At 46.9% G+C, this 71168-nt stretch overlaps 8 protein-coding genes across 8 annotated transcripts; 4 read left to right on the top strand and 4 right to left on the bottom strand.

Annotated features, from left to right (window-relative positions):
* Positions 1-1405: 1405 nt before the first annotated feature.
* PtA15_2A519 (uncharacterized protein) lies at positions 1406-3420 on the top strand (the record flags this gene model as incomplete). Its single annotated transcript, XM_053166546.1, has 11 exons — positions 1406-1571; positions 1649-1777; positions 1842-1887; positions 1961-2070; positions 2149-2158; positions 2226-2289; positions 2363-2490; positions 2572-2839; positions 2914-3081; positions 3167-3270; positions 3357-3420. The coding sequence occupies 11 exons, from the start codon at positions 1406-1408 to the stop codon at positions 3418-3420; spliced, it is 1257 nt and encodes a 418-aa protein (XP_053017757.1).
* Positions 3421-8311: 4891 nt separating this feature from the next.
* PtA15_2A518 (uncharacterized protein) lies at positions 8312-9194 on the top strand (the record flags this gene model as incomplete). The annotated part of the gene is made up of 2 exons (XM_053166545.1): positions 8312-8624; positions 8749-9194. The coding sequence occupies 2 exons, from the start codon at positions 8312-8314 to the stop codon at positions 9192-9194; spliced, it is 759 nt and encodes a 252-aa protein (XP_053017756.1).
* A 3782-nt stretch (positions 9195-12976) lies between these two features.
* PtA15_2A517 (uncharacterized protein) lies at positions 12977-16668 on the bottom strand (the record flags this gene model as incomplete). Its single annotated transcript, XM_053166544.1, has 6 exons — positions 12977-13009; positions 13379-13509; positions 13924-14089; positions 14172-14285; positions 14561-14713; positions 16666-16668. 6 exons carry the CDS (start codon positions 16666-16668, stop codon positions 12977-12979), a joined length of 600 nt encoding a protein of 199 aa, XP_053017755.1.
* Positions 16669-41075: 24407 nt separating this feature from the next.
* PtA15_2A516 (uncharacterized protein) lies at positions 41076-42871 on the bottom strand (the record flags this gene model as incomplete). Its single annotated transcript, XM_053166543.1, has 7 exons — positions 41076-41203; positions 41285-41447; positions 41523-41716; positions 41820-42246; positions 42334-42429; positions 42495-42674; positions 42761-42871. 7 exons carry the CDS (start codon positions 42869-42871, stop codon positions 41076-41078), a joined length of 1299 nt encoding a protein of 432 aa, XP_053017754.1.
* Positions 42872-43497: 626 nt separating this feature from the next.
* On the top strand, positions 43498-45583 carry PtA15_2A515 (uncharacterized protein; the record flags this gene model as incomplete). Its single annotated transcript, XM_053166542.1, has 6 exons — positions 43498-43546; positions 43614-43701; positions 43775-43826; positions 43910-44118; positions 44200-45008; positions 45084-45583. The coding sequence occupies 6 exons, from the start codon at positions 43498-43500 to the stop codon at positions 45581-45583; spliced, it is 1707 nt and encodes a 568-aa protein (XP_053017753.1).
* A 1971-nt stretch (positions 45584-47554) lies between these two features.
* On the bottom strand, positions 47555-48090 carry PtA15_2A514 (uncharacterized protein; the record flags this gene model as incomplete). Its single annotated transcript, XM_053166541.1, has 3 exons — positions 47555-47572; positions 47772-47873; positions 47968-48090. The coding sequence occupies 3 exons, from the start codon at positions 48088-48090 to the stop codon at positions 47555-47557; spliced, it is 243 nt and encodes an 80-aa protein (XP_053017752.1).
* Positions 48091-49318: 1228 nt separating this feature from the next.
* On the bottom strand, positions 49319-49619 carry PtA15_2A513 (uncharacterized protein; the record flags this gene model as incomplete). Its single annotated transcript, XM_053166540.1, has 2 exons — positions 49319-49346; positions 49420-49619. The coding sequence occupies 2 exons, from the start codon at positions 49617-49619 to the stop codon at positions 49319-49321; spliced, it is 228 nt and encodes a 75-aa protein (XP_053017751.1).
* An 18632-nt stretch (positions 49620-68251) lies between these two features.
* On the top strand, positions 68252-68996 carry PtA15_2A512 (uncharacterized protein; the record flags this gene model as incomplete). Its single annotated transcript, XM_053166539.1, has 2 exons — positions 68252-68473; positions 68565-68996. 2 exons carry the CDS (start codon positions 68252-68254, stop codon positions 68994-68996), a joined length of 654 nt encoding a protein of 217 aa, XP_053017750.1.
* Positions 68997-71168: the final 2172 nt, after the last annotated feature.

The following is a 71168-nucleotide window of genomic DNA, read 5'->3' as shown; positions in this document are numbered from 1 at the left end:
TTCCCTGTGATAAACACGCTATGGTTCAGGCTCCCCCACGGTTATTTCCCTACTCCCACCGCACAATCATATGCTCTTTGAAAATGCACAATATGGGGCAGTGCTCTCTTGTCCTCCCCATATTTATCTTGGACACCAGATCACTGCAAGAAAAAGTCGGGCAAGTGACAGCAGTTGACATGAGGCATTCTCCTGTGTAACTTCCGTTCTAGCTCCACTGAAGCAGGCATTGGTTGTTTTGGCACAATCACTGTGCTGGTGCATCATGCACAGTGACTGTGCATTGAAGCTTGGTCAACGGGAAACTATGACAAAGGCTGAAGTTCCATCACCAGATCCCTTGGAGCTCTCATATGTCAACTGGTGGCACTTGCTTGACTTTTTGTGGATGATGAATGAAAACTGATTTCTGTAGATCATATCCCATTGACAAAAGCTGCAATTAAACTACAAGAAAAAGTTGAGTTTACAAGGTGTAAAAAGAGTACGTATGTAATCATTTGGCAAATTTGAGTGGTTCCATCGGACCATCCTTTTGTGGAGCCTGGAGGGGCGCTGTCCCGGCCGACCGGATGGTGCCAACCATCGGCGCAATCTGACCAGTCTTTTACCGCTCCAAGGGCAGGAAGGACTTTGCTAAGAGTGATTTGCCCGTCGGACTCAAACCCAGTCATTCCTCCCTTTTGTGTTGGCAGGCGGGTGCCGCCCGGAGCTACAATGAGGCGGGCCGAGCAGCGGATCAGCGGCTGGACAACTTGATGCCACGGCACATTCGAACTTAGTCAGTCCCTCTTCTGAGGGGCGGGCAGGGGCCAGCCTCTGTCTCTGTGAGACAGAGACCCTGCAGGGCCCTTCTCCAGAGAGGCTTGGTTAAGCTCGCGGCACATTCGCACCCGGCCCCAAGTAACGGAATCTCGGCTTCGAGAGCCTTTGAGGTTGTGACTCCGGCAATTGGTTTGGCCCTGCGGCCGCCACCCCCTCCGGGCCGTCGATGCGATACAGAGGCGCTGACCCCCCACCAGCCATCCGGTGGCTATGACCATCAGAACCAACCATGTAGCAGAACATTCCCTCATAACCTTGACTGCATTCAAAGACCCGTTCAGCCACAAATACAGGGCGATGGTGACTGTGTGCACTGAGAAATCTCATAAGGGTACATGTTTGTGTTCACATCCATGTATGCATGAATCAGAGATCCAGGGAATCCAGCAACCGTCGGCTGTCTCTATGTCACATCCTGTGGGAGCCCGTTAAGAATTTCCATGAAAAAAAGCCAGGCTGAGACGATACATAACGAAGATGGGTGAAGCGTTTCAGACACTCTCCATCCCCCCACTTCAGCTCATTCCCGGCCTATATACCTTTTCATTTGTCTGCCTCCATCTTTCACCCCTTAATCATCATGACATCGCCTTCCAAATCATTTTTGGGAGCATTCCTACTCATCGCCCTTTTGCTCAGCACCAACACGGATGCGGGTGGCGTCAAGAACGATGGCACGGCTAAAGTCAAAGGATACTATCCGACTTATAATTCCAAAGTGCAAACACCTTCAAAGATAGATTGGGGTAAACATCAAGTCCATCAACCAAGCACTGATTTTGTGATGTGCTCTTTACTGACACCTTGTCGATTTATTTCGCAGATGCATATACCGACGTCTTATTCTTTATGGTCATCCCAGAAGCAGATGGTACCTTGTCCTTTGACCCTGCACTTACTCGGCTTGAAGGGGAAGCGCTGGTAAAAGATTTTGTCGATGCAGCGCGCAAGCGTACGTCTCCATCATCTCATTCATGACATCGTCAACTAGCCTTGACCCTCATCTGCTATTTCAGACAAAGTGAATCCTCTCTTCAGTACTGGTGGTTGGACGGGCTCACGGTACGTGTTCCCACCATCCACTCACCCGGTCTATTACGTGGCACTTGACCTGACTCCAATCTTCTATCCATAGTGCTTTCTCTAAATTGGCCGCGACCGCTCCTTCGCGCAAGCAATTCGCAGAAACACTCGTCAATTTTGGGAAGAAAAACGGCTTTACTGGAATTGAAATGGACTGGGAATGTGAGTTAAATTCTCCCAACATGAAGTTGACGCGTGTCAGCTCCATTTATTGACAAGTTCGGCTCCATTCTTTTGCAGATCCGAATGGGTAAGTTTTGCCTACGAACTATAAACACAAGTTCCGCTGCTCATTCTGCTCCGACGGCCATTGTCAGTGAAGGGATTGGGTGTAACTCCCGGCTTCCAGAGGACGTCGTCAATTTTGGCTTACTAACTAAGGTAACAAATAATCATGTCTTGCGCACAATTTCTATCCGCGATCTGACACTCATTGACGCATTTAATCATTCAGGAAATTCGCACTTTATGGCCCGAAGTTGAACTTACCGCAGCTGTGAGTGTAACCGGTTTGATTGGCGCCTCTGGTCAAGCTGCCACGCCGAAGGAGACTGCTCTATTGAATGAAAACCTAGACTACATGTGAGCCGGGGAAGACAGCTCTAGGAGTGGTCGCTGGGATAATTTGACCTGACTTAGCATCATGCATTGCTTTTCAAATAGAAATCTCATGGCGTATGATGTTTACGGCGCCTGGTCTAAAACTACCGGTCCGATCGCCCCACTTCATGCCACATGTGCCGATGAAGACTCTGCTCAATCGGTCGAGACCGGATTTCAGGTCGCACTCAAACAAGGTTTCAAGGCATCTCAGGTCCTCTTGGGTATCCCAGGTTATGCCAAGCGCTTCAAACTGACTTCATCCAAGCTGGTGCCTAAGACCGTCGGTGGCCAAACCACGCTCTACTATCAATCAAAATCCCCTTCTGTTGTAAGCCACCTGATCTCACCGCATCCCTCCCAAGTCTTGCTGACCTTTCGGATCCCCTTTGCTTTCTCAAATAGCGCGGAGGAGAATTTGACGACAAGCCAGGTAAAGACATTTGTGGCAACCCCGTAAGTTGGGGCGGGTCGTACCTCGTAACCGAGCTTATCAAGAAAGGCTGGTTGTCCAAGGACCAAAAGCGTGGTCGCGACGGATACAAGCGGTACTTCGATGAATGCAGTGGCCAGGTCAGTTTGCATCTCTCCATCACCTGAGCTCACATTATTCATAATAATCCTTAATCACTGTTATCGTGATCCTCGCCCGTCCCAGCCCTTCCTCGCCAATGACAAATACCTGATTTCGTACGATGACGAGGAAAGTACCATCGCCAAAGCCAAGTTTGCCAAAGAAAACAAAATGGGCGGGATTTATTTGTCAGTCTCCCTAGCCTCTAGTTCCACGTGCTACCATCGACTATGTTTCGCAATTGCCTGATAAAGCTTTTCTTTTTCATCTAAAGCTTCGACACCATGGGGCCGCCGATAGACACTGTGAGAAATGCACGAAAGGTCTTCTCGAAATGAGCCCCGATCGAAAAAGAAGGCTGCCCACGAAAGTCAAATAATCCGGACAATTTTGACCTATCTCTTGAATACATGGTAGTTTTCACATCACCAACCTTATAAAATGCTGTGACTCTCTAATTTGTGATCCGCTGATTGCTCACTTCTACATGAACTTAAATTCTGGAAGCGTATCTTCGTCTCGAGATTTATTCTTGTTCACCGGAAAAACTCTTTTTCATTGATCTCGTTCCTCTCACATATTTACATACATACGCAGCTGTAATGAAATTGTTTAACCTTTTCAAAGTCAATGAATGAACCATCATAGTTCGCCGTCTTTTTGTTTGGTACATACCCCCCCCCCCCCCCGCAATATTATTTCAGGAGAAACATGGGTCCATTGCAAGAAAATGAACTGAAATCAGCATGAGGAGCTGCCCCAAATGGCATATCACTATGTATACTTCTTTAGCGCAATCACAATTTTAATGCCATATCCACACTATTTTCTCATTACTGGTCATCATGAAATGCTTGGGATTGAAAGATATGTGGACCAATAGATAAGGAGTAGTCAATCAATATCGTCAATGTCCGTATCCCACAACCATTACTTGAGCCAGTTGAGGAAGTGAATCCTTTATTGCTAGCTAAAGAAAGAGGTGAAACATTGGAACTTCTAGATACAAAAAAAAACCAAATCCAACATGAAAATAGTCTTAAAAGAATGACAGAAAAATTTGATGAATGATAAATCCAAAAAATGTGTGCTCTTCAATAGTAGTAAGCATTTAAACTAGAAAATGTCAATTAGTACCCAGCACCAGCAGGCGGTACCAACCCCACACATGCCAGGTGGTGCTGGGTACCTGTTTTTTTTTTTTTTTGGAAAAAGCAGTGTGGTACCCGGGTACCATCCGCAATTACTGCTTTCCCCCTCTGTGTTGATTGGGTAACCCCCAGTCCTTGGCCCGCTTTGAACTGCCCTTGATCAACACCGCAACCGCTGCGCTTCGCTGATAAAAGCGCCAAAATAGCACCAAAATAGCGAAGCGCAGCGGCCATCCGCTTTTCCTGGCGCCAAAAAGCGGAAGCGTCAGCGGGTAGACGCTGTTTTCAGCGTCAGCGAAGCGAATATCCCGCTGTACGGATTTTCATTGTTAAATAGCGCAGCGATTTCTTCCCGCTTTTGCTGCAAAATAGCGCAGCGAAAGCGGCACAGCGGCTGGGAGCGCTTTTCTTTGCTTCTAGCAGCTTTTTGCTGCAGAAAGCGGTTCTAGAACAGAGTGCTGCGGCGCTTTTGCCCGCTGAACCGCTTTTTGCTGCAAATAGCGGTGAGAGCGGAGAAAAAAGATTCACAAAAACAAACCTTAACTGGTTTGTGGGCAGGATTATCATAATTTCAGGTAAATTCACCGCTTTTCAGCGCTCAGCGCGCTTTTCAGCGAGTTTACCGCTTTTCAGCGCATAGCGCAGCGATTTTGCGCTTTTTCAGCGGTTAGCGCAGCGGAAGACCCGCTGCGCGCCGCTCAAATCTGTTTTTTTTTCCTCCCGTATCAATTAGCAAAAAGCGCAGCGGTTCACCCGCTGCCAAAATCTTTAGAGAAGCGGGTCCAAAACCGCTACGCTTCCCGCTGTGGTAGCGCAGCGGTTGCGGTGTTGCCTTGATGACTGACAATAGACAGGTCATTGGCCAGGACAGGCAATTGAGAACAGTCCTGGTGCAATTATTGAGATGACAAGTATGTGCTGTTTGTTGGGGGAGTACCCTCAATGACCATGACCAACCTGTTTGATGACTGGAACAGGTCGGTCATTGCTGTTCTGATCATTGATAGGTCCTCCCCTTGATGACCAACCTGTTCCAGTAATTGAGGGGAGAAAATCTTGATGACAAATCTATTACAGTAATTGAGGAGACCTCTTGGTGAATTTTTGATAAAAAAAGCTGGCGGGTACGCCTAAAAGACCTGTGGGACCCGCCAGGTGGTGCCGGGTGCCCATTTTTGGCAAAAAATGTGCAGGTACCAAGGTCTGTTTTGACATTTAAGGTGTTCAAAGTTGAAATCATAAAATTTTCATTACATAAAATGATCATAAAGTCATAAAACTTTCAAATGATGATTTTATATGTACCATTTTTAGAAATGTTGCTCTAATTTGAGTGTTTGGGTGTATATATTTTTTTCACCTCAGAATTTTATGATTTTATGGTGTTATGAGTTTATGCAAGTCAACTTTGAACACCCTAATTCTCTAAAGTTTACACTACAAGTTAAATTTACCCATGGGTCATCTCTTTTATTGAGATTGCTCAATTTGTGGCTCTAGTAATAGGATACTGAAGATAGCCAGAAAGAAGTAATGGCAGAACTTTATCCCAATTAAACTGCACCAAAATGAATGCACTTGGGATGTAAAGGGTAAAATAAAAAAACAGGAGGAAAGCTGAAAAGCTCTAATTATGGTGTTCAAAGTTGATTTATGCAGGCATACATCATAAATTCATAAACTCTTTCAGTTGGATTACATAATCAAACTTGTGCGCTCCCCTGCAAAGAAGGTTTTATAAATTTATGATTTATGCATGCATAAATCAAATTTGAACACCATCAACAAATAGGACTCACAGAATAAAGAGCACTGGAAAGGCATACAAGAGCATCAAGAATTCAGAAAATGAATAAGGGAGTATTCAAGTGAGGAAAAAAATTCTATGAAGTTAAAGGTCTCAATTTATAGAAGAAGAATGGATGGAAAATATGAGACATAAGTAGAGAGGAGGAAGACCTCAGTAATACCTCAGAAAGACACTCTTTTGGAATGAATGAAAACAAAAATTATTTGTTTATCCACTTATTTTCAAACATGTAGTCCATTTAAGGTGTTCAAAGTTGAAATCATAAAATTTTCAATACATTAAAAATCCTTAATTACATTGGCAACTACTTTTTTTGCGCAGCATTTCCCCTTGATTGGGTCTGTGAAAGCTGAGCAAAAAAAAAAGGAGTCATTGATGTAATTATTGATTTCTAATGTAAGGCCGCTAAAAGTCATCCGGACATTTCGACAAAACCATGGTAAAGCGCAAGTTTTCCGTACATCACATTTCCAAAATCATCATCAGAAATGTGAATTTACTCCAAAAGCAGGGCAAAGCCCGGGTCCTTTAGCGGCAGAAGAGACCAGTCCGTTTCCAAATCCGGCCAAACACAATCCAAAACCGTCAGATTGGGCATGTTCCTCAGCTTTGATCCATTACTTTTTCAGTAAAAAATGGTCAATTTTTATATTCTCCAGATTTTACAAAGCCCTCACATTCTCGACCATACCCCAACTTCACCATTACTGACACCAAAATAGGATACACCCGTCTGCAACCCATTGGAAAAGGAATCATCATCTAACCATCGGCCAACACATCTCCCAAAGTCGCAGTCAATACCTCCCAGCGGCCTTACCAGTTCCTTCGTCGAATAGGGAGCTCTTTTCCATTTGGGGGGCTGCAACTCATGATTGGAGCAGGACTTTGCCTTTTGCTATTTGTGAAAAGCAATTTTGTCGCATAGTCACATATGCAAGTTACCACCGCGCTTAATTGCACCTGTCAAACAGGTAGTCCGCACCTCATCCAATCTTAAAGTTGCGCTGCTTTGTAATTATGTTTCATTACCCGTTCAACATGTTTTGGCTTGCTCTGCTTTTACAAAAGTGCATTTGGAAAAGTAAATGTTGTCCAAAAAATTAAGTGAAGCTGTTCAAGACGTTAAACCAAATGCGACTTTTGCACCGCTTTGAAATAAACATCTACAACATGCTCCAGAGATTCCACTCCCTCTCCACCCACCATCCTTCAACCCATGTAATTGACTCAAGCTTTGTCTATCAATCCAAACCCATGTATGTCACCAACCAACCTGAGCTCCTTAACAAGGCTTTTAACGTTTGTCTATCCATATCATCTCCTTATCAGTAGTGGAACACTTGGAAAACCTGTTTCCTGCTAAGGGACAGGAAAAGGAGGGATTTAGTTCTCTTTTTATGCCCTCATCCAGGGCAATCAATAGCCCCAGGCAGGGCAATCCATCCCTTGCAGGCCTTTTGGCCGTCTAGCTTAGGGACAAGGTTGTTATCTGTGATGAAAGAGGGTGCCAGTTTACACCGAGGGATCACGCCAGGTCTGTCAGCCAAGCCTGAACATCTGTTGTGTGTATACATATTGTGATTTGTAAAAAGCTTGGACTCAAAATCGAGTCTGCTGTGCAGAATCATGGTGTTGCATGATCACTTTTTTTCTGCTCTTTTGTTTTTGCCTCATGTCGTGAAATCAAGTTTTTCATGATCATTTCGGCTTCTCTCGGCCTCGCCCCCCCCAGTTGACAATCTTGGCCTCGGCCATCGTAGCCAGGCCCAGGCCGCCGAAATTCCTATCCGAATAGCTTAGAAAGCCTTTTTTTTGTTTCTACACTTTGGATTGTCGGCTATTGGACTCGATCTGCTTGGCAGGAAGAAGCCACCTCCCGGTTCCTCTTCTGCCTCGGAACTCCTAGCTACCGAATATGTGGCATGGGTCCACCACCGGCTGAATTGACCGTAAGACTGACTAAGTTTCAATTCCTTTTCCAATTAAACAGATGCATAACTGATTTCTCTCATTCTTTTGGCCCCAGATGATCGATTGCAGTACAAGTTTCAAGATCTTTTACCCAAAATTGAAAACATCTAACAAAGGATGGTCGATGATCAAATCCGACAAGAAATGATGCTGATGATTATTCGAAACGTTTGCTTCCTTAGTGGCCAATCCAACTAGTCCTACCAACCTCCAGCCATTGCTCACTACAACTACTCGCAGCCCCAGAATCAGTACAACAACACCCGTCGCAAGCGCCTCCGCATAAAGAGGACAATGGCTAGCTGCATTACCAGGTCCTCGCTCAGAACCTGGAGACCATCAAGGCCTGTTCGCCACTCCCTCCCCAATCACGCTCCCCGCGATCGCCAACGCTCGCCCCAGCCCGCCGGCAGTCTGCATCATGAGCGCAGCTCGGCTACGACCCGGCCTGTAGCCTTGGGGCCGAGGAGACCCTCAGCCCAGCCGACCAGCATGGCTGTCTCGAGGCCTGCGTCGCCCAGCTCAGCCGGTTCCTCGGTGACATCCAAGACTACTGCAACCAGCTCATTGAGGTCTGTGACGGCTGTCTGGCGATCAAGAAGCGCAGGTGCGCACTGTGGACGCTCGTCAAGCTCGCCGCGGACGCCTCGCCCCTGACGCCCTCCTCTCCCCCTCCCCCTCCTCTTTCTCCTCCTCCCCCTCATCATCATCCTCGGACGACGGCTTCGAAGCCACAACCAGAAGCCCCACCAAGCCTCATTTCAAGCCCGCACCTGGTGCCCGGCCGACAGGCAGAGACAAGCCGAAGACGCCCCAGAAGCCCAACAAACGGAAGAAGGCCCGTTGCCCGCCGCCTTCGCAAAGGGTCGGCGGCGCGCCGTGGGACTCGGACGGACCCCTCCACAAAGCCGACAACAACCCCGCTGTCCGTGCTAGGCCACGCAAGAAGCCTGGACAAGGAGCATCGGGCCAAATGTGCGACCGCAGAGTGATGGGCGCGTTGGCCGGAGGAGCTGCTGGAGGACTGCTCGGAAAGAAGCGGTACTATTGGTGGCGCTATCATGGGCAGCTTACTCAAGGATGCCATGAAGAAGAAGAGCCACGGCCACCATTGGTTGCTCTTCCTTCTTTCCTCTCTCTATGCCATGTCCCTCGGCCTTCCTGCCATGTAAAATAATACAAATACAAAATACCCGAGTTCCTTCCCTTTTTTAAACCCAGCAAACAAATTTTTGTATCAAACCAAACAATATAAGATTGCCGGCTTCAAAATGTATCCTTCTGGTTTAGCCAACCTTCAAAAGATCACTCAAACACATGCCACTGAAAGTAAGATGTTTGTTTACTCAGTTGGTAGAGGAATGGAATCCAATGTGTAAAGGAAATGATCAGGTTCTTCAACTTGGCTGAGTTCAAGAAAGGTGGGCTGCTTGGCCCTTTGAGTTGGTACAAATGCTGCTTGTATCATTGCAGAATACATATTCAACCAAGGCAGTTGTAGTAAAATACAATTTTCTTGTGGGTAGGAAGGATTCAAGCTTACAATAGGCAAATCATGCTAATCTGAGGTAAAATTGGCTGATGGCTTGGTGGAGGCACTGTCGGAATTGTTGATGGAACCGGGATGGGATCTTGATGAACGGCCGGGCGGATGATGGGATGGGTGGGATGGATCGGCCTCTCAACCAGTCTCAACCACAGCCTCAGGATATCGCCATCGCTGGATCGATGACGTCACAATCCTGAGGCCCTGAGGCTGTGTGGCAATATCTACGGCACAAACTTCTGCACAGCAGCTCAAGCGCATAACTTTATGCCGCAAAAATTTTCCTTTGGTCCAAGCATTATTCAAATCACAATACAAGACAGTTTCTCTGGTGGCTCTTTCTTGCGAAGCAAGTGACAAGGCAGGGGTGCGCTTGTCACCAGGCAGTAATTGCCAGCCAAGACATAAACATAGCTTGAAAACAAGCATGGCATCAATTGGCTCGCAGGCGTGCTCATGGGGGAAGTGACATCTTCATCCCAGGCTTATTTAGTAGAAGCATGCTACTTCCCTTGGAAACACCTTGAAATTGCAACACAAGTAACCTACGGCGGGCCCTGCTACAGTTGATGATCCGGACCTGGCGCTTTATGTGGGACTTCATGGATCGTCGGGCGGCCTGCTCAACCTTGGCATAGCGCTAGTCGGTCTCAACAAACCGCTTCTTGAGTGTGGCGAGCTGGTACATGCGGACTGATAGGTTCCTGTCGCGGTCCTTGCGCTGGCGGAGCAGATTGGGGTCGGCCTCGAAGGCCAGGATGGCCTGCTTGATCTGGGCCGACAGCCAGCAGATGTCGCTCAGTTGGGCCAATTCGTCTTGGAGCTGCTCGCGGTTGGGGTCCGAGGAGGCGTCTAGGGAGCACTTGGACAGGTCGCTCATCTTGTTGATCATATGTCGAAGAGGTCCTCGGTTAAAGAGACTTAGGGGGGCCTTTGAAGTGCCCCCAAGGAGCGCAATGGGACCTCGAGCCGACTGGCGTCATTTCCATCGGCGGCTGGTTGATTGCAGGTTGATAGCGGACAGATCAAAATCTCAGATTGTTGTTTGTGACGGAAGGACCAGGATGAGTTGATCAAGAGGATTGATTCATTCACATTTTCCGATTCAATATGTCCGAGGGCTGATTTGATCACAGAGCTGTAATTGACGGGCAGGATATGAAGGACCCAACAGTCAGATGTGTACCCAATCGCCAAGCAAAAAAAAAGAAAAATTCAAGAAATATTGATTGAAGAAAAGTTGTAGCACCTACCTGCGAAGACGTTTCAGCTTGTTCATGTCTGAAGAGTTATAGTCCACGGCCTGCTGGGACCAATTCATCGGGTGTTTCCTTGGCCGGGCGGCTTCAAAAATTTGGGATAGGAAGACTGGAAGGTTTGGCTACCGACTGCTCTTGATCGGAAAAGGAGTCTTGAGCTTTGGGCTCAATCAGAAAACATCTTGGGACAAGAATTGTGACAGCTTGGGTGACCACGAAGGTACCGAAAAGGGTGACAAGACCCGCAGGGATCACATACACCCACAAAATACACAGTTAGGGCCAGCGCAGGCCTTGGTCGGGGGCGGGGCGGGACAGTGATTTGAGGCAGAGGAGGTGCAGGGACAGGTGGGGGTGGCTGCAGGCCAAGCTGGGCGGGCTCCGGGAGCCGGCGGAGAAGTGCAAGGAGGCCGGGGATTGCGCACTGGCGGCCAAGCCCAAGCGGGAGCTAGCCGAGGACAATGAGGTGCTCAAGCAGGGTTGGCTGGTGGTTTTGGCAAGATCTTGAACCAACAGTCTGTTGGAAAACCATCCGATACAGTCAATACAGTGTGTGTGTGGCAGGATGAATGGTACAAGTGATTTGCTTACACTTGGGGTTGTGTTCGTTGCCGTACTCGTCAATGAGGAAGACGCTGGCGGGCTGCGAGGTAAGGGAGAATGCAGAGATAAAGGAGGACCCCAAGGAAACTATGATGATGATGATGATACATACAGCTTAAAGTGGCACTTGGGGAGTGCTCATCTGGGGCAACGGTGGCGAGGCGTAGGATTTGGTTGTAGAGGCCGTGGCAAGGCTTTCCGCTTCTGGATTGATCAGCAAAGCCTTGTTGAGTACCTTGTCTGAGGTTTTTGAGCCCGTCGGTTACACATTGCTACATATTTGGGCCTAGGGGAACAGTTGATTGGCTGAGGGCGGTGGCGGATACCAACTTGGCCAGTATGTCTTGTGTGGTGTGCATGTGGCTTGTGGGATCTGGGGGATGGAAGCAGGGGATGTGTGTTTGTGTTTACCCCAGGGTGTCCTCTGCTGCTGTACTTCCAGCGTGTGGTTTGCCCTCATCCCCCTCCGCTGTTGCACTTGCACAGTTTGAGGGGCTAAAGAGTGGGCCCCCCACTGGTCTGTAGCCTTAGCTGCGGGCTGGGGGCCTTCACGTCCATCCCTTTTGACCTGTGCACTTGACATGGGCTGGGGGGTGAGCCTGTGGACACAGCGCTTCTGCTGATGCTGGGGGGCTAGGTTGAGATTTTTTTTATCATTAATTAGGGGAGATTTGTGTTTTTTTGAATGATTTTTTGTAAAAGGGGAAACCCTTGATTTTTTTCCTCTCATTTTTTTTATTTGTAGGGGAAACCCTTGAATTTTTTTTTGCGAGTCGGAAAAAACTGTGTCTTTAATAAACTTGGATATTTCTTCAGTGGCTGTGAGGGAGACTTTTCAATAGTGTCTGAATTAAACCTGATCTTAATGCACAGTCTGAGACAAGCAGCGGCGAAGCCGCCCTAAAAGTCTAGTTATATGTAAAACATTATTATTTTGGCTAATCTTTTGGAAATCAACTGTTCAGGTTTATGACAGTTGACTTACAAAATATTAGCCTAAAAAAATGTGTTTTACAATATGTAATTATAGTGTGTTTTTATGATTACACTATATTTATCATGCTAACAAACGCGGCCTTACATGTATGCCATCAAGGTAAGAATATAATACAATCACCATTAACAACATTGCAGAGAAGCCTTGTTGATAGGAGGCAACAGAAAAAAGAGGAAGAAAAAATGACAAATATCTGTTATGCCAGTCATAGCTCCAGGGAAGGCCAATTCCATTTTCCATATCAACAGGAAACCATGTTCCTTCTGTATGCTCATCATCCACATGAGCATCCATTTTATCTTCCTCATTGCTGATAATTAGTTTGATGGTATGATGCCTTGGATCTTTACCCAATATCTTCCAAATCCTGTCTAAATCTGCTGCCTTAACCTGCATGTTTGAAAAAGGGGAAAAATATCTTAGGAATACATTGTTAGTTGACTGGTAACAACAGAGTTAATAAGTGATGTTGGAGTTGAGCAAGATTTATTAATAGAAGGAATCACAACCTGGGTGCTTACTTTGTCAAGTCCGTGTAAGCCTTCAATATGTAGTTATGTGGCTTGTCCTCCAATACAGCCAATTATCTTGATGATCAAATAGGAAAAATCATCAGCAACATAAAAAATGACAAGCAGGCTTCAGGTGCCCCGCCAACATCAAGTATAATGCTGAGGATTGATTGGACAAGATTGTGTATAAGGCCAGTCTGCCAGCGCGTCACTGCAGAATTTCGGAGGATGAAGGGTTTTTTGATGGAGACTTGGTGGTGGTGATAGTATGGGAGGTTTAGAGGAGAGGGGGGCCTGGTGTCCTCCTGTCAAGGGTGTAGTTCGGATAGGTAGAGAGGGTGGGCGTGGACTGGGGGAAGAGGGCGGGGTATTGGTGGAGACGTCGAGGCTGTTAATGATCTCAGGCATGGCATTGAGAAGGATGGAGCTTCTGATGCGGCCGACAACGGCGAAGTAATGAGCAATGTTGGGATCTTTACTGGGAGCAACGGCCTGCCGGACAATGGCGGGCTGCAGGTGGCTGGTGACAAAGGCGGCAACGACCTGGTTGTTGAGACGCAGGTCTCCCTCCTCGCCTCGACCAGGTTGAGAGAAATGATACGGAGAGTTTCTTGCAACAATGGAGAAGAGGGGTTCAGGCGTAAACCCACTAACTCAGGGTTTTGGAGGAGCCTGAGCCGCGCGTGAACCCCCCAAACTCCTCAAAAAAACTGTGCAGAAACAACAACTTTTAAGGAATTCCGTCTACATTCTCAATCAACTCTACGGCCTCTTTCCCGACGGTTGTTAGGATGCTCTTGTGCGCCGCAGATTGCCCGGCGCGTAAGGCCTGATGTAAAGCTTGTAGCAGCTCGACGTCCATTGGCTGAGTGTGCAAATATCCTTAACGCTCATCCCGAGCGTGTGGCGTAAAGAGGCCCCTCCCATGCTGAAACTGTGGCCTAGGACTGCCGGGTAACCTAAGCAATGAGCAATGTTGGGATCTTTACTGGCAGCAACAGCCTGCCGGACAATGGTGGGCTGCAGGTGGCTGGTGACAAAGGCGGCAACAACCTGGTCGTTGAGACGCAGGATCATGTGGGCGGCCCGCTGCGACTCGGCGGCCAGCTGGAGTGTTTCAACAGACGCGGGGGGCTTGCTGAAGTCAGGGCCATCCTTGATACAGGATATGCAAAGTCTAGCAAGCAGGGAGGTCAGACTGGGTGGTCCTGCTGAGCTAGACGGTCGTGCAGAGCACATCAGCAGTATTGGGCCAGTCGGTCGGCTTGCTGATCCCAGGAGGAGACGGCTTGTTGAACGCGGAGGTAATAAGGATATGGTTGATGGTGACAACATAGTCAATCCAAAAATGCTTAGAACAGGGCGAAAAAAAGTTTGAAAATCAGCATAGGCTCAAGGTAATGTGGGTTGCAATTGGGGGTGGGGGCAGCTAAGAAATGGGTTGGTCCGCTCAGTTGGAAGGTTTTTATAGCTAGGATTGATGGGTCATGAGTCAGACTCGACAGGGTTTATTTTGCATTTTTTTGGGTGGACTGGTGGTGTCTAGGCTTACCCTTAGCATTAGGGGTGTTTTGTCTTCTTGACCAGGTCAATCAGTACACCCTGACGGCGACAAGTTTCATGGACCTCTTGGTAGAGTGCTTCGTAGCTGGCATTGATCCCTTGGAACCAACCAGATAGCTGAGTTTTGGTTTCAGCCAGAGTTTTGGGGGGATTGTTGGCGAGGAAGGGGTAGGCCAGGTTCAGTGGTGAGCGGGATGGGCCTGTGTGCTTGTCATGCTGGGGCAACGGGCGGCGTGATTTTGGGCCTGGTATGAGTTATTGTGCCCCGTGGCAACAACAGCCCGTTGTGTGGAGTGTGGGTTGAAGGGTGTGGCGTCGAGGGTAGAGGCGCCACCAAGGCAGTTACGATAGCGTACGTGGCCGTGGTCTGGGTAAGCGGGTGGTGCGGTGAGATGGTGCCTGCAGGTATATAAGGAGGGATTTGGGATTGATTGATCCGCAGGGGATTTGGTTTTGTCCGCCCCCTAACTGCTTTGTTAGGCCCTCCCTGGACAGTTTACCAACCGGCCCTCTTTTGCTTGTTGCTCCGGCACAGCTGGAGGGTCATCCATAGGGCCTTTGGGGATATTCAACGTGCCAAGCAAGAATAATGGGGCATTTTTTGCCCCATTTTGTGAAAAGGAAACACCCTAAAACTTAGATCTACAGGTCTAGAATTCTGTGGATTTAAGAAAGTGGGATAATTTTGACTAAAAATAATCTTTTATTTCAATTCACATTATTTTTATTTGCCTTATTAAATCTATTCCCCAGGCCCAAAACATAGGCAATGTGTATACATTGCCTTTGCTTTGTGTCTGTTGAGTGATTGTTCATAATTATTTTTATTTACATTCTTGTGCATCTTATGGAGAAGGAATAATTCAGCACGCCTGTGAAGCACATATAAAAAACTTGAAAGATGCTTCAGCCTCACACAGAAGAAATCATTTCTTGAGGCTGTTTTACAGCCAATATCTAGATGTCAAACTTGCCAAAATTAAATAATTACATCTTTGTACAAAGGTGGGATGTGTTGTGTGAGCCTGTGTCTCTTATGTGACAGCAGGACACAAGGAAAAGAGGGGGGAATAGTTTGGATTTCTTGGGATAAAGAAATACAAACTGAGAGAGAAGAAGAGAAAGAGAGAGAAAGAGAAGATCAGGCCTAGACTTTAAGTCTTTATTAATTGATCTGGGCTATTCTCAACCTGGAAAATTTGGATGCCAGCTGTGCCAGGACAAAAAGAGTGCAACAGCCTCCAATCACAACAAGGAAACGTTGGTGGGATTCAGAAGTAGGGTTACTACTCTGCTCTGATTTTATAGGTCTTTGTCAGAGACAACCTTTTGATCTTTGATGATTGAAAGAGTTAAAGAAATGAAGAAACAATCAAGAGCAACAGAGTTTCACTCTGGATAAGCAAGTTTCAGTGAAAGAGTTTACTTACTGTCAATATCCTAGGTGCCTGTGACGGTAGGTGTACTGAGAGCGTGGTAATCTATTTGGTGGTGATCCTGGGCTATCTGGGGTGTGGTTCTGGTGTGCTGAAGTCTGTAGATCCTCCTCAGGAAAGGGGGATCCTGAATTCAAAAATTTTCACAGTTTGCTTATGTAATTACATATGAACATGTGGTTTGGCGCGCCTGGTAGCGCTGACATGTCACAACTGCGCATGCGCGCCACAACTCAAGAACTCAGGGAAGGAGTATAGTTACAAAGAATTGGTAAGTTGTAACTAGGGTTAAAATTGCATGAGGAAACGGAATATGAAGTCAAAACAATGATATCTCTTAAGATGAAAAAGATATGAAGTAATTCATATGTAAAAAGTAGAAAAAGGCAGACTTTAGGTCAGATGTGTTGACTCTAAGGCTGACATGTTGTGACACTGTCTGAGATCTTGACTGTGACATTTGTCACAGACTTTGTAGATAGGCTATGTAGTTCTCTTTCCTCATTTCATAAGTAAAGTAGCACATTCTCTGAGTCTACTTTCCAACAGGATGCTGTCCCCCAGGGACCCTCCACAAAAGGGATTGTCCAAGTTTGGCCCCACAATCATTTTTCATAATTTTCTGATATTTTCATTCTAGCCCTTATGCGCTACAGATATCCTCCCAGAACCTGGTGGTGAACAGATGCACAAGCAGGTCTCCTGAATCCTACAGGCCCCTTTTGGATGCACCATCATACATGATAAATGTTCAGGCCCCGTTTGGACGCCCCAAATTCCGTTATAAGTCGCGCGACTTATAACCGGGGGTGCTCGGGGTATAGCACCTGCTTTATTCATGTTTGGTGCGGCCAATAATATTGTAAAATTCATCACCCCATATTGCAGGCCATTTATATCCCCAGCCATTTCGGAAATAGAGTTCCTGACCTCTATTTCCGGGTGATATGTGGCCATGGCCCGTACTACACAACCTATCGATGACCGGTCAACCGCTCATCAAAGAGGACACAACACCTATTGATGACCGGTCTACCGGTCATCAAAGAGGAAACATCACACTCTGGATGGCCAATTGGACAGGCCATCCAGAGGATACAACCTATTCACCTCCGGATGACATCAAAGAGGACTTCAACTCTTGATGACCGGACCAGTCCTCGAGAGGGACTCAATGACTGGTTGACCGGTCATCAAGAGGGACTCTACACCCTCTTGATGGCCGGTCAACCGGTCATTGAGAGGGACTCTACACCCTCTCAATGGCCGGTCAACCGGTCATCGAAGAGGACCTCACCTCTCAATGACCGGACCAGTCATTGAGAGGGACCCAACACCCTCTCAATGGCTGGTTGACCGGTCATCAAGAGGGACTCTACACCTCTTGATGACTGGTCCGGTCATTGAGAGGGACTCTACACCTCTTGATGTCCGGTCAACCAGTCATTGAGAGGTGGTTCAACCTCTCAATGACTTGTTGACCGGGCATCGAAGAGGACTTCACCTCTCGATGACCGGTTGACCGGGCATTGAAGAGGACTTTCCCCTCTCGATGACCGGACCAGTTATTGAGAGGTGTAGATTCCCTCTCAATGACTGGACCAGTCATTGAGAGGTGTAGAGTCCCTCTTGATGACCGGTCGACCAGCCATCGAGAGGGTGTTGGGTCCCTCTTGATGACCGGTCAACCAGTCATCAAGAGGTTGTAGAGTCCCTCTCAATTACCGGACCAGTCATCAAGAGGTGTAGATTCCCTCTTGATGACCGGACCAGTCATCAAGAGGGTGTTGAGTCCCTCTCGATGACCGGTTAACCAGTCATCAAGAGGGTGCAGAGTCCCTCTCGATGACCGGTCAACCAGTCATCAAGAGGGTGTAGAGTCCCTCTCAATGACCGGTTGAGCAGTCATTGAGAGGGTGTAGAGTCCCTCTCAATGACTGGTCCGGTCATCGAGAGGTGCGAAGTCCTCTTTGATGACCGGTTGTCCGATCATCAAGAGGTGAAGTCCTCTGGATGGCCTGTCCAAACGGCCATCCAGAGGTTGTTGTGTTCTCTTCAATGACCGGTTGACTGGTCATCAAGAGGGTACACATTCATGTACTCCTTTGAATTACCTGTTGAACAGGCCATCCAGAGGGTTGGTTGTGGGTATTATGAAACTGGTCTGGTTGGGTTTGCCAAACAGACCTGTAATAAGTGGACTCCAGAGGTGTTCTGGAGTGGATGCGCCAAACAGGCAAATGATAAATTTGTTGGCGGTTATGACAACCAAAATTCATTTTGGGTGTTATGTATTTTATTATGCAATTTATAATATCACACCAGGTGTCCAAACGGGGCCTCAGGTATATGATTCACAAACCCTGGGAGTCCTAGAAATTTGGTAGAGATGGGGGCCAAATTTAGGGCTGCACATGATCAGTTTTCCCTTTTAGCATGTATAATGGGTGCCTCAAAATAGGGCCTTAATTTGCCTGCATTTACAATAAACCAACAAAGTGGATTTCGGGATGTGTTTGAATCTATTAAATTTTATCCTTGTAATTACCCCTGTATGTGCTGTATTGACCAAGTGAAAGATAAATTTATCTGTTTTCAACAACGGTGGGTAGTTATTGCTACAGTAACGCGTAACATAACAAGAACATAACATTTTTGGCCGTTATTGTTATTGTTACCAGTAATGGCAGTGTGATATTGATATCGCACCAAGAGTTTTTTTTTTCACGACGGCTGTTACTATATCTGAGCGCGTAGCGACAGATATTGGGCGAGATAACAAGCAATAAAAGGCCAAAATAGAGCCAATTTGGCCTTTTATTGCTCAATAATGTGTTATCCGCTGGATAATGCGTTACTTTACTGGTACCGGCCTCAAAAAAAGAGGCCTGTTACATTACGCGTGATGCCGCTGTTCGCGCGGTACTGCTAACAATAACGGCGCAAAAAGTAACAGTGTAAGACTCAAAAGTGGTTGTGAAACCCTTTTGCTGAATGGAGAAGGGGATGATGGAGGTGCAAACTCTTCCCTTCTACAGTTGCGCAAGGCATCCTAACCTACAGCCTTGCCCGCAACAAGACATTTCAAACGCGGGCCGGATCTGTGACTCTGCATATGAGCATTATGTCATGTAAATGACATTTTTGAGCTCTTTGGAGCTTGTGGATTCCAGTTCTATGAGGGCTAAGGTTTCTGACCAGCCAATTTTTTTTTGTGGGGGGCCTCACATTACAGACACTGGCCCAAATACTTACTGTAAAGCCATATTTATGGGCTTACATATGCTAAAGCCATATTTATGTATGTGTTACACCTGTAATCCCATACATTAGACCATTGGAGGACCTCTGATCCCAGTGATGACCGGTCAGCCGGTCATCACAGAGGCAAGGATACAACCTCTTGATGACCGGCTGACCGGTTATCAAGAGGGTTTATCCTCTTTGATGGCCAGCTGAGCGGTCATCAACAGGGGTAAAACCCCTCCCAATGGCCGTCTGTGACCGGTCATCGACAGGTTTACAACCCCTCTCAATGGCCGGCTGTGACCGGTCATCAACAGGGATACAACCCCTCTCAATGGCCAGCTGTGACCGGTCATTGATGGTTGCTTGCAGGAGCGCAGCGGATGGGGGCGTAGTCCATGGAGCGGCGCGCCCAATGACTCCCAAACCTGCCACCAGCAACACGCCGCCCCGAGGCGGCGCACGAGGCGCGGAGAGGCACAGCCGCAGTAAACCCACCCACATGGGAGGGATACACCGGCAGAAGAGCCCGGGCCGGAACTCAGGCAGCTTTCCAGATCGCCGTGCTTCAAGATCAACACCGGACGATCGCTGTCAAACTGCCGGAGGTAATTTTTTGCATTTTTTTGCCACACCTCTTGCTATGACGGACCAGATGAAAGAAGCATCCAACCACGTCAAACGACTGGCGCAAGCAAGCGCAGAAGACACCCCCGACCTGGACGAGCCACTGATACAACGCGAGATCGCCGAGACCTTGACCTTGAAACCTCAGAAGCAGAAGAAGACCAAGGCCACAGCCCCCACCAACCGTACAACAAGGTCGTCATCAAAAGCCCCTCCCGAATCGAGGCCTCTAACAGAACAACCAACCCCAAAGGAAGGCCAGTTGGCAACGATGCATCTATTACGCTAAATGTAATTAGCACCGCTAAAACTAAATTGTAGCGCTTGTCGCTAACAATCTGGGGCTGTAATTTTTAGCGTAATACCAACCCGCTAAAAACTGCTAACGCTAAATTACAGATAAATTACAGCTAATTAGCGGCTTGCTACGCTAAATTAGCTGTAATTTGTAGCAAAAATTGCACTTTTTTGCCCAATCTGAGTTAGCTGTAATTGTAATAGTCCGCCCGCTACAATTTAGTTTAGCATAGCGGCGCTAAAAAAACGCTAAATTAGGGTATTACACGCTAACCGTAGCGTAATAGATGCATCGTTGCCGTTGGCCAATCGCGAGGAAGCCCATTCGAGCAGAGGTAACGCACTCGCGAGCCTCTGCAGCAATTTGTTCAACGGCCCACGCAACAATGGAACCGGTAAGTAAAGCCAGCCAACACCAGGATCCAGAGGAATGAAGCGAGACTGAGTTTGCGCTGTTGTTTACCCTACACAGCTGCAAATCCAGTTGACGCCGACGCAGCGGAGCACCCCACTACCACTGGGGGCTCCAGCATCAAGGAATCCATCAGGAAGAAGATCGACTGGCTCACCGACCAAGCCTTTGCGGCGGAGGACGCAGGCAATACAGCGCTGGCCAAAATTTATTTTGCGATATGCGAAGGGTTGACCAAACCCAAGATTCTGCCAGCAGCTAGCTCACGCGCGGTTGACACGCCGCATGTGCACCCCACCCTGTTGGCCATTCGAGACCCTGTCGCGATCATCTACCCAGCCCTCGACTCGACAGGCAAGGAAGGTCAAGCAAGAGGAACTGACGCGACACCCAAGGGTGTAGTTTTTGACGATGATGCGAGGCCGGCAAGCCACAATGTTGGATTCACACCATTCTTCAAAAACAACCTCATCAAGCTCAGAGCCCCCCTCCCCTTGACGATCTTCAACTAGGTCTGGCAGGATAAAGCAATCTTGCATTATTCTCAAAAAAGAAGCAGAGCGTACAAAACCAATGTCAACAAAGATTGGTACACAGGCTACCCTTACCCCTGCGAGTACACGCAGACATACGCAGAATGGTCGATAAACCATCAAGGCTTCTACGCCGCCTTAATTGAGATTGCCAACTACCCCAAATTCGCCGGGTGGCTCCTCCTCCACAAGAGACACTGCGACCGGCTTGTCACGCAGCACGGATTTATTACTGGACTCCGCTACGACATCAATGTGAGGACCAATGCATTCGCCCACAGAATCGAGATGCCAAACAAATCCATCTCAATCAGCAACATTTCTGTCTTCAACAACACCATCGCCCAGAAGATGGTCGCACACTGCAGGAAATTTGACGAAACGGATTTCACGGAGAACCCATACATCAAAGGCGGCCCTCGGAAGGCCTGGGACCCTGTCACAGGCACTGAAAGCTCGAAATTGGAGACACAGGTGACAACAGGCGGTCAGGCCGGGAAGGGACAGCAACGAGGACACTCCCCACCCAATAACCGCGGCTCCGCCCCAAGTTCTGGCCAATACCCCCGCACCCAGGGATACAAAGGAAACCAGTACGACCCGGCATACAACGACCGCAATACGAGGAGGGACCATTGAGGAAGGAATTTGTAGGCTACCCGCCCCCCCCCCCCACATACATATTCCATGTTGTTCTGCCCCCCCCCCACCACCCCGCTGGGGAAGACCCCACCGCCTTATCATAGCGCTGGGAATAGTAGCTGTCGCTAGGACCCACCTTTCTGATCATGCTCTCACCTGCTTGTAACTACATTAGATTGACGGCCCACGGTAATGATAGCCCCCTGATGCCCCCGAGCGCTAAGAAGCCTCGCTTGAGTCCCACGACTCCTAGCCCAAAGTGGCCAACTGCGGTGTCCTGTGAGATAAACGTCCCAGAGTGGACCACCACTCCAAGTAAGTGGAACTTACTTCCTCAGTTCAAGGACGTCTTGCACGGATTTGTGCATGGCTTCGACCAGGGCATCCCCCAGCACACGGTGAAATCACCAGATCCTTTCTTCACCCCACCAAATCACAAGTCGGCGCTTCAAGCGCAACAGAAGATCGAGGAGTCAATCAAGAAGGAACTCGACGCCAAACAGATGTTCGGGCCGTTCAGCTGTGAGGAAGTGAATCAACATCTCCCGTTCTTCTGTACCAACCCTTTGGGTGCCGTCATAAACGGAGATGGATCACTGCGTCCAATCAACGACTTGTCCTTCCCCCATGGCAGACAAGACATACCCTTGGTGAACTTGTTCGTGAGCGCGGATGACTTCACCACCACCTGGGACAATTTCAACACGGTGGCGAAATTCATCAGAGAGCTGAAACACCCCGTCTTGTTGGCGATATTTGACTGGGAAAAAGCCTACCGGCAAATCCCCACAGCGCCGGACCAATGGCCATACTTGATGGTGAGAACATTTGACGACAAGATCCTACTTGACACGCGCATCACCTTTGGAGGGGTAGCAGGGTGTGGTTTATTTGGTCAACCAGCCGACGCATGGAAGAAAATTATGATGAAGGAGTTTGACATCATCACTATTTTCCGGTGGGTTGATGACAACCTCTTTGTCAAGGATGCACTGTCGACGGTGGAGATGAAAGATGTGGTAACGCGATTGGATCAGCTGGGCGTTAAGACCAATAAGGAGAAATTTGCCCCGTTCCTAACCAAACAGAAATACCTTGGCTTTATTTGGAACGGAGTCCAGAAGACGGTACGCCTCCCTGAAGCCAAGCTCAAAAAGCGTATTGGACAGCTTGAGAATTTTCTCGAACTCAGAGCGCGTTTTAAATACGGGCAGGTCGAGATACTAGTCGGACAACTAAACCATGTCACTTACGCCCTGCCACAGCTCCGCTGCTACCTTTGCAGTCTCTATAAATGGCTGATGGAATGGGTCGACCGGAAATCAGTCTGCCCGGTCCCCCTAGATGTTAACGAAGACCTCCACGAGTGGCTCTCGACCCTGCTCAGGTTCGAATCCACAAGACTGATTTCTAACCCCAACCCAACCGAAATTGGGTGGGTGGGTGATGCGTCTACCAGCTTCGGGATAGGCGTGCTGATAGGCCGCAAGTGGGCCCAATTCCGTTTAAGGTCAATTGAAAAGTTGGAAGAAGGTTTGCTGGAGAAAACAGAGAAGGAAAGAATATCCCGCCTGGAAACTATTGCGGTGCGGCTCGGCTTACTGATGCTAATCAAAATCGGGGCAAAAAAGAGCAAGACTTTCATAGTTTGGACGGATAATTCAACAAACAAATCGGTTATCCACAGGAGGAAATCAGGCAATAGATTCGTGAATGCCGAGTGGAAGATTATACAGAAGATGCTGATCGAGCACCAGATAAACCTGGTAGCTAAACGCGTCTCGTCGGCGGAGAAAAGAGCAGACGCCCTATCAAGAGGAATGAGAGACGGACACAGGAGCCGTGACCAGTTGGTGATAGCGGTACCAAGAGACTTAGAGGAGCTGATTACTCAAGTAGAATCTTAGTCCAAAGAAGCAATGCAAAGACGGATCCGCGCTGAGAGATAATTGTTAGGCATGGAGCCAGGCTCAGGCCCCACCTGAGTTACGGGTGTGGGCTCCAGCTTTTGAGGTCTTGTAAGATCAGAGGACCTAACACTATCTAGGAGTTACAATGCCTGAAGGAGGAACAACCAGTCCCCCCTTCAGACAAAACCTACTCTCCTTTGAGGACTAATCCTCCAGGAGCCCCAAACCCTCTGCTAGGGAAAGGAGAAAAGAGAGAGAAAGGGAACTAACTCCCCTCAGCCTGTACCGGGGTGACTTGAGGGCTGCAGGGGTAGCACCTGGGTCAGCCCAAAGTGGGGATCAATCCCACAGAGATCATCACAGAGGCAAGGATACAACCTCTTGATGACCGGCTGACCGGTTATCAAGAGCGTTTATCCTCTTCAATGGCCAGCTGAGCGGTCATCAACAGGGGTACGACCCCTCCCAATGGCCGTCTGTGACCGGTCATCGACAGGGATACAACCCCTCTCAATGGCCGGCTGTGACCGGTCATCGACAGGGATACAACCCCTCTCAATGGCCGGCACCCCTCTCGATGGCCGGCTGTGACCGGTCATTGACAGGGATACAACCCCTCTTGATGGCCAGCTGACCGGTCATCAACAGAGATACAACCCCTCTCAATGGATCAAAGAGGATACAACCTCTTGATGACCGGTCAGCCGGCCACCAAAGAGGATAAAACCTCTTGATGACAGGTCATTGCTATGGATCTTGGCCAAAAAACACCGGGAAAAATTAAAAACAGACCCTGGAATTCCGGACGGGGGTCCCCGGGGGTATTTCTTGTACGGTAGGATGCCTTGCTCAACTGTATACTATCAGATAACAAGACCCACCAAGCTAAGCTTGGCAAGTTTTAATCAAGTGATAGGTCTGGTCTAGTTCCAGATGAAGTTGTTTGATGACAGGTATGTGAGAGTTGAGACACCAGGAAAAAACAATGATAACTTGCCTACAAGTGACATGAGAAAGTACAAAGGCCCCTTTTTACTTTGTTATGTCACTTGCAGACAAGTGATGATTGTTTTTTCCTGGTGAGAGGGTTTATGATGATGGAAAGGGTGAAAGTTGACTTGATGTTTCCAGTATGGGTTGAACACAGGTCCTCGAGAGGTTGATATAAGAAGTTGAGAAGATTGTCTGGACTGAGAAGGGTATATGTCTCAGTCGGGAGTTGAACCAGGAACCGGGTAACTTGTGAAAGGTGCGTGATATGCAACCAGGAGATATGAGAATATGAGAGTGAGCTCAGTGGTTATGGCAGATAAGAGGGGTGATATGGTATGTTATAAAATGTAAGGGTGATGTTAAAGGATAATGGGTGATATCTGTATAACTGGTGGGTACTGAACTGAGGGAAAAACAACTGGGGGGAGAGAGCTCCTTATATAGACAAATTTGAGGGATTTGAGCTACAAGGGGGACCCTGGATGAGGGATTTTAGCTGGTGGGCTGTGTACAAGTGGTGTCAGAAGATACTAAATACAGGCAAAAAGTGGGGTGAGAAATGAAAGATGATGTCATACTAATGCAAGGAGTGCATAAACAAAGCGGGGAAATGTCAAATACAGAGGTACCTCATGCAAGGGGTGCATGATTGGTGTCAGACTGATGCAAGGAGTGCAGAAATGGGGTCAGAAGACTGCATGCAGCTGCAAGGGGTGCATAAATGAAGTGGGGAAATGTCAAATGCAGAAGAAATGGGGTTGGTCCCCTGCATATGCAACACTGGGTCAATACGATTTGTTACGATATTTGGGTTTTTTTCATATTGTAACGTCGCCATGTTACCTTTTTTGCCGTTACTGTTAACGGTAACAATTTTTTTCGCGCCTTGCGCGTATCAAAACGAGTCAATCCTTATAAGATTGTTACTGGTATGGTGACGCCACTAACACAATAACGGTGTTTTTCCAGCCAAAAAAGGCTAAAAAAGCCAAAAAAAACATGATACCAGCGCAATATTGACATTATATCAGCAGCAATATTGTAACGGCGGCAAATAGAATTAATAATCTAAATCTAATATCAGTAACGCACTGCCATTACTGGTAACGGTACCGGTAATGCGCCAAAAATCAATTAGGATATTGTTACGTTACCGTTGTTGGTATCATATTGACCCAGTGTTGGCATATGCAGTGGAGATAAGAGGGATAGAAACAAGTATGTTTTTGGCTGGGGATGAGTATGCATACACCTGGGAAAAGTGACTTGAGGGTTGTGACAGGTTGATGACTGGGGCTGGCCGTGTCCACAAGGGTCCAAGAGGGTGTAACTTTGAATCCAGAGGGGTTCCAGTGACGCTTCCAGTGGTGAATAGGGGTAAAATCGGCCGTAGAATCCATTTGTGAGGACCATTTGGTGGTATCTTGAAGCCTAAGGTGAGTAAATATATGTATGAGAAAAACTTTTGATTTTTCACTTTTCCATCTACCACAACGGCGGGTAGTTACTTTACAAAAATCCCGCAGATGTTGTAAAGTAAAGTAACTACCCACCGTTGTTTTCAAGAGATGATAAAAAGGTGATTCTCCCTCCCTCTAGTTGGCAGAATTTGACACTTATTCTATCATTACATAGCAACAAGAGGGTGTGGCTTTGTTAGGTTAGAATAATTGCCCACCCATAATACCAAACCTTGATTCCATTCAATCTTGGATTCCAAAAAAGTCATGAATCATCAATGCATCACCCCACACTCAACCAAATAAGCATGTAGGTTAGGTCCTGGTTTGTGCGCAGTCTCTATTTAAAAATTTGGTCAAATCTATGTGGCTGTCAGATTGCCATGTTTGGAATGCTTATATTGGAGGGTGTTTGGTCCCATTTTGAAGGGTGTCTTCTGCGCAAGGATGAAAAATAATTTAAGGTTAAAATATGTGCCCATCTCTTGTGAAATATCAGCCCTGTTTGGACAACCTTTTTATATGTCATATATTTTCAAGTTTGGCTGTAATCATATGATATCTATTCATATTGATATTAGAGATGGCCGCGGGTACCAGGTGCCGGTGCGGGTGTTCAGTTTTGCTAGAAAAACGTACCCACCTGCCTGACTGTTGGGTAAACAGTTGCAACCCAATCAATTGGTCTTGGGACCCAATCATTGGGTCTCAGAACCCAATTAATGGGTCTTTGTACCCAATCAATGGGTCTTTTGACCCAATCAATGGGTCTTTTGACCCAATCAATGGGTCTTTTGACCCAATCAATGGGTCTTGTGACCCAATCAATGGGTCTTGTGACCCAATCAATGGGTCTTGTGACCCAATCAATGTGTCTCGTGACCCAATCAATGGGTCTTGTGACCCAATTGTACCCGCGGGCCGCGGGTACTTGCCTCTTGTACCTGGGTACCCACCACTTGCACCTGGGTACCCACTCCGCAGGTGTGGGTGCGGGTGTCTGATTTTTGTGAAAATCTGTCTGGGTACCCGCACCCATGCAGGTACCTGTGTGCAAAGTGCCATCCCTAATTGATATATATCTCTTGCGCAATTTAGGGTTAAAATTTGAAATACATAGTCTTTTCCAAGAAGGTTGGACCTTTTCATTTTCTTTGGTGTATGTCTTTATTTTTGATTTCTAGATAAACTTCTAGATGGAGTATCCCACAGCCCTCTTGTCCCTTGCAGGTTATGTAACAGTCTGGTACTCAGTTGGCCCCTCCGTTTGGGCAGAGGCAACGGTGGGTAGTTACGTTGCCAATAACGGTAACGTAACAGTAACGTAACGATTTTTCAGCTGTTATCGTTACCGTTATTTGTAACGGCAGTGCGTTACGGTACCGCTGGAACGTGACAGAAAAATATTGGTGTTTGTTACGTTACTGGCGCCTGCGGAGCGCCATATAACGCCCGATAACGGCCAATTTTGGACCGTTACGCGTTATCTGGTGGATAACGCGCAGTAACGACCTCAAAAAAAGAGCCCGTTGCGTTATGCGCGAGGCATGCAAAGACCCCGTTACAAATAATGTAATGGGCAGCTGCGGGTAACAAGGGTAGTTATGTTACCCAAATTACGTGAATAACGTAACATAACGTAACTACCCATTGCTGGCAGAGGGAAGTGGTATATCACCATGCACCATGGCTCAGAGGGCCAATGAGCATCTCTGGTTCCAAATATGAACTCAGTTTTTCCTCAAGTCTACTCCAACACCATCTTCACAAGGATGATGGATCTGGGTTTAAATTTAGCCTTCAGCTGTATGTGACACCTTTCAAATCAAAACTTGGAGTATGTATGAAAGATATGGGATTTGCAAAGGATTTTTGGAAGCATTTTTGTCTTGATTCTGTCCAAGATTAGAGATGGGCGCCACACATCCGGGTACCCGCTGTGGTGAGCCTAATCAAAACCTTATTACATCACTCAGACACTCACCAGGAAGGAATCACCGCCAAACGCCCTCTAGAAATCACTCTGGTACATGTAATCCACGCCCACAGACACTTCATAATAGCCTAGAACCATCTCTACAAGGCGCCTCAACTTCTCAGTATTCACTTTCATGGATGGCCCTCCACAATGGGTAATAAAATATGTACAAAATCAGGTCAAAGTGGGAGAAAGTCCACCATCAAACAGAGCCAGACTATTAGGAAGGACCCTGAGTGTTCACTAGAATTAACTCCTCTATATTCCAGCAAGGCGTAACTCTTTCTCAGATGCATGGCGGCTGATGCGCCATGGTTATTGTTTTCCTCTTATGTCATCCCAAGCCATGTAGTAGATGCCTTGTTGGTTTGTTGCCTTGTCACCTTGTTGGAGGCTTTTTGTACCCTGTTCCCATCTTTCTCTTCGTCTCAGAACCACCTGTTGTCCCCTCACTATAAATGTAGAGCCTTTTGGCCCATTCTGTTTGTCCCCCATCAGATTGTCACTTTGCATCCCTGGTCACAGAATAAGAATTACATAGCCTATTTTACCACATATTTTACAGTATATTTTCCCCCTTGATTTCGTCTAGAAAGCACTATTCTCAATACTTCATCAGCCACACTTTTCTTTAAGAGTCCATACTCTTATTCTTGTCCCATATTACTCTCCCAACCTGAGAGGCAGCTTTTCACACACTCATCCCTCTCTAAGCTCTATTCCCCCAAAGAGTAGTTCCACAAGTGGTGTCCCAACAGTGGCCTGAAGATCTTTAGATTTATAGTCTCGTCATTTCTAGGCTAAATAAATACATTAGTTAAAAATTACTCTAAAAATTCTATTGATCTTAGTAGAAAAATTACTCTTACTCTTAGTTTAAAATCTTTTCAAACAAAATTCCGACCTAGAATTCTTCTGAAATACCTTTAAACTCGACGCACCCAAGTCTTTCTACCTTAAATAACTATATCATCAACTTAGTAGACTCTAGAAACTTAACCGTAGAAATACCGCAAGAAATGCCTAACGCCGGCAGACGAAGCTCTTTCTCCGGACCGTACCCTAGGTTCCATTTATCTAATATGGAAATTCCGCCGTTTGGAGGAAATACTAGACAAGCAAATGTTGGATTAGCGCCTGCGCCGATGGACGTTGGATCGTCGGTTCCGCCGGGGAACGCTGGATCGTCAGTTACGCCGAGGAACGTCGGAGCTATGCCAATAGTGAATAGCGGGCTTACATTTTCATCAAATCAAGCGCCCTCAGTGCCATTTAATCCTGGACCAATGAGAAATACTAGCCCTTCGACCACAGGAAGCGCAGCGTTGGATCCACTCCTAGGAAATAACTTTTTAAACAGTCAATACCGCCCTGCGCCGCAATACGTAAACCAGACTCGCCAATCAGGCGCAGCAGCTCAAATTACGCCACATTTCTCACAAACTAGCATTCAGCTCCCCGCCTATAACCCAGAACCATTTGGAAGGAAACCAGTTAAAATCAAAGCTGGCGCCAAAGGACTTATCTTTGATGGTACAAACATGGACATTGGAGATTTTATTAAGCGCCTGGAATATGCGGCTAGATTGGATGGCGCCCAAGGATCTGATATTGCTCTACAAATTATATTCTTCTTGGAAGGGGAATCTTTAATCAAAGAAGTACAGGAAATGGCGGAGCGGGAAAGACACGACTGGGAAAAACTCAAGCTTAAATTAGTTCAACGTTGGGGAAAAATGCTTCCGCTTCTGCAGTACACAAGGAATGATTTGGACAAACTTATTTCAACCACGATGGCGAAGGGAATCAAAACCCAGAAGGAGTTCCAGGATTTCAGTATCCAGCTAGAAAACTTAGTAGCCTACTTAGTACGCTGTCGACACATGGTTAGCGCGGAAGAAATCAGGCACTCGGTTCTAAATTGCTTATCTTTTCCTATCCAGATCGCCGTAAACCGCGAACTCATAAGAGATAACCACATGGAAATGGCCTTGGATGGATCTCACATTCTTCCGCCGTATAACACTATCTTGGACTATATTAATAGAGAACTTAGGACTATGGCTATTTTAAACGACGAAAACATTCAGAAAGAAATTCAAACAATTCAGCCACCGGCGTAGAAAGCTCAACCAAAAGATAATGCTATGGATCAACTTACTAAAAGCCTCTCTAGCTGGAATGTACAAAAGCAGCCGTCTCCATTTGTGTCGTCAAGTCACGTTCCTTATAAACCCGCCCAACTAGACCGGTCCCCATCTAGCTATAAATGTAATTACTGTCACATGATTGGACATACCATCCACAGGTGCAATCAAGTTAACTTGGACGAAATCAACGGATTAGTAAAGAAGGAAGGAACCAATGTTATTTTACCAGACGGAACTCAAATACCTTATGATAGAACCAGGCCTTTTAAAACCGTAGTTGACACTTATCACCAAAGCAGAGCACAAACAGCGGGAGTTATCAATCTACCGCCAGGAACGCATACGGGAAAAAAGGAAGATAGCGCACCAGAAGTCCAGACCTCTTTTGGAAAGCTTGAGGAGGTTGAATATGTGGAGGAAGACACTTTTGACTGCGACATTGGAAAGAGAACCAGAAGTGGTGCAGAATATCCTGAAGGGTCAGACAATTCAAAAGCAAAAAAAGTCAGAAACACAAAGGAAGAGCTCATGGACGTCGACGACGAGAGGATCTTGGAGATTGCTCGACAGGATGATTATGACCCAGTTCCTCTTCCTGCATCTTCAAGAAAAGAAAACCCCGCACCGAAGAAGGTTAAAATCCTCACGCCTCAGGACTCTACCAGCGCGCCAACAAAGGAGAAACCTGCCCGCAAAACCTATGTGGAAAGACCATTAGCTACACAGTTCCCCGACACGGAAGAGAAGTTGGTCTCACAAATGTTAAATGAGAAAATTCAACTCACCATTGGAGAAGTTTTTGCCATATCTAACGGCGCCGTGGATGCATTCAAAAAGAAGATTAGTCCTAAAAGAGTTCCTATAGATCAACCTAAGACAACCAACGCTGTCGACGTCAACTCTGAAGACGAAGAGGAGGAAGCGCAAGATAGCGGTCCAGCGCATTACGCTTGCCCCTTAGGATATGTTGCTGTCACCATTAATGGGAAGCAAATTCAGGCGCTCTTAGACAACGGTTCTCAAGTTAATCTTTTACCTAGGGATCTAGCGGGGAAAATGGGGCTTATAATTACTCAAAAACCTATGAAACTGCGCGGTATTGGCGGACACAAGAGTGACATTCTGGGAATTGCGGAAAATGTACCGGTTAAAGTAGGAAATATTACGAAAGAAGTGCATTTCTGGGTCTCTTCTGCGGCGGTACAGCCTATACTAGGAAAACCATGGTTGATAGACGTCTCAGCTACTATTCAATTCAAGGACAGCGGTGTGGAATCCCTCTCAATAAATAAAAATGGTCAGACTTACCTGGTTCCAATTTTAAACCCATCAAACCAAAAATACGAGACCACTTTTCCTGTCAATTCCGCCACAACTTCGAGTCATTTTTTAGCTTCTGGCACCTTCCAGAAGTAGGTGATTGGAAGGTGCCCAAATATAGTGTAGAAGAAAAGTTAGTGTTTGCGGCAAAATATAAATCAACGTCAAAAAAAATCAAGCCAGTAAATCAGTTCATGCCGCAGAACATAAACTCACCCTTATGTAGTCCTCCTTTATCTAGAGATCCTTATGTAACACCTTTAACTCCTCACCCGCCTAATTTTACCCCTACTTGGAAAATCACAGAAGACCGCCTTAAAGTCATTAATTTCGGTCCACCCGGGTGGCTCAAACCTGAAGAACTTAAATTATTCAAACATATCATCGTAATGCGGCAGGGAGGACTTGCTTTTCGGGAGGAAGAGAGAGGACTTCTCAAACACACTTACGGGAAACCTTACATCATTCCCGTCATCGCCCACGAACCTTGGCAGCAGCGACCTATTCCAATTCCTGCCGCAATTAAAGATCAATTCATAGAGTTAGTACGGGAGCGCATCCAAACAGGTCTTTATGAGCAGTCTTATTCCTCTTACTCTAGCCCGGTCTTTTGCGTCAAAAAACAAGATGGAAGGCTCAGGATTGTCCACGACTTACAAAAACTCAATAAAGTAACAATTAAGGACTCTGGAATACCGCCTTCACCGGAAGAATTAATTGAATCTTTTACCGGGAGAGCTTGCTACGGTCTGGGAGATATAATGGGAGGCTACGATGAAAGAGAGTTATCATTAGAATCTAGGCCATTAACCACCTTTGAAACTCCTCTGGGACGATTTCAGCCTACCAGATTACCACAAGGAGCAACCAATTCTGTCGCCGTATACCAGGCGCAAATGATGTGGATTCTACAAGACGAAATTCCTCAAAATGTTGGTATATTCATTGATGATGGCGGTATAAAAGGTCCTGTTTCAGATTACAATCAAGAAACTTTGGCAGAAAACCCTGGCATCAGGAAATTTATCTGGGAGTACGCCGTCACTCTGGAGCGGATCTTATTTAGAATAGAAGAAGCTGGACTCACAATTTCTGGAAAGAAATTTGCCTGCTGCGTCCCCGCGTTGGATCTTGTGGGTCACGTTGTGTGCAGGGAGGGCAGAAAAATTTCGAAAAAACAGCTAAATAAAATTGAAACATGGCCGGTACCAAAAAATGCAACGGAAGTTCGAGGTTTTCTAGGAGTCTGCGTCTATGTCAGGATGTTTATTAAAGGACTTTCAGAGCTTGCCGCACCGCTTAGAAAATTAACCAGAAAAGACGCGGAATGGAACTGGAAAAAGGAGTGCCAGGATGCGTTTGATCTTTTGAAACGGATAGTAGGTTATGATATAACTCTAAAAAAATTGGACTACTCTGAAGGAGCAGGAAAAATAAAATTAGCGGTGGATTCTAGCTACATTGCGGCAGGAGCAGTACTCACTCAAGAAGATAACCAGAAAGACAGGCCAGTCTTATACGAATCCGTGGTTTTTTCGCCGGTGGAATCCAGATATTCTCAATCAAAACTGGAGCTCTGTGGCGTCGCAAAAATCCTAAAAAAATTACAAACTCAGCTTTGGGGCCAGCAATTCGACCTCTTAGTGGACGCTAAAAGCCTTATAGAAATGATTAACTCACCTGATCTTCCAAATGCTCCCATGACTCGTTGGGTGGCTTTTATTCAATTATTCCACTATGAAAAAAACTCGAGAAACCCCTGTCAGTTGACATGCGGCATACTTGAGTTCAGTCTCCATTTAAACAAGCCTCATAAAAAATGAATCCCTCCTGGAATTTTTCTGAAGTTGCTTGGCAGTTTGAGCTAAGCCTCTGCTTAGCCACACCAGCCACCACACCAACTTTGTGCACAGTTAGTGTGGAGCTGCTCAGCTGGCACAGCAGTATCACCTAAATACATACAGGCACCCTTTCAAGGGGGAGGCATCCCTCCCCCGCATACACCCACCCGCGTGGACCAGGAGGAATCCCTCCCGGTCAACAACATATTTAACACGACCCGGAGGAATCCCTCCTGCCCCTGGTCAACAAGGCAAGACAACAGACGACCGGGCGGACTCCCTCCCGGTCGACAGTTATGTACAACTGTCTCGACTGGGAAGACTCCCTCCCGGTCGACTGCCGTACACAGAAGTCGACTGGGAGGAGTCCCTCCCGGTCGACTGCCGTACACAGAAGTCGACTGGGAGGAGTCCCTCCCGGTCGACTGCCGTACAAAGCAGTCGACTGGGAGGAGTCCCTCCCGGTCGACTGCCGTACACAGCAGTCGACTGGGAGGAGTCCCTCCCGGTCGACTGCCATACACAGCAGACCACCGGGAGGAGTCCCTCCCGGTCGACTGCCATATCGAGCAGTCGACTGGGAGGAGTCCCTCCCGGTCGACTGCTGTGTATGCTCCCGGTCGACTGCTCGATATGGCAGTCGACTGGGAGGGACTCCTCCCGGTGGTCTGCTGTGTATGGCAGTCGACCGGGAGGGACTCCTCCCAGTCGACTTCTGTGTACGGCAGTCGACCGGGAGGGACTCCTCCCAGTCGACTGCTCGATATGGCAGTCGACCGGGAGGGACTCCTCCCGGTGGTCTGCTGTGTATGGCAGTCGACCGGGAGGGACTCCTCCCAGTCGACTGCTGTGTACGGCAGTCGACCGGGAGGGACTCCTCCCAGTCGACTTCTGTGTACGGCAGTCGACCGGGAGGGAGTCTTCCCAGTCGAGACAGTTGTACATAACTGTCGACCGGGAGGGAGTCCGCCCGGTCGACAGTTGTGTGATCTTGTCGACCAGGAGGGAGTCCTCCCAGTCGAGACAGTGCATATAACTGTTGACCGGGAGGTATTCCGCCCGGTCGCCTGTTGTCTTGCCTTGTTGACCAGGGGCAGGAGGGATTCCTCCGGGTCGTGTTAAATATGTTGTTGACCGGGAGGGATTCCTCCTGGTCCACGCGGGTGGGTGTATGCGGGGGAGGGATGCCTCCCCCTTGAAAGGGTGCCTGTATGTATTTAGGTGATACTGCTGTGCCAGCTGAGCAGCTCCACACTAACTGTGCACAAAGTTGGTGTGGTGGCTGGTGTGGCTAAGCAGAGTCTGAACATACTGCTTAGGCTGAGCTAATCCATAAAAATACATGGATTCAACCAGGAATAAAGCTGGACAAACTCAGATATGTGGCATTGTATCAGCCTGGATCTGGCATGTCAACTGACACCAGTTTCTAGAGTTTTTTTCATAGTGTTCTCTTATAATTTGGTTCACGTCCCTGGGAAAACTTTCACTATGCCCGACGGATTATCTAGAAGACCGCCAGACGATGATGAAGGAGAGCAGCCCAGTTTTGACAAAGATGAGAAATGGATTAAGCCTCATCCCGGTTTTGGCGTCAAAGAAGTTAACACTTTAAATTTGGGGGTGGAGCGCGGTCAATTTCAGCAAGAAGGAATTTGGGGCAAGCTTCAAGAATATTTGCTCACTCTAAATAGGCCAACAGATACCTCTGACGCGGATTGGAAAGTAATAAAGCATAAATCTGCCGGCTTCATGGTCTCTGATGGCAAACTTAAAAAGAGAAATAAACCTTTCCCGCAACTAGTTATCAGCAATCCAAAATACCAGGAACACATTCTGGAGGCGCTTCACGAACAACTTGGCCATAGAGGAGTGGAAGAAACTTACAAACGGACTAAGCTTAGGTTTTGGTGGCCGCACATGAAAAGAAAAGTCAAGAGTTGGGTCCAGTCCTGCAACGCCTGTCAGAAGAGAAGCCCCTTGAAACCTTTGGAACATAAGCACGCAACAGGGAAATCTACCATTTTTGGGCGCGTCAGTATGGATACAGTACATATTAAAGCGGGAAAGTGGAAATATCTAGTGATTGCAAGAGATGATCTCTCCGGATGGGTTGAAGCTGTGGGATTGGAAACTCTTAAAGCTAAAAAGATTGCGCAGTGGTTTACGGACGAATGGATTTTCAGATATGGCGCACCTCACACAGTTGTAGTCGACGGCGGGGCGGAATTTGGGAAGGAACTTCAGGATTGCTTAAAGCAGAAAGGATCCATTGTAAAAGTCACTACGCCATATTATCCGGAAGCAAACGGGATGGTAGAAAGAGGTCATCAGCCCATTAAAGATACCTTGGTTAAACTGGCTGGGACGGACGGAAAGAAATGGCGCAGCTACTTACCTCTTGTCCTTTTTGCGGATAGAGTTTCTACGAAGAGAACCACTGGTTATACGCCTTATGAACTCATGTTTGGCCAACCGGCGGTTTTACCAATTGACCTCGAACTGGAAACTTTCTTAGGGACTGATTGGGAGTCAGTAAAATCAACCGCAGACCTTCTCCTTGCCAGAGTTCGCCAACTGGAGAGGAGAGAATCAATTTTGCAAGAAGCCTACAAGAACATGAAGGACTCCAGGGAAAATTCTGTCGAATATTGGAATCAAAAGAAACCAGACAGAGGACCGCTTACGCCGGGATCCCTAGTTCTTGTGTACAATAAATCCCTAGAAAGTCAGTGGGGAAAGCTCTTTGAAAACCGCTGGAATGGGCCGTACCGCATAAAATCACAAGAAAAAAGTGGCTCATATACTTTAGAAGAACTTGACGGTCAAGAACTCAAGCGCAGGTATGCGGCGCCGCATGTGAAGCTGTTCCATTCAAGAAAACTCTGATTTTATTCTGGCTTCGTTGCTTTTTTTGGGAAAGATTAAATTTTCTATGGCTATTCACATTTCAGACAGTTAGATCTATAAGGGCTTTCAAGATTTAAAAAAAAAAAAAAAAGAAAAAAAAAAAGAAAAAGAAGTGGGGGACTGGTGTTGCCGATAGGAAGCATAAATTAGTAAAATAAAGGAGTAAATTTCAGTGAAAAATAAAAAAATTAGGGGCTTACTTAGTAGGCCATTTGAATCTCAAAGCTACCATTTATCAGCGCCTCAAGTTCGCGCTCAACATGGCGGAATTCCAGGACCACCGGACGACTGCCGCGGGCACGGCCATTTCGACGAGCTCTTCTAGTCGGTTGATTGTGTTGGAATTGTGTTCTGGCGACAAGGAGGCGGAGGCGTTGCCAAAAAACATGAAGTTGCGGGAGTTCAACAACCCGAGTGACATAGGAGGCTGCTACATGTACTCCAGCGATGAAATCTTTGTCGTCGGAGTGGATTAAGATAGGATAATTTTGTGAACCAAGGGGATAATTATTTACTAAAGATAAGGGAGTATTGGTTTCGCCGTAACCGCTGCGCGCGTTTGTTCGGGAGTTTGGATCCCAGGCACCATCAATAGGCGATTCAGGAATAAAAGACATGGTCAACAGGAGAAAGAGGCGAAGTGGTTGTGTTGGCTTAGCAAGGAATGATAGTAATGAGGAGTTAGTGGATTGGATTTTGCCATCATTTCAATCCCCTTTATATAGCTTTGGGTGCTCTCCTTTTGCTCGGAAGAATCCGAGGACTTCGAACTTTCGTCTAGTTGGGAACAAGACCATCGGCTTAGATCTCTGCGACCACGCCGAACTACAAGCGTTTGTCTAGCCAGTAACATGATCTTTGGCCTACATCTCTGCGACCACGCCGAACTACAAGCGTTTGTCTAGCCAGTAACATGATCTTTGGCCTACATCTCCGCGACCACGCCGACTTCGAGCTCTCGACGGGCCAGTAACAATAACGTTGGTATAAATTAAAGAAAGCAAGTTTCCGGCCTAGGCCGGTCCAAAATCGAATCAACAAACGTACAAGACAAGTTTCCGGCCTAGGCCGGTCCAAAATCGAATCAACAAACGTACAAGACAAGTTTCCGGCCTAGGCCGGTCCAAAAACGAAAACAACAAGCATAGCTTGCACAACTGGGACTGGAAATGATGCTTGAGGCGATAGCGGTAGCGCCATCCTCAGTTCAAAGGTGGCCTTGCTAACAACGCGGCGCACAATACCATCTAGAAGCTAGACCGGAGATGATTCGCGTGGTGCTTGTTGTTTGAGGGGTTCGACCGACCAGCGCACTCCCCAGTTTCTTTCCCCCTTTTCGCGAGAGCTTTCTTACCACGACACACTTACATCTCGCCAACCTATTTGGATAAACATTTTCGTGATCAACTCAATACAGCACCTTCAAAATGAGTGAACATTCTAAAGTCCCTGCAAATCAGTCAGCAGAAACCTCTTTAGCACATTTCTGGCCCATCTACCTCTTTAATATCGCGCCGGGAACGTCCGCCGCAGACATCACGGAAGCCTTGAAAGAGCATGGAGCTATAAGAGAATCTTTTACGCCACACGTCGGATCTGGGATGGAGTTATTTGCGCTGGTTGTGTTCACAAGTCGGGAGGGAGCTAATAAAGCTATTGGAGCTCTTGATGGCGCGAAAGCCGACGGATTGCTATTGGAAGCGCGAGCAACGACGAAGGAGGAGCGCCGAGGTCTGGAACTTCTAGCGCGGATGACATAAACAGCCCTGGAGACGAAACTAAGGATAGCTACGCCGCAAGGATCACACCAATTTGGGGGTGGTTTCTCCACCCATTTCCACTAAAAATTCTTGTTACATTTTTCCTTTATTTCTTCATCTAGATATACCTTTTCATTGTCACATTATTTCCTGGAAAATTACTATAAAATCAAATAAGAAAAACAGCATAAAAATCACTAAAGGAATATAAATCAACCAAATCTTATTTCTGCCTCACTTGTTCATAGCTTTTCTATTCTTCAAACTCATCTCAAATTTTTTACGCTAGAAGGAAAATCAAACATACAAAAAAAATCTGCACAAAAACCAATCAAACTTGCCACGTCACAGCCTTCTTTTGCCTTGCCCTATTTTCTTTTTCTATTCTTCGTCACACCTCACTCAAGGTTGGATGATGGGGACATCATCTAATTTGGGGGTGGATGTGGTGAGCCTAATCAAAACCTTATTACATCACTCAGACACTCACCAGGAAGGAATCACCGCCAAACGCCCTCTAGAAATCACTCTGGTACATGTAATCCACACCCACAGACACTTCATAATAGCCTAGAACCATCTCTACAAGGCGCCTCAACTTCTCAGTATTCACTTTCATGGATGGCCCTCCACAATGGGTAATAAAATATGTACAAAATCAGGTCAAAGTGGGAGAAAGTCCACCATCAAACAGAGCCAGACTATTAGGAAGGACCCTGAGTGTTCACTAGAATTAACTCCTCTATATTCCAGCAAGGCGTAACTCTTTCTCAGATGCATGGCGGCTGATGCGCCATGGTTATTGTTTTCCTCTTATGTCATCCCAAGCCATGTAGTAGATGCCTTGTTGGTTTGTTGCCTTGTCACCTTGTTGGAGGCTTTTTGTACCCTGTTCCCATCTTTCTCTTCGTCTCAGAACCACCTGTTGTCCCCTCACTATAAATGTAGAGCCTTTTGGCCCATTCTGTTTGTCCCCCATCAGATTGTCACTTTGCATCCCTGGTCACAGAATAAGAATTACATAGCCTATTTTACCACATATTTTACAGTATATTTTCCCCCTTGATTTCGTCTAGAAAGCACTATTCTCAATACTTCATCAGCCACACTTTTCTTTAAGAGTCCATACTCTTATTCTTGTCCCATATTACTCTCCCAACCTGAGAGGCAGCTTTTCACGCACTCATCCCTCTCTAAGCTCTATTCCCCCAAAGAGTAGTTCCACACCGCGCGTGTTTGGATACCCGCGGTCAATTTTAGCCATTTTCTGGCATCCGCATCCGCATCCGCATCCAACAGCGGGTACCCGCATGGGTATCTTCGGATACCCGCTCCTCAAAACGTGCTTACCGGTTGACTGCTGCATATGTCAATCAACCGGGAGGCACTTCTCCTGGCTGTTGACCAGGGGGGACTTCTCTTGGTCGACTGCTGCATAAATCTGTCGTCCAGGAGGGACGCCTCCCGGTTGACTGCTTGATATGGCTGTTGAACGGGAGGGACTCCTCCCGGTTGAATGCTCAATATGGGGAGGGACTCCTCCTGGTAGACTCCTCGATATAGGGAGGTACTCCTCCCAGTCGATTGCTTGTTATGACTGTTGACCGGGAGGGATTCCTCCCGGTTGACTGGTGTGTATAGTTGTCCCTCCCGGTCAACTGGTATGTCTAGTTGTCAACTGGGAGGGACTCCTCCCGGTCCACTAATTGATATGCCTGTTGACCGGGAAGGACTCATCCCGGTCAACTATTGTATTTTGCTGTTGACTGGGAGGGACTCCCCCCAATTGACAGCAACATAGAACGGCTTTATGGCTGCCGACCGCTGCAGCTCCCATACCCTAGGGAGAGCAGATACCCGCCGGAATACACGGGTACCCGCTGGATTCTGCCGGAATCTCAGACATCCGCATCCGAATCCGCATCTGCTGGTGGGTACCCGAGGGCCTCCAGCGGATACCCGCAACGGGTTATGTGCGCCCATCTCTATCCAAGATCCTTGGAAAAGACAATATATGGCATATTTATCATATCACACCAGGCGTCCAAATGGGGCCTTAGTGGGAAACCGGTAATGATATAACAGTTGGGCCATCACACTCATCATAGACCCAAAATCACCTAACTTCACCAAGTCGCGCTAAGTATACAGAGGAGATGCTGCCACACAGGGACCCTCCAAAGGAGAAAAACATGTGCTAAGTTGACCCTCATAAAGGCCTTAAAGTGGGCTCCAACATTTTCTTAAAATTCTATTGTGAACCCCCTTTCAGGGGCATTCACAATTGAAATTGACAAGACTTTAGGACACATTTTAAGGTGTTTATGAACATTTTTTTTAAAAAAAATGGATAAATTTGACTGACTGATCCATATCCTTTGCTGCTGTCTATCTTACCAAAATTTCAAAAGTTTGTTTATAAAGGCCTTATATTCACCAGGAAAAGACAATGATCACTTGCCTACAAGTGACATGAGAAAGTACAAAGGCCCCTTTGTACTTTGCTATGTCACTTGCAGACAAGTGATGATTGTTTTTTCCTGGTGATTTAGCTCCAAAGTTTAGTAAAATTCAATCATGAACCCCCCTATTGACTGCCCCAACAATTATGATATTCAAAATTGCATGTCACTGTTTAAACAAAATCAACAAGCCAATTTTGGCTGGGAGATGTCAGCATGCATAAAACTTAAAGTGACATCTCCCAGCCAAAATTGCAGTTTATGATTTTATGTGAAAAAATCTTATGCAATTTTGAATACCATAAATTACTTAATCCTTCATGTTTCCATACATCAGATGTGTCAGTTGACAGGCAACAGCAGTCAAGTTCTTGGCCCAATAATTCTTCTTAACACGCAGTCATCATGGTCTCCTCGACCACCAATAGATCAATGTGAGCTTTCCGGCACATGCTCTATGTGTCCACGTCTCGCTCGTCGAGCTTATCTTGGGTTGGATAGCGAAGATGACATAACGAAGCAGATCGGTCCAGGGTATGTATGTACGTAACCCGCATCGATCGAGAGCGGATTGATGTTTTCACACATTTGAGAGCACTTTTTATGACAAAGACGCGCCCACAAATGTCGGCGCACAACAGACTCCCTTGGCGCTCATGATCCGATGCGGCTTGTGCCCGTTATTGGGGTCCGTCCAACAGGCCTCCTTGGTGTCCAAGGTGGTGAAATCTGTTCACGCATAGAAATCAATAAAAATAGAATTTAAAAAAAAAAACATAATTGCTCCTAAGGAGGGGAAGGAAAACGTACTGGGTTGGATCGTCTCGAATTGTTTCTTTTTCGGGTTGAGTTGTTCGATCGGGGATTGGTCCTCGAAGCCCTCGAAGTAGATCCGGTCACCGGGCTGAGAGCCGGGCGGAGGGGCGACAAGCTCGACGCTTCCGGAGCCACCCTTTCCGTCTTTGGAGGTAGCCTGTGGCGCACATCCGATCGAAGTGTGTCAGATATCGGGCGATGTTCCGAACTACGTGCCCAAGAGATAACTTACCGCCAGGACCATGGCAAAGCTCTTGACGCCCCGCATGTTGGCTGGCTTCAGATTACATATGCCGACCAGGAGCCGATCACGCATCTCCTCGATGGGGATGTAGTTGACTAATCCACTGACGACCGTGCGTGGCTCTGGCTCGCCAAAGTCGATCTTCTCAACATAGAGCGAATCGGCGTCTGGATGCTTTTCGACTTCGAGCGATCAAGAGCGCGCAGATATAGATGTATGAGCTTCCTGAGGGGATCTGGGTTCAATCGGCTCTCCCTATAATCCGCCCCTCCGTGACTGACTTACCATGTACGATTTTGCCCACCCGCATATCGATCATGTGTGGCATGGGAGGGCCATCAGCTGCAGGGGCCGGCTTCTTGCCCTCGCCCCCATCGCCGCCTTTCTTCTTCTCTTTTTTCTCAGCCTTCTGTTTCTCGGCCCCAGCAGATTTCTTGCTCTCACCAGGCGTGGAAGCCGAAGCTTTGGGGTTCGTTTGAGCTGCTGCGTCATCTGCTGTCGTCGTCGTCGGCTTGGCCTTCTTCTCTTTCTTCTCGACTAGAGGCGCTTTCCGCTCCACCTCAGGCACGTCTGCAACATTGATCGGGACAGGTGGGAGTGTGAGAGATGGGTGCTGGCCTATCGCCTGTTGGACCGGGCCGATGTTTTGGATCAAGTCGAAGTGGCGCGTCACTGACGGGTGTTGTAGCTTATCCTGGTGACTGCATGAGCTCTGATATGTGCATGTTCGAAAAAAAGTGGTCAGTCGTGGTGATTTTTTGCCAGTCCTCGCGGTCAATTTGACTTGAAGATGACTGACCATGTAAGAATGTAACTTTGTGTAAGCGACGAGATCCACGACACTCAGTTGGGAGCCGATCATGAAAGTTCGTGACTGCAAGTGATCGCCTAATTCCTGCAAGTCAAGGAGAATTAACACTTCTCTTGTGGTGGCACGATAGAGAACCGAAGACGACAAACTTTCAGGTTGAGACTGTCGGGTTTGCCAGACCAGGATGTGAGCTTCTCGATCCAACTCAAGCCCACTTGCTTCTCCTCGTCGGAGCCCGCGAAGAGTGTTTTGCAGTCGGTTGACAATGACTGAAGGATCGGCGACAGTTGTGTATGAGCAGTTGAGCCATCACCCTGCTGAAGGCTGAGCTAAACGACAGTCTCAATTGGATACAGAAGTCTTGTCAGGGTGTGTTCTGCGGTGGTTTGTCAAGCTGCTCAGAAATCATCTGCACCTCGGTACCCTCTTCCACCGTGAGGATGGGAGCCAAAGGTTTGAGGAACACCTCGATGATAAGCCTCGTCGTAGCATCCGTGCTGGGGTGGCAGAGTGCGTATTTGGACATGGTCGGATGCGCGGCTGGCGATGCTGGTGGTGGTGTGCTGGTGGGTGTGAGGGAATCGGTTAGGGTTTTGTCTGTTTTGGTCCGATCGAAATCCAATTGATTGTGTGGTTTTGGGCTGGTTTTTTCCGCTTTTTCTGCTTTTTTCCGCCCCACACAGATTGTGGTTTTGTTCTGCTCGCTTCCGTTTTTTTTTTTTTTTTTCTCTCCGGCCACCTCCACCCAGCGTCTTCACAGTCCCGCCAGCCAGCCAGTCAGTCACCAGCTTCCCACTCCAAGCGAAACTGAAGCTGAACATAACAACCATCCTTCTTGTCCCCTTCTCTGCTGCTTGCTCCTTGCTGTTGCTCCAGAACACCCACCCTCGACAAACCCAACGAAACCCAAGCCAAGCCAGTCGCATCGCGAGCAAGTCTAAGAAACCACTCTTCTTTCCTTTCTGACATCCCAATCGAAAATTAACTGACCTCAACAACACCAAAATTCTGCTTTTTGCATCCTCAATCGACTCCGAAAAATAAAATAAAATAAAAACCCGCCTTAACACCCTCTCTGCCCCTTTGACCCTCATCCTCAACACTCGCCGTCCCACAGGCACCCAGTATAACCCTTGACAAAAACCAAAAAAAATGGCTGCTCCTGCGAGTTCGATCGTCAAAAGCGCACAGAACGCCAGTGGTCAGTCTTCTCTCACTCACTCGCATCACACACCCATCAACAATCCTGACTTTGCATCTATTCCCAGAAATCGGTTGGGCATTTGTCCCACAATATTATACCTTTGTCAACAAGGATCCCTCTCGTTTACATTGCTTCTACACCAAACGATCGACGTATGTTATTCATCCTATTAGCATCCGGACATGTGCCAGTCAAAACTAACACAGCCCATCGGATTCCATACAGTCTGATACACAGCACCGAGGGGGAAGAAGCTACCCCATGTTTTGGCCAACAGGTGTGTGCACCAACTCCCATAATCATCCGGACAAAGCTACCTTAGTGTCTTATTTACACGCTTTGACTTTTCCACCCATCCAGGAAATCCACGAAAAGTTCATGTCCCTGGAATTCGACGACTGCAAGGTCTTCGTCTCCAATGTCGACTCGCAGTCATCGGCTGATGGTGGGATCATCGTCCAGGTCCTGGGCGAGATGTCAAACCAAGCTGGACCCTGGCGCAAGTTTGCTCAGACCTTCTTCTTGGCCGAACAGCCTAACGGCTTCTTTGTCCTCAACGACATCTTTCGGTAAGCTCGAAATACCATCCTCGATCATCACACCCATCCTCCTGCTCGTTCTTAACCTTCTTCATCGCATCCGATCGTTAGTTATATGAAAGAAGAAGATGACGATGCAGAGGACGAGCCCGAGGCTGAACCAGTCACTGTCACTGAAGATATTGCCCGCTCTGAGACCAGCATGAATGCCGTCGGTGGTGCTGACCCCGCTCATTCATCCACAAATACCGCTGCCGTCGACCCTTCCAGCAAGCCGGTTGATTCCTCAGCAGCGGCCCCACCGCCTCCTGCACAGTCGTCGGTCCGTGCGCCCGAGCAAAAAGTCGTCTCTGAGCCGGCTCCCTCCCAACCCGCCGCTCCGTCTCAGGTGAACGGCTTCCATCCAGAGCCCCGCGAAGCTAAACCTCCTGAGCCGAGCACCGAATCGACTAAGGCTGCCCCCAAGCCCGCCCAGACCGATGCTCCTGCTGCTGCTGCTGCCCCATCGACAGATGCCGCTGTCAACACCCCCGCGCCAGCAGCCACCGCATCGGTTGCTTCGTCCGTTGCCACCCCTGCCGAACCACCCAAAGCTAAGACCGAGGCCCCCGCTCCCGCCGGACCTTCTACCTCAACCGCTTCGAACAACGCCAACGGACGGCCGGCAGCTCCTCAACCCAAGCCGGCAGCTACCCCAGCGGTAGCTCCCCCAAAGCAAGCTGAGCCTCCTCAACCCGCTGCCCCAAAGACGTGGGCTAGCCTCGCTGCTAGCGGCAAGAGTGCATGGGGTCAAGGTCATCTTTCTGCATCACAGGGAGTATCTTCCGCACCGAGCGCGGCCGCTCAAGCTGCCACGGAACCTACACCGGCTCAATCTCAGAACCGACAGCCTGCTGGCGGTCCTCAGCACTCAAACCCAGGTTCGTATTCCCTCTTTCATTCCACATGCTGGCGCCTGCCCAGACCATGATTGAGCTACTGATTTAGCTCATTAGACCGCCATCCTCCCGTAGCTTCGATTACCACCGGCTCTTGTTTCATCAAGAGCGTGAACGAGAACATCGACGAGAAGACACTGAGGGAACAGCTGCTCAAGAGATTCGGCCCGATCAAGGAGCTGGATATTGTGCGCAACAAGGCCTGTGGATTCCTTGAGTTCGAGCGGATCGATTCGGCCAAGAAGGCGATCCAGATGTCGATGCCATTTAACATGGGCGGCAAGGGCGGGATCCCGATCGTGCTTCCCAGTGGCGAAGAGTACGTGATCAACGTCGAGAGCAAGCGACAGCCAGGCGAGCGGGGCCGCCCGGTGGACGCTGGCCCCAAGCGCGGCTTCAGCGAGCGTGGCGGACGCCCGGGCTCCAGCAACTTCGGACCGACTGGCAACCGCGGCGGACGGGGTGGAATGGATGGCGGCGCTCGAGGATCTGGTCGAGGAGGCAGTAACACACCCCGGGGAGGCGGTGCAGGCAGGAACCTAACAAACTCGAAATAGGACACCCTTTCATTCTTTTCTTTCCTGACTCTCCTTCAATCTCTGCCCTCGTCCCCCTCCCCGCTCCACCTTCTACCTCCAGACCCCCAACAGCCCCATATGCATTCCATCCTACCTCGCCCTTTTTACCGTTGTCGTTGGGTCTCCTACACCCAAAATAGCCCCCGCCCCGCCCCCCCTTCCCCTTCTTCCCACGTTTTCTTTCTTACGAACACGCATGTACTCGGTCTCCGTCGATCCCCCCGCGGAGGAGGTAATATAATACGTAACCACGTCATCCCCATCTGAATAACTTCAAAAGCAGGGCATTGCAGGTCTTCTCCCGTCCGATAAACAACACATATATACATACATCAGTACTACTCATTTATATGTCCTGGGCTGAGAACGTACTCGTCCTTTTATAGATCTCTCCCACACCCCTTCTTCACCCTGCTCCCATCGCTTCCGTCCCTACGAAAAAAAAAATCTAAGATTAGAAATTAAAGAAGTATAAAAAATGACAAAGCTTATATTTAAAGACGTGTTCAGCCCGAGACTTCAGATGGTCGACTCTCTTCTCGTCGGATCACGCGATCAATCTAGACTTCATTATGTTACACACTACCCGACCATATGCCCCTTCTTTTTACGGCCGCGCTCGCTCTTGCTCTCTTCCTCCCGTCTGGCTATTTTCATTACCCCCATCAAGTCACACTCCTCTTTTCCTCTCTCTCTCCCCTTTCCTTCCCTATAATTTACGTATGTCAAAGGCTTCCTTTTTTGAGATATGTTTATACCCTTTTGTTTGTGTCTCTCGCTTTTCGTAACTGAAACAGAATACAAACAGTTTTTTTGTGGCTCTCCTCCATCTTTGTCCTGGGTTCAAAAAAATGAAATACGAGTTGCACTGGCTGCTATGCAATTCACGAGTTGGCGTCTAGAGCAACATGAGGGTCAGTTTGTTGTGCTTGGTGGATGAGGTCTTCTGCTGCGCTGCTACAGTGCCCCCCACGACTTCTCAACTACCCCTACAGGGGGGTTCCAAATTTTGGAGATTTTCTTTCCAAAAATTCTTTTAAAAGTGGGCTGATGCTGGGCTCTTTTTGGCCCATTTTTTGATGCAAATGTCACATTTCACCAACCAGACCTGGTAACATGCATGATAATAGTCCAAAGTCATTGAAATTTCACTGGACTCGCTGCCAAGAGAGCAATGAAGAAATATTCTTCACATTGCCACATTCCAAAGAGTGTACTGATGGATGTGGCAATCATCAATAACTAAGGAGGTACATATTTACATAAATACCTACACCTGTAGTATGTATGTACATAGATAATTTAGTCTCTAAATACATAATAAATATTCCATATGTCCATAGTACATGTCTGTAACCACATACTATGGTCTTAAAACCAGCTGTTCCAAATTTTGCATCTGGAAAAAATGAAACTTTTTTTTGAGGCATTGCACAGACTTCAAAGTTATATTTTTGAGTTCTCCTACGTCTGTAGGGCTCAAAAATGTATAGCTTACATGTGATACATGTCTGGTGACTTTGAACACATTGTTCAAAGTTCAATTTTTTTTGCAGGTGCGGGGTAGTTGAGAAGTTGTGGGGGGCACTGTACAGTCTCTCATTTTTTGAGAAATCTGTTGGACTGCGGTGGGCTTGGTTGAATTGTATCAAAATTTATGCCCACATTAACCATTGAGAAAAGGGAGATGATAAATCCATGTTGATTTATATGAAATAAGCACAAGGTTTTCTTGCCCCTAGAAAACAAAATAAACCTGTCATTGGGAGTCGAACCCAAGTTACCAGGACGTTCCGCGGATGCGAAGAACCAGTCAAAACCTGGTGTCCTAACCACTAGACGATGACAGGTTGTGATCAACCCCACGACTTGCAAACATCTATTCAGCAATCGGGCTATTGAAAATGCATTGACAAGGGAGAAGGATTGACGATACATTATTTCCATGTTTCACCATTTCTTACCAACCTGTGCATGATTTGTTGAGTAGTTTGAGATTATGAGCAAATTAATGTTTTGCGATGTTTAGTGGTATCAAGCCAAGAGCCAAAGTCAAGACAAAAGTAGTACACGAACGGTCAATGAAAAGCACAAATAAATGTATAGAAGATGAGGAACATGATGACTAATGAAGGTACGATGCAGAGGAACGGGACGGAGAGCTTACCGTTTGTTGGACGCATTGTTTGAAGGTTAAGAACTCAGCCAAGCACGAGTCTCTGTCGACCTGCTGATAATTCCGAGCAACGCATTTCCCGTACTCTAAAGACTAATCAGACATACAGCAAGGATCAGGAGAGCAGAAGAGGAAATTAGGATGCGGTTTACGCAGACACATGTTGTTAAGGGAGAGAGGTGCGTACCGCTTGGCGACAGGGCCCGTTGGCGTTGACTGATTGAGACAGTCGGTATAGTGGGGTTGGGCCACTCGAGAGGGCCGTCAGGCCCTTGGAGACTGATTGGAGTTGTGGCCGGCTGACTTGCATCGTCGGATCGGTTCAACAAGTGGACGTGCGTTGAGACTTCGGGGAACTCCGAAAGTCCCTCCCTGCCTACGCTCGGGGCTGACAACCCGCACCGTCCCTAACTTAGGGTCCCTGCGGGAAGCGTCCCCCCTGCAATAGAGGGACTTGGTTAAGTTAGGCACCGTCCGCACTCGCACTGATTGCTCTGTGGACACTTTTGACAAGTGTGCCAGAATTGATCACCACAACGGGTCCCCCAGACCTCCTTTCAAGTGGAATTATTCAGCTAGCCATCAAGCTAAGAAATTCTTTGGCAGTCAATTGGAACCTGCAGTGACTACAATAATTTTTTAACATTAAGTTCATTTATCCATTGATTGGCAGATCAGCATTAAATTATTTGCATACAACTTTTCTGGAAAGCAAACCATGTTAGAAGGAGGGTTCTGGGGGGTTGAAGCTGTACAGCCACCTTGGCCTCTATTCTGTTTCATTTTTCCAGAAGCTTGGGCATAATTTTTTTGTTTTTTGTTTTTTTGTATTGGCAGATCCCATATCTGTCATCAGACTCCAAGCTTTGCTGTTTGGGAATTTTTTTTGTTAACAGTGCTGGGATTGAATTTGAACCAAGGTCAAACCCACCATGAAAATCCTGTGATCCATCCGCCTTTCTTCATGAAGAAAGCTAGGAAGAATTGGGGCTCATAATTAAATTCTGGCTCCCATCAAACCTTTAGTCAAGCTTATAATTTCAGCTGTTAAAACAGTCTATTAATCCCTACAATCCTATTCTTATATCACCTGGTTGACAGTATTTATGGGACGAAGTGTTTGTTGTGGGTTGGTTTTTATTAAGATGATGCTATGAAACCAATGAACAACAGAAAAAGATTGAGTACCCAAAGTGCGGCCACATGATTTCGATTATTGCCAAGAAAATAACAGAATGAGTAAATCAGTGGGTGCAAAAAGATTGCAAATCTGTTTTCCAATGCTGGGGCTTCTTCTCCCGAGGCCGATCGTCGACAAATTGGGCAACACTTCTGTGTCTTCTTGGCTTCCTCGATACAGTTTTTGTGGAATTCATGGCCACACACACCCCAGCGTGCGGTTTCTTCACCTGATACCCATTCTGCCAAGCAGATTGGACAACAAATATCCCTTTCCCCGCTTATTAATGCGCCTTCCTTTTTGTCGGGCGAATCAATACTAGTTTCCCCATTGAGTTCCAGATGAGATGAGCTCATCGTTAAAGGTTCTCCACTTTCTTCTGGATTCTATGAACAAGGGCCGCATGTTTCAGTCACAAGGAATCCTTTATGAGGGGAAATCAAGGACTTGGGGACTTACTTGATGATCGGGTTGGCAACGTAAACCCGCCAATTTTCTTTGTGGCTCATGAGCTGAAATTGAGACAGCCGTTTCAAAGTCTTGTGAGCTAGAAAAACCTTGGGCTTCTTTGAAAGCATCAATCTGATCCAATCGATCAACACGATCCATCGCCAAGCATCTTCCAATGAAAACCTATTGAAAAATAGAACATTGTTCATGGTCTCAGACTCTTACAAAGAAAAATAAAATCATTGAACGGTTCCATGTACCAGATGAAGAAATAACCAGGCTGCCATGGGAAATCTTGAAATACGGCTTGAACAGAAAATGGTTTGGTTTGGACAATCAGATCAAAAGCAAGACAAATTGTCAAAAATCAAAGGTCTAGTCTTTGATTTCAAGATAAATTGAGTATGTATGTTCCTATTTAATGGTTTGCTTGAGGATCCTGGAACGGGAAGAAGCATGTGAGATCAGACCTTTATGTCTTATTAATGGTTTGCTTGAGGATCCTGGAACGGGAAGAAGCATGTGAGATCAGACCTTTATGTCTTATCTTTCATGCCACCTCAGGATAAACCCACATCACGGAACCTCAACTTTGTTTCATTGAAAAAGATTTAGCAACAAGGACTGTGACTGCTGTGAAACCTGTCTGCATGTGTATCTATGTACTCCTTGGAGCACTACACTAGCCAACTCCACCCTCAAGCCCCCCCTATGTCCGGATGGGATCCGATGTGCTCCGCCAAACACACTCTGGTTTGATATGATTTTGGTCATCCATTTTGCAGTAGAGCTGGATCCCTGTGAAGTTTAGCATTAATGGTGGTTTGGTTGGGAGCATGCAGTTTGGATATTGGACCCCTGAGTTTTTAGTATCAGGTTTGTGCAAATCTATTTATCATTAACACCAACGTTGACAGCAAGTTGGCTGACTGATGATAATCCTGGCTTGGAAAATCTGCGACCCCGTTGCCATCCTTTTTGGAACTACTGTAAATCAAGGTATGTCATGGTCGGGCGGACCACATCTCTCGTCAAGTCAGGGCAAGCAGGCCATAGAGCTTAGCAAGTCCCCACACCCGAGCCCTAACTTAACAGAAGTCCCCCACATCGGAGGGCCCTGGTGCAGCCTGGGCTGGCGCGAAGCGCGACCTCCGAAGGAGTGGCACGCGGGGGTGCCCCCTCCCTCCGTTCGAGAGACTTAGTTTAGGCTAGACCCGAGCCTCTCTCTGGGAGGGATAGGTCCTTGGGCCCGGCCTACCGGCGCCGCCTCGCCCAGCTGCTGTGGGATGGCGTGGCGTGCGGAAAAATTATGAATATGCATCTGCCGCATCTCGCCCGTCTGCGGCACCTGGTTTCTGCGGATTGGGACAAGGGTTAGGTCAAGAATGATGACAGAGTTTTGAGAATCAGGCCTATAAAGTTGCCGGTGTGTTGCCCATGGTTTCTCCCCATACATATTAAACTGAACGCATCGACTTACCAAAGATTTAAGCCCTGAGCGGTGTAACGAACCGGTCGGGACCCCCATGCTTTTATTTTATATGGCGTCGATTGCTAGAGTGAACCGCGACTAATCTTTCTAATGCTCGTTCGTAACTCATCCTTGACTCCAACTTGTCTCCTCCTTCCTCCGAAGATCTGGTTTCAGGAGGGTCTTGGCTATCGAATGAGCTTCGCGGACTAGCCTACATCCCAATCCTTTCCCCTCTTTTCAATAACTTGGCTTCTGTTTGGGCTGTCGCTTCAGTTGTATGTTCCTCTGTATGTAATGCAGTTCCTATCCAACGCAACATTGCCTTCTATGACCCGTACCCACCGATTGCCATGACGGTTGACCCACCTTAATACCCATCGATATCATTCGGCAAGCTTCGAGAGTTCATATAGATAATAGTGCCTTCCGGCACCCAACGCACTATTGAATAGTATGCAAACTGCTCCAACTGGGGCTATTAGAGCATCCACATCGGTTGCGTTAAAGCCCGCGCTAAGCCAAATTTAGCAACGGAAACACCACACCAGTGTCGTTAAATCCCCTGGTATCGTTAAAAAATTTGGCTTTCGTCGACAAAGGTCGGCAAATATAGCAAGGGTTATCAACGATGCTATTGCTGCGCATTCCTGCCCCGCATCACTCTCCAAGCCAGCTGTGCCAACCCGCAACAAGGATACATATCAAAAGAAGGACTTTGATATCACTCAATTTCTCTACCGTCCACCCATCCAAATACAAACAGGAGATTTCCAATGGGACGCGGTTCAAATTTCCTCGATGAAGAAGATGCTCAACTTGCGAGGAGCTGGCTCCACACTTCGATGCACCCAATCTTTGCAAACTCCATGAAAAAGGATCAGTTTTGGGTGAAATGTGCCGAGCATTTCAACGAGAACACATCCGGTCAGCACCGAGAGGGAACAAGCCTCAAATACCGGTGAGTTTTTTTTTCAAACTCTACACCCAATTTCATTACTGATTCTTGTTTGAGTGAAGGTGGTCAAGTCTCAGACCTGCTGTCTCAAGATTCTGTGGGATCTATTCTTCAATTGAACGAAACCCCCCCTCAGGAAGCGGACCATCAGACTGGATTGCTCAAGCAAAGATCCTTTTTCAAGATCAGACTGACAAGGGCTTCACCTTTGAACATGCCTGGATCGAGTTGCGCGATAAACCGAAGTGGAAGTCTTCACTTGAGAAGAACCCGGCACCAGCATTGATTCGAACAACGGAGGTCTCTTCTCCTGCAGCAACTCCAACTCCGTCAACCAATCCTCCGAATAACCCTCCGGAGAACAATCCGGACACCCCTACTCCCAGCGGTGATGGTAGCCGACCAACTGGAATCAAGGCAGCTAAACGAGCCTTGACGCACACGGAACTTCTGAACAAGAAATTGAAGCTGATGGAGACCACCGCTGGAAACACCCATACGATGAGTCAGAAGAGATACTCAGAAATGGCGCAAGCAAACGACATCCAAGAAAAACTCGTCAACATGGACATCTTGTCCAAAGATCTCTTGACCTGTGTTGACGAGTACGAGCTAGCTTATTTCACCCAAGCAAAGAAAGACATCATCACTCAGATGGAAGCTCGCCGAAATCAGCCCTGTCCTGATGTGAATCCGAATCCGACTACGATTGAGAACTCTGAATCACAGGCCTCATCATCTTTGGCTCCAATAAACAATCCATCAAGCCATGCTCCCAGCTCGGAGCCCAACAAAAGTCTTCTGCGATCCGATGGGGATGAATATGAACAAACCAGCGGGGAAGAAGATGAACAACCCAATGACAATCATGACCCTGGAAATGCCTGCAACAACAACGAGCTTCCAATTGATCCGGCTATTTTTTCCTGATATTTTTCAAGCTCATGTTTTGATATGTAGTCTGCTCAGATCCACAACTCGACATATTTTTTCTTGTCCCTTTTTTCAAGTTGTCTCAGAAAATAAAAGAGTTTTCCAAAGAAAAACAGCAGTATCTATCTCAAAAAAACAATCTCTCCTTTTCCTGTCAGGTTTAGTATGTACAAATCTGGAAACAATATAATCTAGTTTGAAAAAAAAAATAAACAGCAATACATGTTTAACGGGGAATCAGGTTGAGTCGTTATGGGTTCCCCTTTGCTCCCACTGATACTTGACAAGTGCAGCAGTGAGGTCGCGATGGGTTCTCTCGGATTGTATTTGATTTGCAACCCTTCGGCGGTCCTCAAAAGTGTTTGACATTGTTGCTGGCTTGATCAAAACTGAAGGGATGCTTTGTGTGTGGGTGGGATCGCCAGCAAAAAGTGAGTCGCGCTCTTCGACCATCATGTTGTGTAGGATTATACAGCAGAGGACAATTGAATGTATGTCGTCTTCATACCAGAATCGGAATGATCAATATCTTACCCGTCTTTGAACAAAGTAGTTTGTTGTGAGTTTGGTCTGCAAGTCGTTGCACAATCGGAAAAAGATGCCTTTAGTGACGCGAAATCGGCGTTCAAAGTCAAGACTACTGTACACCGAATCTTCATTCAAATAGTCAGTCATCATTTGTTCATGGCTTGCAGTTGCGTTGCGGTTTTTGTTTGGGACACGGTTCAAGATCGGTAGTCGTTCTGCTCCGCAGGTTTCATTGTCAGAGTCATCGAACATTTCCATCAAGTTGGCTTCTTCCTCATGGGCCTCTTCGTCGATATCAGCAAGGAGCTGAAGGTGTTGTTGGAACTGTTGAAGACGTTTTTGAAGTTGCTGCATGTTGTCAAGACCGGTGTGGACAGTTGGTGGTGGGTGTTGTTGGCGCAGTCGAATGAGTTTAACACTTGATTTGGCTCAACCGGTGCGGAGTGCCATCCGCGTGGCTTAAATTTAGCTTTAGCGATCGGTACTTTAGCTTAGCATTTAGCTGAACCGATGTGGATGCTCTTAAACACCGAGCTTACTAAGCCTCTCCGAGGAGGCGTGAAGCGTCTCCGAAGGAGAGGCTTAGGACTAAAGTCCCAATCTCCGCCTGAGGCTGAGAGCATCCACTCTCGTCTCTGTAAACCCGCTCTTTAAGGCAGATTTACAGAGTATGTAGGATTTTCCACCCCCGTGCCCTCTTTAGCGCTCTATAGCTAAAGACAGCCATTCTGAAAAAGCTTGAATGCTTTGGAGGGAATTTCCACTGGAAATTCCTATGGGATTTTCCAACCTTGTATGCAATAAAGTGACAAGGTTGGACATTTTGATATATGCATGATGCCTATATCAAAATCAGGCAAGCTGAATCAGAGACTTCTGGTTGGTTTTCCCGGACTTTGATTCCAGAATCAGAATCCTTGATCAATTTTCACACTAGCCTCCCATTCCGATGAACGCACCCGGGTGTCATGGTGCCGGTCCCCCCGGGCCCCAGCAGCCTGCATTTTTTTTGGGTCATACTCTACGCACTACCAAAAATTACCATGTGCACTACTCTTTGGTAGTGCACTCCAAGAAATCTTGGTTTTTGGAGTGCTCAGCTAGCCACTCCAATTTCTTTGGAGTGGGACTCTGTGCACTCCAAAACTCAATGGAGTACACACTACCATTGCCCTTGATGACCGGGATAGACCGGCCATTGAGACCATACACCGCTCTGGATGACCGGTACAGACCGGTCATTGATTAAGGGGTATGACAACCCTCTCAATGGCCGGTATGTATGAGAGTATACAACCCTCTCAATAACCGGTCTGTGCCAGCCATCAAGGGGATACAACCCTCTCAATGAATGGTCTGTGCTGGTCATCAAGGGGACTCAACACTCTTGGTGACCGGGATCGAATGTTCATCGCAGGGACTTGACACTCTTGATGACTGGGATCAACCATTCATCAAGGGGACTTGACACTCTTGATGACCGGGATTGACCGGTCATTGAGAGGATAAAACCCTCTTGACAACCGGCACATACCAGTCATTGAGAGTGTTGAGTCCTCTCAATGATCGGCACATACCGGTCATTGAGAGTGTTGAGTCCCCTCAATGACCGGCACATACCGGTCATTGAGAGGGTTGTATTGTCTTTCCCCTTAATCTTGGACCCGGTGCTCTTTTTTTATGGATTTATGCAAGAGGATTTAAAAACTCGAGATTGTGTTTCTGCCTTGGATGTCTCACAGCCTTCATGTTCCCTGTCAGGTCAGAAAGCGGCCGGGTTCTTGGTTGGCCCCTCCGTTGGAGCAGAGGGCAATGAGTCGGAAAGCTGAGGGATGGGTCCCAGGGTCTACAAACTGCCCTGGTTCTGAATATGAGCTCGGATTTTCACTGGCTCTACTCCAACATCATCTACTGGAGAATGGTGGCTCCAAGGGTAATTTCCGGTGTCGGCCTTGTCTGACAGATGTCAGGATAAAACCCCGGAGAAAAAACAACTGTATGTCTTATGCCAATACCAAGTCAAGGCAAAAGAGGTGAAAGCTTTTTGGTAAAGACAATATCTCCTTGATGACCGGCACAGACCGGTCATCAAGAGGGCTGTATCCCCTCAATGACTGGCGGAGACCGGTCATCAAGAGGGCTGTATCCCCTTGGTGACCAGCACAGACCGGTTATCAAGAGGGTTGTATACTCTTGGTGACCGGTCTGTACCGGCCATTGAGAGGGCTGTACAGTGGGTGGACAGAAAAATCCGTACCCCTGAGCACCGGGATCAGATTTGGTGACACCCCCCTTGTCAGCCTACGTGATGCCAAGGATATTATCCTTCTAGCTACACGTGGTGCAAAGCAAAAGATTAGAGTTGTAGAACTCTAAGACAAAGGTATAAGGGATAATTTCAACGTAAATGTTGGGAATTATGGCGTAAAAATAGGGAAATTTGGGCCAATTAGACATAATAAAATTGATATAATTAATTTTAAGAGGGGCCTGATAAATCAGGGGAGTTTAATCCCTCTAGAGTAAAGAACTGGGGCCTGTGAACAGGGGTGTTTCAAATCCCAGAAAGAAATGGCCGAGAATCTCAAGAGAAGGGGCTTAAACTTACTAGTATAAGACCCTAGAGTCACTTGAGGTTCTTCAGGCGTGAAGTTGGGCAGTTGGAGGCGCTCAGAGGAGGTAATCATGAGGGCAGGGTGGTTACTGGACAGCTTCAAGGCGAAAATTAGGGCTAAAAATCACAAAAGTAGGTATTTTACCTGGCAAATCACAGGCTATTGAGGCTGTTGAAGGCGGGTAAAATTCTAATAGGTAATGTAAAGCTGGGGAATCTCCTTTTGGGCGGAGAAAGGGCCCTTTTTATAGCCTAGGCAGGCCTCCAGGGGCGCGCAGGGGACAGGGGGACACTTGTGGGCGCATTCTGAGGCAATTTGGTTGCGCTAGAAGGCGCTTTTGGTCGTGGAACCTTGGGGCTTGGATACAAGGGTTGCCAAGGACCATTTACAGAGGTTCTGAGTGTTTTTACATATGCCTTACACGTCATAGGGGCTGGTTTGGGGGTTCTGTGACGCTCATTTCCGTGGAAATGTGCCACAGAAGGTACTAGAAGTAGCTTCTGTGCACTTGTACACGTGCAAGCAGTGCTTTATACATGTTCTGGAGGCTCTCATTAAATGCTCCAGTTCATTTGACCCCTTCTACATATTTACTACAGTTGTAATTTACGTGTAGTGAGGCTTGGGAGAAGCTGGGGCGCTTTCTAGTCTCTCCTATGCACGCTGAAAGACTCCTTTTGAGTCTAGAATATTTTTATATTGAATGATGTGGTATTTACATCATGTTTGGTGATTAATTACATGTGTACAAGACATATAACACATGTAATATTGCTATTGGGGCGTATTCTGGCCCATTCTCACTTACTGGTAGCCTGAGCGCTTTGGTTGCGGGCTAGTTTATGAATTATGCATATATGTACACCATGCGCGCGGGCTTGAGCTCTAGGCAACAGAGCACGCGGGCTTGGGTGTGCCACGCAACAAATAAAGCCATCTTTTAAACTATACACAACACCTCAGTTACGTCACTGAAACTGGGTGTATACATATGTACTTAGATATATATGCATACAAGTGCATTCACGCGGGGCATGATGCACTTGCTTAAACTTTGAAGTTAGTTTACACAAGGAAGGGATAATAATTAAGGGTACGTGTAAGTGAGGTGCCCTAGGTTATTTTACCCGTAGAATCAGAATCTTCTGTAATCTTTTACTTATTAATCATACAAAGCTAAGTAATTAATTATTTATATATGTATTTGATGTTTTTGCGTAGTTTTACATATGTAAGAGTAATAATGTCTCTTTCATATGTAACACTACTTTTTATGTTTTTATTTGTATTATTTTTATGTCACAGTGGCTCTGCCATAGTAGACAGCTGACACCCCTGTGACACTCAGGTCTATGTAGGTGCTACCTATGTAGCTGTTGAATGTCAATGGTCAACAGATCACTCGTTTCAATGGTTATTTCTCTGGACTATTCAATCAAAGTGAGTCTTTTCTTTCTATCTTGATTGATTTCATCACTAATTCAAGCTGTGTTTGATTTCTTTTTTGAAAAAAATTAGGATGGTTCGAACCAAAGCCACCCAAAAACCAAACCTCTCAACCAAGACCAAGGCGATGATTGTCAGGATGGCAAGGGCAGGCAGGAGTTTGAACTTCCTTTCAAAGGAGTTCAAGACTGCCAAGTCACCGTTATCTGGAGTTGTTAACCGCTGGAAGGAGTGCGGGAGTAACGAGTCCAAAAAACCGCCTGGTTGACCACCCATGACCAACAAGCATGATGAGCGCCAACTCCAACAACTTCTAGAGAACAATTGCCGCGACCCAATGAGACTAATTGTTGAGGGACTTCAGACTCCCATCTCCATCAAGACTGGCCGTTGACAAGCCCACAAGCTGGGATTCAACAACCATGTGGCTGTCAAGAAGCCCTTCATCAATGACAAGCATAAGGCCAGGAGACTCGTGTAGAGACTGTAAAATGAAGATGTGTCTGGTGAGAGTTGAACTCACGACCTCAGCTATGCTGAGACACATATTAGAGTGCTGCCTTTACCAACTAGGCTACAGACGCTTGTGGCTGCCAGCTGGGTGGTTGGTTGGTAGTGCTCATGGGTCGATCCAACAGCCCTCCATACTGTGGTGATACATCATGGTAGCAGACTAACAGACAACTCAACACCCCCCCTTGCTACATGATGGGAAGTGGGGATTGACCCCAAGAGAGAGTGGGAATGAGACCCAGGAAAGATGATCAGCGTAGGGATTGAACCCGTGATCTAGATGTAGGCTTATAGGGGTTTGCGTGGTCTTACAAGTAAGCATTCACAAATTCATCAAGTCTCTATTGTAAGCGAGTAGCGCTCAGGTAGCTCTGGGCTCATAACCTGTAGAGACTGTAAAATGAAGATGTGTCTGGTGAGAGTTGAACTCACGACCTCAGCTATGCTGAGACACATACTAGAGTGCTGCCTTTACCAACTAGGCTACAGACGCCTGTGGCTGCCAGCTGGGTGGTTGGTTGGTAGTGCTCATGGGTCGATCCGACAGCCCTCCATACTGTGGTGATACATCATGGTAGCAGACTAACAGACAACTCAACAACTCGAGTTTGCCACCTGCCACCTGGCTTGGATGGTTGACGACTGGCAATTTATCCTCTGGACCGACAAGTTGTTGTTTGAGCTTGGGAAGAACTCGCAGGCGGTTGTTGTTTGGAAAAAGCCAGATGAGAAGTACCGGGAATATTGCCTTGCTCCAACATTCAAAAGCGGGCAATCATCTACAATGATCTGGCATGGATTCGTCAATATGTCAAAGGCTCCAATTGTTTCCTTGCCCCCCGGAAGGACGAACACCACACAGCTCATCAAAACTGTCTACAGAGGCAGCCTTCAACCTTTCATGGACAACATCAATGAGGCGCATTGTCCCACCCTCATGGAGGACAATGCGCCTGTCCACACGGCAATCATCAGCTGGAACTATTGGGCCAGCCATGGTATCAAGAAGATCAATAACTTGCCAGCCCAGTCCCCAGATCTGAATCCCATTGAGAACGTCTGGAAGGACCTCAAGGTTGCCGTCCAGACGCTCTACAAGCCTCAATCGATCCCTGCACTCAAAGAAGCAATCAGCCAGGCCTGGGACGACTACCCAACCCAAACTTTTGACAACCTGCTCCATTCCATGCCACAGCAAATGCAAGCCGTTGTCAACGCAAAACGTGGTTTGACCCGCTGGTAGAGAAAACTATGGCTTCAAACAACCAGCAAAAAAAAAACTATTTTTTTCAAAAAAAAAAAGTATTTGATAGTTTTTGATTTTTACTTTTTGATCATTCCCCCTGTCATCCCAAGCATCCCTTCCACTTTCTCCCTTATTTTTCTCAGCCCTAATAAAAAAACAAAAAAAAATGCATAATTTGTTTGATTTTTAACTTTTTTTTATCTGCAATGAAGTTCTATACTTGTCATAGCCATTCTCACAGCCCTTGTTTGTCCCACTCCCCCCAAAAAAGTGGCCAAAAATACCTTGTATTGACCCCCAAAAATAAGTGTTTGGGGGTTCGGATGTGTTGGTCCACCCACTGTACATATCCCTTTGATCTGGACTGGCCATCAAGATGTTGTGTGCTCTTGATGGCCGGTCTGTCCCGGTAATTGAGGGCAATGGTAGCGTGTACTCCATTGATTTTTGGAGTGCACTACTTTTTGGTAGTGCACATGGTAATTTTTGGTAGGGCGTAAAGCATGACCCTTTTTTTTTGCTACCAAACGGCACCGCCAATAACAACTGTGCTTGCGGGGATGGATATCCATCTGTCAAACCTTGTTGTTGGATACACACAGGTTGTCAAATCCAGAAAGGATTTCCGCTGGAAATTCCATCCAAAGAAGCCAAGCTTTTTTGGATTGGCTGTAATCTTTAGGTAACTCTCTAAGCCTCACTACCTCTGTAAGGAAAAAATTGACAAGCCTCCCAACCCCTTGCCAAACACAAGTACATATTGTGTTTTGCTTAATGGTTGGACTTTGAGAGTGAAGTTGAGTGCTATAGTTATGGGGTTGTCTGGCACAGCCTCAGTTTAACCTGCCATATGGAGCCTGCCTGTACTAAAGTGAAAATGATCATGATGATCTTTATTTCACAATGTGAGGAATTAAAAAAATGGAATTACAAAATGCCATGATTTGTGCACAGCAACAGGACCATCCGTCCAAGCATTCTACAAAACACAATACCACATGTACAGCCATTCCTGAAACGCTTGCGGTTGGGTAGGCCTAAATTTTGGACGGCTATTTTCAGCCTAAAAGCCTGTATAGCCCCTGTATGAAAGGCTCCATACAGTAATGTGATTGTAAGAAAATCACTACTTTCTTTGTTTTTGACTTTGGGGCCTCGAGGGTTGCACCATTGTAATCCTGGAGCTATTTTACACTGATTGGACCCTTCGACGCATGCCCCTCCCCTGCCCTGTTGCCAGCGCGGCACCCTTGTTGAGCCAAACAGCCACCCAAAGAGGTTTTGACTGCCTGTACAGCTTCACTGTACAGGCATATGGCTGGAATAAAAAGGATTCTTTTTTTTGGCCTTCAGCCCGCAAGCTTTTCAAGAATGGCTGTACACAACAGACATTCAACCGCTCTCCACCCCCAGCCCCCCACTAACAAAAAAAATAAACAATGATATGTAAAAATTTGATTGACCGGTCAATTTGGGTCATTGATCAACCGGTCCTCAATTGACTGGTCATCAATGGGATGACCAATCATTGATCAACCAGTCAATGATAGGATGGCCGGACATCAATAGACTGGTCATCAATGGGATGACCGGTCAATGATAGGATGGCTGGAGATCAATAGGATGGCTTGACATCAATAGACCAGTCATTGGATAGGACAACCGGACATCAATATGATGACTGGTCATTCTGATCCATCATTGATAGGATGACCAGTCATTGGATAGCACAACCGGTCATCAGGATGACATAATTCTGAATATGTGGGCTGTGTTGTGTTGCTTAAATACATACATACATATTTACGTAGACACAAGGGTGGTGGTGATGTCTTTATCTAAATCTGTGTAGCCTACCGAGCCGCTACCTAGCAATGAGGGTGGGTTTTTTATTTAGCTAAGCAACCGAGCCTCCCGGGAATCGCTGGCTACCTAAAGATTTACAGAAACAAGGGTGGATGCTCTCAGAGAGACATTTACACAAAAAAATCAGGATTTTTGTGTTTACATCTCTTTTACAGATTTCCCTCAGCTTAAAATCCAAAGCCTCCTATACCATATTGTAGCCCTGATTCTCAGCTTTCTTATAAACATTTTTTCAAGTAAATTTGTAACAAGCTTGCTGCTCAGCAGCCATTCCTGTGAGGGGCTGTCTTGAGAAATGCAATGAAGCCATTGGATCATCCAAAGATCAAGGTCAGACGCGGGTTTTTTCAGTATTGACTTAACAATGACAGGTCTTGTTGAATACAGAATTCCCAAGAAATTTAATGACACATGATGTCAAATTGTATTTTCATGGGTATAGGCCGGGCAGGCTATCTGGGGAACATTGGGCCAGATAAAGGCTCCCAGGTGGATTTTTTACATCCAATTCTTTTCCGAGGGATATGGGTAGCTGTTATTTGTAAAAAATGATAATATGTAGAAACAAATTCTGATTCTAATGGTACTAGAGGCTGTGAGGAAATCAGAGTTGTACCAGGTGATACATGGGTTCAAAAGGAAATTTGGACAATTGGCTGGGCAGCCTCAAGCCAAATCTGGGACATTGGGCAAGTCCCTCCTTCTGAGGTTGCTGAGCTTCCCCAAGGAGGGACTTGCGTTAAGTTCAATGAAACACGGCCTGAGCCTGCCTGAGGCTTCAGCTGGCCTCAGCCAATCTCAGGTCATCTGGTGCCAAAAGGAATTGAATTTGAGGCAGTGGCAGCTTTTCATCTCCTACATTTGTATATTTTTCCATCATCTATACATTTTTTGTTACATGTCCCAGAAGCACAAAATTCTATGGGCACATAGAATTGTGAATAAATTCAATCTGGTGAAATTTTATAACAATGGAGGCATTAGAACTTGTCATATAAGGGGTGTGACAGTGCGTGGAGGGCTTAGTAGGAGATGCTGCTGCCACCTCAAAGTTAATTTCTGTTGGTTGGATAATTCCAAAAATACATATATTTTAGCAAAGGGTAATTTACTCAATCATGTGAAATTCTGGTGCACTTTGGGGCACCATGGCCAAGGGTTTGGTGGTGTTCCTTAGTAGCACACCTGCCACATTAATGGGTGCACAGTAGCACACCCCTTTCCTGAGGCGCTCTAATTCCATGCAGATCAAAAATGATTTTCAGAGGTTATTTTGTGCGCTGTAAAGATTTGGGACCTTTTGGGGTACAGTGGCTAAGGTTTTGGTGGCATTTGTTAGTAGGCCACCTGCAAAAATGGGCACATGGTAGCACACCCCTTTCCTGAGGTGTGCTAATTCGATGAAGTTCAAATCTGCTCTTTACAGTTTTTTATGCATGCTGTAAAAGTTTGGTGCGCTTTGGGCGCTGCAGTGAAAAGTGATAAATTTTTCTTCATTTTGGCTATTTTTTGTAAAATTAAGGGGCTGACTCCCAAAAATTCTTACAGAATTCAAGTTCCAACTCTCAAAATTTCCCTGGGTCAATTTTTAGTCCTGAGGTGTCAGCCACAGAGTACATGTCACAGTATCTTACAAGTACCAAGTACCTGCAATGATTCACATTACTCATAGTACATTCCTTTTACACCTTTATCACATATGTATATCATTAGATACAAGCTTAAGAATGTACTCTTGTTATATATTACATTACAGATAACCATAGTTAAATACAGTTACCATAATGTACTGTTGTTATGAGAGTTAAGTTACGTGCAAACAGTAAGATTACAATACATTGTAATATTACTGTACACGTGAAAATACCCCAAGACAGGTATCACTCATTTATCCCCTGTTACGCCTCAGTACCTATTTACATAACATATTGGTTATGATATAAATACATAAACAATACATGATGTAATCCAATTCAAAGAGCACTGAATAGAATCACTGATTGGTTATGATCAGCTAGTGTGCACAGCTACTGATCTAGGATCAGTACTGATCATTACACTGCCCTGATCATTTCCAATGTTGATCCTCATGAGGATCTACTTCCCTTGAGCGCTTCCAGTTCCCCCCTGGTCCTGAAGCGCCTCCAAGCGCCTCATGTTCCCTCCTGCTCATTCCCTCTATATAAACACGCCCCCCAGGACTGTTTATCCCTCAGAATATTATTACAGCAAGGTTTAACACATACATAGTTAAACAGTGCCTTCATTCTCACCCATCATTCAATTCAGGAATACTGTAAACTCTTGATTACCCTTACCTTTCTGTAGGTAAAACCACGAACCCAAGTTGAGTTATTCCTTGGATGCCTATTAACACCCTGTGTTGATCTGGATGCGCCTTAATTGAGCAAGCCTCTCAGTCAAGATTACTGATAGAGTGAAACCTTTTACAGGTCTTACCACGAACCCATTGGCCCATCCTTGGCATCTTACACCATCATCTTGATAGTAACAACCCTCTCAGACACGGTTAGTTACATACAGGCTGACATGAGGACCGGGACCGGACATCAAATTGTGGTCCCCAGGACATAAAGACCATTTGGGAGTTGGAACTCCAATTTTTGGGAGTCAACTAATCAACCCCCCCAGAATCTTTTGGATTTTTTTGTGGGAAGGGACAAGTTTTTTTGTAATTACAGTATTTTATTTTGAAGAAATAATGACTCGAGATGAGAGAAAAGTGTAGAGCCCCAACCTGTTCTGGGCCAGTGGCAGTTACTGGAAGGGATGATGTGCTGTTGCCCTGCCTTTGCAGGGATCCAGGATGAGTCTTAGGAGTCAAAAAGATTGATTTTTTTGGGGGGAGGGGCAATTTAAGTTTGAGAAAAGAGGGGGTAGATTGCCATTGGTGGCGGTTTGTTTGAGAAATATCTGAGGAAAGATGAGCTGGCACATTCCTAATCAGAAAGGGATTCAGATTCAGGAATTAGTGTGAGCTGAGAGTGGAGAAGCTTGGAGGCTTGCATGCAGAGCTGGGATTAATAAGCTGAAGATTTTGGAATTATATTCTTGATGAGTAATCTGAGAAAAACATTCAGGCAAAGTCCCATGCTGCCTTTTTGTCTTAGTTCAGGCTGAAATCAGATGATGTGGTTTCAGCTCCCCACAAAACCTGCAAAAAACTGCCTTGCCAGGTTTTTGGCCCTCACAAAACTGCCTTGCAGGTTTTGAGTCCCCACAAAATTTGTGCAAATCTGAATTGAAGGTTTTGGGCCCCCATAAAACTTGTACAAAACTGCTTGTGACTGTGGTTGGTCCTTGCCACATGAGTTACAAGCTGAATCAAAGATATTTTGCAGTGAAAAAAATACAGAAAATGACAATCGGGTGGGTAGGCCGGTGCAGCCAGGCTTGGGTTGGCTTTTTGGGGAAACTTGTGAAGTTGGCCCAACCCAACATACCCACAACTGAAGCCGGGCAGGTTCAGTTAGCCCGTTGGGCCAACCCCCAGTTGGCCCTGGCAGCCCCCTGCTCAGGGATTAGCCATGGAGGGCTGCTTTTTTGAGCCTGTAGCACCCTCTGGCATGATTTGAATTCAATGTCTTTGGTGGCCTGTGGACAGGCCACATGCCGGGATATTGGAATTGATATTAATCCTCAGATATTTGAGTTTATTGGTTGTTTGGCTGTCTGCGGGCTAATTGGTTTCAGAGGCCTGCATGCTGCCGGCGAGCTAAACGGGTTTGGGGTGGGCGGCAATTTGAAACAAAATTACCAGGCCCAACGGTGGGCCGCTACGCTACACTACGCTACAGGGCCACTTAGCGTTAGCGTAGCGGCAAAAAGCGCCCGCCCATTTTGAGTAGCGTTAGCGAGCTGTTAGCGCCGCTACGCTGCGCTACTTTTCAGCGGCACTAACAGCGCACCAATTGTTTGTTAGTGTTAGCGCGCCGCTACAGTCACTATGCTACGCTGCGCTACAGCGCTTTTAGCGGAAAAAAAGGCATTTTTTCAGCTAAAAGCACTGTGGCGCACCGTAGCGCGCGCTCTTTTGCGCCCTGCGTGTGTAGTGTTAGCGCAATTGCGCGCATCTGCGCTAACGCTACGCTAACAGCTCAATTAGCTGTGCACCCTTTGCGCGTAGCGTTAGCGCAGAGAAGGCGCAATTCCGCAAACGCTACGCTAAAATTTAGCAGAATTCCGCTATGCTACGCCACGCTAACGCTACGGTTAGCGTAGCTGGCCCACCGTTGCTGTCAGCCTTAGAGTCATCACAGCTGACCTAAAAGCTGCCTGTTCTACCTTTGTTACATATGAAATACCTTATATCTTTTTCATCTTAAGAGATAACCTTGTTTTGACTTCATATTCTGTTTCCTCATGCAATTTTAAACCTAGTTACAACTTATCAATTCCTTGTAACTATACTCCTTCCCTGAGTTATTGAGTTGTGGCGCGCATGCGCAGTTGTGACGTGTCAGCGCTACCAGGCGCGCCAAACCACATGTACATATGTAAATTACATAAGCAAACTGTGAAAATTTTCGTAGTCAGGATCCCCCTTGCCTGAGGCGGATCTACAGACTTCAGCACACCAGAACCACCACCCAGATAACCCAGGATCACCACCAAAGAGCCTACTATACTCCCAGTATACCTACCGTCACAGGCGCCTAGGATATTGACAGTAAGTAACCTCTTTCACTGAACCTTGTTTATCTCAGAGGTACAACTCTGTGTCTTGCTTGATCTGCTCTTTCTTCTGGTTTTGCCTCCTTCTTGATCACAGGGCTGTCCCTCAAATTCTACAGGCCTTTGCCTCTATCTTGATCACAGGGCTGTCCCTTATTATCCATTGGCCTTTGCCTCAAATCTAGGTTTCAGGGCTGTCCCTCAGGTTTCCCTTTAAGAACCTTGACTATCCAGAAGGAAGCTAAAAAATTGTGGCTGGATTAAACTTATCTAATCCAGATACCCTCCTGAGAGGAAGCTGTAGCTCTTTTTAGCACAGATTAGCAGCACTCTTCTGAAGAGTAGCATTGCCAGTGGACGTGCATTCCCACTAGAATAACCTAGTAATCTTCTTCTTTCTTATCCTGCTTGATTTCTCTCTTTCTTTCTCTTTTTCTCTATAGTTGTATTTTCTTTATCCCAAGAAATCCAACTATTGCCCCCCCATTTCTTGTGTCCTGCTGTCACTATAGAGACTCAGGCTCACAGTTGCCAGGCCCATCCTGCACATTTATTCTGTGGCCCAACACGGGCAGCCCAAACGTGCCTGATTTCCATGCCTAAGGGAAATTGTTATGAGCCACAGTCTGGGCTCTGCAGCGCGGGCTCTCATATGTACACAGCTTACATCAACGGTGAAACCATTACAATACATGTATTGTAATGGCCGTTACAGTGCATTGTAATCAGAAAAAAATACATGTATTTTTGGAAATTGTAGCACATTGCTGTGCCAATGCGCTACCGCTGCTGTGTATTGGGTTTGCCAATCTTCATTTCTCAGCGCATGGCGCCATCTTGGCCGTCCACTACAAATAGGGGGTTTCAAAGTTGATCAGATTCAACTTGCATGCACTTTTGCAAGTCGGTGTTCAAGTTCATTCTTGAACACCAAGTTGCAAAAGTGCATGCAAGCCACACTATACTACACCCCCTAAGCCTGCTTGAATGTTTTTTTTGGAATTTGGTGTTCAATAAAAGCCTTGAACACCAACTTGCAAAAGTGCATGCAAGTCGTACATGGCCAACTTTGAATCCCCCTAATACACAGTAGCATAGCGGCTGGCCAATGCGCTACCGCTGCAATGTAACAGCACTTTTTTAAGATACGCTACTAGCCGCTGCAAATAAGCTAGAGATCCAAGATCCTTCCTCATCCTGCAATCTGCCATATAGGATCCAGAACCCCTAGAACCCCAGGCCTCATCTTTCTCTCCATAGATCTGACCATAACAAAAATCAAGAACATGCAGATGTATGATGTATCAAAATCTAGAAGGAATCTGACAAGTATTGAAAGTATGGTGATGCAAATAAGGCCACTCCCACCAAAACCATGGATCTGGCTCATACAAGGAAATTGTTTTAGTTCAGAATTAATGCCTCCCTCTGGGAGGGGAACAGGGGTTGCTTTGTGAAAAGACATAGGCTGCATTGCTTGCAGGAGTCTGAGAACTTGGGTTCAGTTTGATTTGAGAAGGATTCCAATCACAAGCTTAGAAGGCTGAATGTTTTTCACAGGTTTGATTACATGCTTGATTCATCAGCTGTCCACAGCTCACCAACTCAATTTGACAGAGGCAACAGGGGAGATGATGATGTGGAAGGTAACAGCAACATGAATTCCAACTAACTATTCAATCCAGATACTCCATTTCTCTTTCTTTTTTCTCTTTCCTATGTCCCTTTGATACAAAAAAAGCCTTGTTTCTTTATTAAGCAGTCTCAGAGCAATCCATAGATGATTTCTGTTCTCCCTGAACCTGGCCTTTGAGGCTTGTGTCTACCTGGATACACGGCAATACCCGTGGGTATGTCCGACCCCATGTACATAGAGCCACTTGTGAAGTTTGGGTCAAGCGGGGGATTCACCGCAAAAACACAAGTCATGTGACACACTAACTTAACACAAGTCCCCTTGGTGGGAGGCTTGCTGTGGCTGGTGGCGAAGCCGCCCCTCCCGCAGGGAGGGACTTGCGCATTATCCCAAATTTTACGCGGGAGCAGAAAGTTCATTTGGCTGAGAGGTTTTTAAAATTTTTATAGCTCCTCCCCCAGCCTCTTCACCAATATGCCCTATCTGTACCCTATGCTACTTTTCTTTCTCTACAATTTGGTCTACTCAGATTTTTTCTATCACAATCTGTTGACCTTTTCAAAAGATCAAAAATGCACAAGTCTTCCAAATGAGGCTCCACTTGTTTGTGACTCCAGGAGTTGCTTTTCTGGCTACAAGATAGATAAGTGACTCAAATTCCTTGCAAGAACAGAACCTAAAAATATGTGTATTCAGTTTTTTTATGTTAGTTGGGATTTGTAGTGTAGCAGATCCTTTCTGCTCCTGCTTAAATCAAGACTTACTCATAAGCCTCTCCTGCGGAGAGCCCTCCGGGCGGGGTCCCCCGGACCCTCCGCCCGAGAGGCTTTGTTAAGCTAGTGTGACACAGGCTCACAGCTTTGACCTCGATTAAGGCCCCCTTCGATCCCGTCGACCAGTTCAGCAACGCATCAACATTCAGCTCGTAGACTCGATGTGCACGATAGGACTTCAACCTCGCCGATGGCAAAAGATACTCCACTCGTGGCCTCATCAGTCTTCTCGAGCGGCCAGCTCAACCTCTCATTCGGTCGTTCAACCATTGGCTCCGATCTTTAACCGACGCGAGAAAAAGAAACTCAGACTTGCTTTCCCTAGACCCGATAAATCTCCTCAGGTATTGCATCCTGCTCTCCCGCCAAGCTTTGTCAACCGGGTTAGTCTCTCCCTTGGAAATTCCATCGCCGTTTTGGTTTAAAAGTAAACCCTAACTCAAACCCTCGGTACTCTGATGGAAATTGGTTTAGGTTACACTGGCCGACGGCTCCTCCTTTTACCTGACCTCAAGATCGCCTAGACCGACGATTACGCTTGCCCGAGACGTCACCAATCATCCGCTCTGGAATCCATCTTTAGCGCGAGAAGTAGCCGACCAAGATCAATCAGGAAGAATGGGACGTTTTGCACGTCGATATGGGGGCCCCAAACCCGATTCCACCGCTCCTGACTCACTCGAGTCGATCCAATCTGGAGCTCAATCCCCCATCCAGGAATCTGATAAGAAACCCGATCAACCAACTCAATTACCAAACCTAAATCAGAACGCACTCGATAAACATGGCTTTGGAGTCGACGATCTTCAATGGATCTCTGGTGAATCTAATCAATCTTTCTACGGTATCGGGAACGCTAAAAATATTAAAGGGCTGAAGAAAACTGGTCCCGGTTCTAAAAAATAATCTTACCTATCTTCACCTACATACCTACTACATACACTTCAAACATTGTTGGATTCCCCTCGCGGAATATCCGGTAGCGGTCACGTGATATCCGGCAAATACCCGGAATATCTGGTCGGATTCTCTGCTCCCCACTCTCACGCCCATCGGGCCCTGTCTCGCACACATCTCAGATCATGGATGCAAAGCTGCCAACTCTCCTAACTTATCAAAGTCCCTCCCCATGCGGGAGGTCGGAGTTCGGAGTTCGGGTGGTGGTCCGGGGGGTAACTCATTTGGGTGGAGCTTAAGTTTGGCTGGTGGCGAAGCCACCCCTCCTGCAGGGAGGGACTTACGGCTAAAGCGACTGTTTGGGTGGGAGACCACCCACCAAAAAGTGATGGAAAATCACTCTTTGAATTTTGTAGCCTGCAGCTTCAACGCTGCCCCCCCCATTATTGGAACTTGAGCTGCTTTATACTTTGTTGATGTTTTGAGCTCATCATATCATCATCACATTTTCCAAGTTTTTTTCAATAGATTTTTGTAAAGCCCACCCAGACTCAAGATGGTGGTCTTCACAGGCGGTGCCTGGCCCCACAGGTCTGTGCGGGTCAAGTTTTTGTTTCTCTTATTTTGGCTTTGCTTGTCTGCTATACTTTCTCCTTTGAAAATCTGAGCTGACAGGAAGGAAGATGAGGTGCAGGTGCATCTGTGGATGCTTGGGACCTCATATGTAGCTCACATAACAAGCAAGCTACAGGCTCTCAAAGTTGAACCAGGATTTTGCCTGATGGTCTCAGGCGAGCACCCCCGCTTTGGGTCTAAGTCCCTCCCTGCGGTCGGCGGCACTCTGCTCCCCACTCAGCCCCACAGAGGAGGGACTTTGTTAAGTTAGCCAACTCTCTTGCATCCATCGGGCCCTGTCTTGCCCGCATCTCAGATTGTGAAACTACCATAAAACCCCCAGTTGTATGTGCGACTTGCACCCAGACAATGAAAATAAATGAAATAACAAAAGGCCATGAATGGGTTAAGGGGCTTCTTTTTTTTTTCAAGTGCGGATTTGATTTAACATTGCACACTATGCATATTCAACTAGCTTACAAATTTAACTACGTAGCAGAACCACACAGCCTTACAATTGAAAATAGAGGGGAGAACTTTAATGGGCTTTCTGGGAGTTTGCTTTTGAGAGTTTTTTTTTTGCTATTTATTTATTTAGAAGAGAAGAAAGAAAAAGGAGGAAAAAGGGAAGAACCCATGGGGAGAAGTTGGGTCCAAAGAGCTGGAAGGGGGATCTCAAAGGGTATCCCCAAATTTGCTTTCCCGTTGGAATTGAGGGAGTCTGGCCGAGAGTTTGATGAGGGATTTTTTTGGCCAGGAAGGCCAAGGGGTTGTGGAGGAGAGTTCTGGTTGTGACCGTGGTGATCCTCTTGTCGCGGAGGATTGTCCTGGCTACTGCCCTAGCCCCGGTGTACCTGGAACAAGAGACAAGGTAGTGATCCACTGTTTTGGGGACCCCACACTCCAAGCAAATCGGATGGAGCTTGACTGCACTTGAATTGGAAAGCATTCAAATGGACGTGCCCTGAGCAAAGTTGATGGAATGCCACCTGGACAGGAAAGGTCATTCGCGGGGACCCTTTCCATAGTTTCTCCTTCCAGAGCAAATTGGTCTTCTTGGCTGTTTTTTCCTAACCTGTGCATGTTGCTTCCCAAACGTCAGTTTCTCATTGAGCCAAAGGCCCAGACATTTGACGTCCCGCTGCGGGGACAATTCCTGGTCATTAAAGAGGAAAGGGGACTTAGCCACTTTTGAATGTGTGAAGATCACAAATTGTGCCTTCCAGCTATCGAAGATAGCCCCATGGCTCCTGCCCCACAAGAGCGACTCCTCCCCTATCTGATTCAATTGCGCCCTGGCCTCTTCTACGTTCCTTCCGGCTGAGAGGTCAACAACATCATTGATGAAGCCTAAAGACACCTCATCCCTATCAAAGTCAAATTGCCTTACCAACAGATCGGAGTTGTAGATGATGTACAGGATGACTGATAAGGGTAAGCCCTGCGGGAGCCCCTTATCAACTTCAAACTCAGCTGATTTGTAATCCGCAAGGCAACACTGGGTCGCTACGCTATTTCAGCGCTACGCGTTAGCGTAGCGGCAAAAAGCGCCCATCTATCTTGCAT

The sequence above is a fragment of the Puccinia triticina genome, chromosome 2A (assembly GCF_026914185.1).
Source record: "Puccinia triticina chromosome 2A, complete sequence".
Classification (NCBI taxonomy): Eukaryota; Fungi; Basidiomycota; class Pucciniomycetes; order Pucciniales; family Pucciniaceae; genus Puccinia; species Puccinia triticina.
The sequence above is the reverse complement of the archived record's forward strand: the minus strand, read 5'-3'. Positions and strand labels throughout refer to the sequence as shown.